The sequence below is a fragment of the Haliotis asinina genome, chromosome 6 (genome assembly GCF_037392515.1).
Source record: "Haliotis asinina isolate JCU_RB_2024 chromosome 6, JCU_Hal_asi_v2, whole genome shotgun sequence".
In the NCBI taxonomy this organism is placed as follows: Eukaryota; Metazoa; Mollusca; class Gastropoda; order Lepetellida; family Haliotidae; genus Haliotis; species Haliotis asinina.
The window spans coordinates 38,315,808-38,387,896 of record NC_090285.1 but is presented as its reverse complement, the minus strand read 5'-3'; the positions used below and the strand labels follow the sequence as shown (position 1 = coordinate 38,387,896).

At 38.9% G+C, this 72,089-nt stretch overlaps 4 protein-coding genes and 3 pseudogenes across 6 annotated transcripts; 1 reads left to right on the top strand and 6 right to left on the bottom strand.

Moving 5' to 3' along the window:
- Positions 1-3,141: 3,141 nt before the first annotated feature.
- LOC137287148 (uncharacterized) lies at positions 3,142-7,859 on the bottom strand. Its single transcript, XM_067819311.1, has 5 exons — positions 7,368-7,859; positions 5,852-6,005; positions 4,142-4,264; positions 3,348-3,407; positions 3,142-3,235 (listed from the first exon to the last, which is right to left on the bottom strand). The coding sequence occupies exons 1-5, from the start codon at positions 7,461-7,463 to the stop codon at positions 3,225-3,227; spliced, it is 444 nt and encodes a 147-aa protein (XP_067675412.1). The 5' UTR covers positions 7,464-7,859; the 3' UTR covers positions 3,142-3,224.
- A 7,894-nt stretch (positions 7,860-15,753) lies between these two features.
- Positions 15,754-17,388, bottom strand: LOC137287492 (uncharacterized). The gene is made up of 4 exons (XM_067819825.1): positions 17,232-17,388; positions 16,666-16,785; positions 16,216-16,275; positions 15,754-15,833 (listed from the first exon to the last, which is right to left on the bottom strand). Exons 1-3 carry the CDS (start codon positions 17,386-17,388, stop codon positions 16,268-16,270), a joined length of 285 nt encoding a protein of 94 aa, XP_067675926.1. The 3' UTR covers positions 15,754-15,833; positions 16,216-16,267.
- A 16,133-nt stretch (positions 17,389-33,521) lies between these two features.
- Positions 33,522-35,769, bottom strand: LOC137287149 (uncharacterized). The gene is made up of 5 exons (XM_067819313.1): positions 35,750-35,769; positions 34,960-35,116; positions 34,374-34,496; positions 33,900-33,959; positions 33,522-33,614 (listed from the first exon to the last, which is right to left on the bottom strand). Exons 2-5 carry the CDS (start codon positions 35,114-35,116, stop codon positions 33,604-33,606), a joined length of 351 nt encoding a protein of 116 aa, XP_067675414.1. The 5' UTR covers positions 35,750-35,769; the 3' UTR covers positions 33,522-33,603.
- A 3,896-nt stretch (positions 35,770-39,665) lies between these two features.
- On the top strand, positions 39,666-41,127 carry LOC137287651 (uncharacterized; annotated as a pseudogene).
- Positions 41,128-42,624: 1,497 nt separating this feature from the next.
- LOC137287146 (uncharacterized) lies at positions 42,625-46,380 on the bottom strand (annotated as a pseudogene). The gene is made up of 5 exons (XR_010957020.1): positions 46,285-46,380; positions 44,485-44,641; positions 43,787-43,909; positions 42,835-42,894; positions 42,625-42,723 (listed from the first exon to the last, which is right to left on the bottom strand). The product of XR_010957020.1 is annotated as an uncharacterized protein (transcript).
- A 4,565-nt stretch (positions 46,381-50,945) lies between these two features.
- Positions 50,946-54,222, bottom strand: LOC137287144 (uncharacterized; annotated as a pseudogene). The gene is made up of 5 exons (XR_010957019.1): positions 54,127-54,222; positions 52,458-52,614; positions 51,691-51,813; positions 51,156-51,215; positions 50,946-51,044 (listed from the first exon to the last, which is right to left on the bottom strand). The product of XR_010957019.1 is annotated as an uncharacterized protein (transcript).
- A 6,041-nt stretch (positions 54,223-60,263) lies between these two features.
- Positions 60,264-71,395, bottom strand: LOC137287854 (uncharacterized). Its single transcript, XM_067820237.1, has 7 exons — positions 71,356-71,395; positions 69,753-69,794; positions 67,858-68,205; positions 66,143-66,265; positions 65,500-65,673; positions 65,087-65,162; positions 60,264-63,769 (listed from the first exon to the last, which is right to left on the bottom strand). The coding sequence occupies exons 1-7, from the start codon at positions 71,393-71,395 to the stop codon at positions 63,214-63,216; spliced, it is 1,359 nt and encodes a 452-aa protein (XP_067676338.1). The 3' UTR covers positions 60,264-63,213.
- Positions 71,396-72,089: the final 694 nt, after the last annotated feature.

The following is a 72,089-nucleotide window of genomic DNA, read 5'->3' as shown; positions in this document are numbered from 1 at the left end:
AACTTAAGCCTGCACAATAACTATAGTGAACTTTTTAATACCTCGCTGTGTTACAGTTCTACGTTTCAAGCCCTTTTATATCCGTTACTATCTTTTGTAGAGTTACTTTAACGAATATGGTTAGGGTTACTGTTGGAGTTAGATTAGGCAAGGGTTAGTGTCAGTGTTAGGGTTAAGTTAGCGTTAGGCAACTTCCCACGCTCATTCGCTCCAACTCCCAGAATTACCTTTTTATCAAAGACGCATATACGTGATAACTTAACTTTCATTTTCAATATCGTTGATTGGCGATATACTTTCAGTTGTCTACAGCCCGTTTTATAATATATCCTCTTTAGTTAAACTGTTAAATTACTAGTTTTAAAGATCTGTGATAATTTACTTCTTTCACTGTCCCTCGTTGACATTATTCAGACCACATTATTCTATGTTCAAAGGTCAAGTATTCTGCAACACGAAATCCACGAAGATATGGTCATCAACACCCCCTGTCACAGTGTTCTGTTCCTACTTTGGCGAGCAAAAAGCGATAGATAAGCTGATAGATGGTGTTTCGGAAACTGTGCCCCCATTTGTGATAACTTTTATAAAGTTATGACACGTATGGCAAGGGCCACTGTACAGAATTGTCACATGGTTTCCTGTTTCAAACACTATCCAGGGAGCTATGTCCTAAAACACATATCACATTGGATTTCGCCATCTGAAACAGTTTTTGAGAAAATCTTTCGCCATAGGAGATACCGTCCCTCAAGGAATACATGACAAGGACCATAACTATGTAACAAATGGTAACACGGTTACCGTTGATCACTCTTTCAAGGCATTCATGTCCCCAATACTACGTTTGGTTTCCCCAAACACAACGTTTTGTTCAGAAATCCTGCCTACTTTATCTCTAACAGATCTATGTGGATGGATGGACGGAGCACTAACCTCCCACTTCGTAGCGGATAATGGTAATGCAAGTAATGTTTGTATGCACACGTCAGGGATTGCTATGCATTCCTCTTGAAGTGCCCTCCACGTTCGACGTTTAACGTCGGGGTAATCGTATCCTGATCATGTGCTCCATGGTGGAAAGGTTAGGACTCCTGGCAAGCCCATGAAACCAACATCTTTTTTCGGTTGTGTGTAATAGTCAGGCATACCATTTTTTAGTTTTAGTTTTGGGTGATAGCATAGAACCATTTTGAGAATTGTCATGACATGAAACGTGATGTTTACAATCTCCGACGCTGTGCAACGTGATGATAATTGTGCCATTACAAAGTAGTCAAAAGTCAACCAAATGCAGCTAGTAGATGTTCTGTACAATAATGATCCATATCTGAAGAATTTACATGTAAAGGGCTTTTGTAATTTTGCTTAAATATTAATGTACAGAGTACTGATAACTTGTTTGCATGTTTCATCACGAATGGATAACTATGCAGTTATATTGTCCTCTGTGCTCATGATCCATGATGCATGATTTCCTTCACCGTTATGTAGCCTTATCATACAAGAACGTTATTAATAACGATTCGTATTACAGTGATCACTCAGAAGAAAGAGATTATGACATGTCTGATAAATGGAATAAAGCCAGAGGTGCATGCATCAGATTCCCTGAAGGAACAGTTTCCTCGATGAAAACGTCGTGTATGACTTTGGAGTTTGTTCTTTGTGTTGGAGGGATTGACAAGTAAACTGATAAATTAGATTATAAACACTAAATATAAATCCCACTTCTGGGATGAACTCGGAGTCACCTGCCATGTGGAGACAATGACTTCTGTTTAATAAGATCAGGAAAATTTGATATTGAACTGATACCTCTTCAGTCGTAGAGCAATTAACAAGGCACTTCAAGAACAAGGTCCCACTGATCAAGGAAGTGCCACATTTACAGGATATTTTTGAGTACACACATGTGATTCTCTTTTTCACTTACCGTTTGTATTTCATTTTCAGGATAGTTTCTGCATCGCGCTCGTCGAACAGATTGCCTGTTTCTGATTGGTCAATGTTTCCCTCCTCATTCCAATCAGCAGAGGGAAGGCCATTTCGTACTTGGCAATCTCATCTCTTCTTATCAAACAATGGAGGTCTTTCACAGCTGAATGTGAGGCTACGTACAAGTTTTCTCTGTGTATAAATAACATATACAAAGCATATCCGATCCAAATATATGAGTGGGTGAACATATACTTCTTGTGGGTTTATATGTTGTTTTACGCTGCAGTGTGCAATGTTCCAAGTACATAAACGAGTATGTCCCTGACAACCAGTGGATTGCCTTTACCATGGGGACAGACATATATAGGCAAGATTAAGCAATAAAGTTGTGTTTCATAATGATTCATTACAAATATTGATGATGAAGCTAGAGTGGTACAGAAGATACCCGTGAAGCTCCGGGTTAAAATTGGTAACCCGTGCTTGTCGTATGAGGTGACGAACGGGATCAGATGGTCAGGCTCGCTTACTTGGTTTACACATGTCGCCGTATACATATTGCGCAGATCGATGGTCATGCTGTTAATCACTGGATTATCTGGTCCAGATTGGGTTATTTAGAGATCGCCTCCAGAAACCTGGAATATTTCTGACTGCGGGGTAAAACTAAACTCAATCAATTAATTGTCTATAAGAGTTTGCTATTGACGGAGACTGCTTATGGGTATTGATAATACATGGAGATTGGAATATAGATTTATCATACTCTCCCAAAAGCAACGTTGTAGTTATGCATGAAATATTTCATAGTACCGCTTCCAAAAGAACGTTCATCGTTCAGCCCTGACGTTCACATTATGATGGAGCCAGCTACGTTATCGTATCAGTCAAGAAAGTGTATGAGGTCTGTGAATAATCAAGTTTGGACAAGAACATCCGGTGATTTACATTATGAGCATCGAGCTGTAAAACTGGAATGGGATGACGTATCAACCAGGTCAGCGAGTCTTAAACACCCGTTCCCGTTAGTTGCTTCCTATAATCACGGGTTACTGAAAGTCAACGCTAACCCAGATCTTCAAAAGGTCTGGAAGGAAGTGGTAGGCATAACAATATTAGAGAAATGCCACGATATATCATAAGCATACGCGGCCTTCATGGATTGTGAATATCCAATGATGTAAAAATAGTAGTAACACGTTTTTGTTCTGCAGTGATTTATTTTCAAGAATCAGTGTAGAAATTGGAAATGTCTCATCTTTCTCCTCTTGTGTCGAAAGTATCTAATCAGCATCTGAAGTAAACAAATCATTCATTGATTAAGGGAAAAGTGGTACGCATATCGTCATTGAACAGATAGTGATATGTTGGAATCAGTTTAGAAAAAAATATATGAAAACACCCACCCTGAGAGAAAAGGTCTTCCACTCCTCGGATGAACTCATCATGGCTGACAACTGAATCACCTGAAACACATGAAGAGGAAATAATGTGTACTCGAAGATGCTTTGGTGAAGGATCAAAGACGTTTTGCACTACGTTATATATGTTGGTGTCACTGTGCCATTCTAGTCTGCCTATTGTCATCGTTCTTTAGTTTTCCGAGGGACAAAGTGTCTCAGTTCGACTCACAATTTACAGGGACGCGGTAATGTTCGCAGTGTTTACATTCCCACAATGCAATCGTGGAATGTCACTTGACTAGTCAGCTTCATCTGGGTGTAGTGATATGAACTTACGTCGGCAGTTAAAATGCAACGTTCATATTTCCCCATGTGGTTACCGTTAATCTCAGATGTTATTGAAATAATTGAGAGACCATATTCAATCCGAACTTAAACCGTCATCAATCTGTTTATCATTTGGGTCTTTATAATTTAGTTTTCTATTATAACGTGAAAGCACTCGGACTCTATTCCTGTACTAAATAAAAACAAAAATATGCACATGGCCTTGTACCCTCTGCTAAAGCCTGGCAAGCTATGTTATGTAGCTGAAGTAACAAAGCAGTATAATAACAAAAACATACTCGAAAAGTAAGATTCATTATGTCATCAAGATGTTTTTAGAAAATGGAAATATTCTTCATGGAGATATTATTTTATGTCGTCTTGAACTTCTCATACCTAGGGGGCGTTCAAATCTGAATCTCAATATTTATGGCAATATTAGAACTTAGCATCTATCAATTTGTTCCTACCGTCCATGTCAGCCACTTGCAGGATTTGTTCTGCATCACGTTTGTCGAAGAGAGTCTCTGCTTCTGATTGGTCAACGTTCCCATCCTCATTCAGATCAGCAGAGGCAAGGTCATCTAGTACATCTGGTAAAATATGTCAAGAATTCCAAGAATCATGACTTCATTTGCGTCATCATCATTAATAACAAATGCAGTTCTCCCACAGGAAGCCTCACTAACTTGATTCACATCGCTTTGATTTGTTTCATACCTCACCATTTATTGGATCAACTGATCTCTGGTCAGTGTTACATGTGGTCACTCGTTGCACACGAGGGTGACGCTGGGTGCACACGGGTGGACCATCGGCGTGGTATGCAGGGATGTTCCGTAAATATATACTACCGACAGAAAATAAGGGAACCAAGAAATTGAATGTAGATGACTTTGACTGTGACAGGGTCCGTTATCGTGGCGTATCTCCAAAACGCAACATCCAATGACAATGGAATTTCGCATAATGCATGCCCAGCACGTGCTACACGTGCATACAGAAGTTAACTCCTGTAAATGTGCTGGAGAAGTCGCAATCACTAATGCAATAGAGATTGACACTTACTGACAGAAATGCCTCCGAGGCAGTATCTCGGTGAAGCAACAAAATGGAGAATTGTGGGGATGATAGAGGGGGCGAAATCATTATGTGAAGTTGCCCGGCAGATGGGTAAATGAAAAAGTGTAATTTCACGCCTGTGGGATAAGTACCGTCAAACGGGTGGGGTTGCAACGAGACCTAGGCGTGGTAGACCAAAATCAATGACACCACGACAGCATCGTCTCATTACGTTAATTGCTCTACGCGATAGGTTTAAATCGGCCCTTGCCATCAATAGAGAATTTCGGACACTCACTGGAAGACGCATTTCAACCTCAACCGTTAAAAACCGACTCTATCAAGCTCGTCTGAAAGCAAGACGGCCTTTTAAGGGTGTCACCCTTTCAGCTCACCATAAGCGCCAAAGATTGGCATGGACTAGGCAGCATCAGGGACGGGCCATGCACCACTGGCGTTACACCATGTTCTCTAATGAGTCAAGGTTTTGCCTACGATTCACAGATGGCAGAAAACGTTGTTGGCGTTTATGCCAGAGCAGCAATTCTTGACCATGATCGATATGGAGGCGGTAGTGTCATGGTGTGGGGTGGTATTACACTTGACAGACGATCAGATTTGGTCATCATTAACGGAGCCATGACTGGTCAGCGAAACGTTGACCAAATATTGCGTCCTGTTGTGGCTCCATTGGCTAGAGGTATCGGCCGAAATTTTGTAATCCAAGATGATAATGCCAGACCACATCGGGCCCGAATTGTCTCCGCTTATCTCCGACAAGAAGGTATCCAGACATTGGACTGGCCCTCTAAGTCCCCAGACCTGTCCCCAATTGAACATCTCTGGAACGTCCTTGGTCGAAGGGTGTACGCCAGGGACCCAGGACCCGCCAGCCTGGCCCAGCTTGGTGCAGCTCTCCAAGAGGAATGGCGGGCAATACCACGGGCAACCATCCGGAAATTGATTAACAGCATGCCATAAAGGTGCCGTGAATGTGTTGCCCAACATGGTGGACACACCAGTACCTTTGCGCTTAGCTTACAATTGTTCACCACAATACAATGCATTTGGAAAAAGGGTTCTAGATCGGATAGTTGCTAACATTTCCATCGTCTTACCTCTCTTTCCTATCAGACCCAATCTTGAAGCAACGGCAAGACCAGTGAGAACCTTTCCGCCTCTGACACGGATCCATCTTCGCCGACGACGACGCCACCCTTCACTGGGGAGTACAATCAAAGCCATCAGGAGAAATATCACGAGCAGTCTCATCTGGAATCAGAAAAAGGGATCATTTGGGCATAGTAATTACTGTTCTTAATATCCAATATGAGTTTGTGTGCTTTATGCCTACAACATTTCAGTTATAGATACATACTGTCAGAAAGCCAGCGCACATCTGTCTTAAATGAAGAAATACTAAATTTTACTGACTACTTCAAATGAAATCGCATCTTAAAACTTGTTGTCACAGTATTTCAGAAACTGCTTTCGAAGCTTCATTCAGAATTTGAAATTTTCTTTGCCCTCTTCAAAAGCTCATCGTACAGATATTTACGGATACCGAACTACACTTGAAACAACGCCAGTACAGCTGGATTTCTGCACAACAAACGGGGAACACCAACATGACCGGCCTCATGAGGTCCTATTAGAGACGCATCTGGCTATGCTAAACAATAAAGATGAAGTTGACATCTATAGCCTGTTGTCTTATACCTGAATACCAAAATCTGCTGACTGATCACTTTAATTGTCTTTTGTCCATCATCATCAACATCAAAGAGAGTAATATCGAAAATATATAAAGCATCTATATCTTGGTGGCCTGTTGTATGTTTACAAATTACAAACATTCATCACATTTGTTAACCTCAATTAACTTTAGATAGATATAAATGGCTATGGATTTTGTAGGGAAAGGGACGCATGTTCTTTGCTTTCCAAAAATATATATTCAATTGTGCTATTGGGTCGTTATAAATGATGCGTTTGTGTTATAGGACTGTAATTTAGTACTGCCAAAGATGGTGAGTGAGTGAGTAACTGCGTAATGCCGCAAATTTTGCACATAGACAGCTCAACAGATACACAGATCAACTTTTTTTGTAGATCCTTTGGGCAGCAAGAAATTGTGTGTGCACACAACTTTATGCTTCTTTACTCAATAGAAACATTGGCGAACTCTTCTCCTTCAAACGCTGTGCAGATGTGGTGGGGTAGCCTACTTATTAAACTTTTGCTCGTCAAACCGAAGGGTCGGGCTCAATTCTACACATGTCCCCCATCGTGTCGTGATATTGCTGGAATATTGCTAAAGGTGGCGTAAAACCGACTTCTCTCAAACACAGCGTGTATTTCAAGTGCCCTAAAATCAACTGAGGTTCCTCAGTTGTATTTCAAGACATATATTTCTCAGCATCGCTATTTCTATGAGATTCATGTTGACATTGGGAACGTGGAGACTTTGGGATAATCTGAAAACTTTTTTCGATTGTTGAGATGGATTTTGAAGGGAAAACGAATTGTGCGACACACGTAGCAAACATCCCTTTATCACGGTATCTTCAAGAACGAGATGGGACGTTTATGAAATGAAATGAATTCTAATAAAATATTTACTCATTGACTTACCTTGACTGGTCTCTTGAAGCAGTATGTTTGGACCTTGGAGCTTGCTGGGTTATATAGAAGGTCTATGGTGGCTATCACACATGAGGTGTTTGGCATGAAAAATACGAAATCAGCAACACATTAGACACCACGACATCTGTTAGTGTATCATCAGCATTTATCAATTCATAACAAGAACTGTTCAGTCAAGACGCGTTGCACTTATATCAATCACTAGTTTGTCTTCTCCAGATGTTCCTTGACAAGACCACAGATGGCTTGTGCGACATTTATCAAAGTATTACTAACATGACACATGATGCTGTTATCACACGTCAAGATCCCGGGTAGAATATGAGCAATCCATGCTTCTCAGGTGGTCAGGCTCGCTGACTTGGTTGACACATATCATCGCTTTCCACTTGAGTAAATCAAAAGATGTTCAAAATGTTGATTACTGGATTGTTTGGTCCAGACTCGATTATTTACAGACAGCAGACATAGATGGAATATTGATGTAATTGGTGTAAACCCAGCTCACTTACTGATAATGTCATCAGTCATTACACAGACAGGCTTAGCATCTGTGTCGCAAGTGACAAAAACAAAGCCAAACCCATATGTCCATGTCATCGTATAAACGATGTTTTGTTAGTTGTACTACCGTGAAAGTAGTGCTTGACGCCAGCCGGTAGGAGCGAGAATGAATAAAAGTATTTCACATAGTCTGAATGATAAATCATAGTATTATCATACTGATCTCATCGAGATACATTTAACACAAACACCACTCTCTAATTCCATTTTAATATATGAGGATGGATGTTTCTAACAAAAGGACTGATTCAAAAGTAAAGTTAAAACGGCTTTTTTTGTCTCAGTTGATACTCAGATGAGCATTACTAGATTCTAGTACTTTCTTTGGTTTGAGTCACATCCGGAATTCGAACCCACACCTACTGAGTCAGGCACCAAATGACTGGCACACAAAATCAGCTCAAGGGTTCGGAAGACAATATTGGGACTAAACAATCATTTACCGAAGATTATACAAAAGAAAACTAAGACATTCATTGATCCTATCTATACAACGTCAACGAAGCTCCCATCCGAATTGTTTTGGCCTGTACACAAACCAGTATTTAAAGCCCATCAACATGAGTACTGTTGTTTTTGCCAAAGAGTTATAATTGGCGGTATCGAACTTTATAGTGGCACCTGCAATGGAAAAATTATATATCATCTGATATTTCACTTTAGATTCAATATTTTTCTAGTTTGCTACATAATGTCCTTACAAAACGTTAACACTGAAACATAGTTGTAGGGATGATCACAAGTTCTGAAACAATATAAGAAACAAACTAATCCCTCAATTTCCGAATAATATGATACAGAAACCAAAACGTTTACTTTATCTACAGCATGACAACGAAGCTCCAGTGCAATTTGCTTCATTTTGCATACAGCTAAATCTGTATTTGACACCAATCACCCAGAGTACTGATGCATTGAACTTTGAAATTGGCAATTTTACGTTTTAGAACTGATACTTAACCATTGAACTTATTATGTGGCATACATTCTGAGACTATAGATCATCTGTCAGAGATCATCAAGCAGACAGTAAAGATGATATCCAATGTGTGACTAATCATCCTGTACCACTCCACTATCTAAACCTTACACACCAGTGACAGGATGAGTGACGTCTGGCTGACAAAACGCGCTGAAAGTAGAAGCAGATTGTCTATAGAATTTAGTATTTGAAACATGTGTTATAGGTAACGGATAAGGTAATATATTACCAACAACCTATCCCGATACTTCAAGGTTGACATTTGAGTCATAGTATATTAATGATTAATCAAACGTCTTTGATTGAAAGATATGCGCAATACAGTTCGGAGAGTCAAATATGGCGATTAGTTAACAGCATGATGGCGGATGTAAACGTACATTTGCAGCACCAGAGGACAACTGCTGATATCATCTGAACAATCCATGTAGATTTCATCAAAGGCTACAATGTTTAGCAATCGGAACATATTTAATTTTTATTCAGAAACAATTACTCTTTTTGCGTTTTACAATAGGGTTTATTGTGAATTAGGAAAGTACTACCCTTTGTGTTGACATGAAGATAAATAACTTATAGTAAGTGATAGCTTAATGTGATTACTTGAACAGTGCTCATTAGTCACAGATGACACATCTAAAGTGGTGTTAAAAGTACTTTCCATCACTTTTCACATAAAACACCTCAGCCGTGAGAGTGATCAGGTACATGCTATATAACCCACTCAGCACTGAGTCCCTGGTATCCAAAGTCGAGAATCCCTTGAAGGTTCAAGTTCAAGTTGAAGTATGTTTATTCATGCCTTTAGGCCGTTGGCCCATCTACATGTACGCTGCAATGCATAATTCTTACATACTTTTGACAATAATCATATATTCAATGATGTTTGCCTTCTTTTAAAGCTATGTAAGTAAACATATTGTTTGTTTGTTTGTTTGTTTAAACATATTTTATTCAGTGAAGAAAGGGATTAGGAACAAGTTATCCAACTTAGGTAACCCTCTCCCGAGTATTTACAACATGATAGATATAATATACAACAACCAAGGAAAGAAAATGAAAGGAAATATGGTACAGAAGTAGTAGAGGTCTATGTACAAAGATTGCTATTTACATATATGAAAATATTTACAGCATTCAAGAAAAACGCTTGCTATTTGATATATACTGCTGAACTGCTTTAAATATTGCGTGATTTTGATCATATGATAAGTCCCTACTGCCATTTAGTAATAAATCTACATTTAAATCATCATCATGTACATGTAATTTTACAAGGTTTAACATCTTCGTTCTATGTACATTATGTAGGAAACACTCAAGGAGGAAGTGATAAACATTTTCACAGAAATAGCCACACATACATTTTGAGTCCATCTTAATGCCAACATGAAATAGATCACAATTCAAGTCACTTACATGATATCTTAAACGAATATGAATAATACCTGTAAAAAAATATGATGGTGCCATGTCAATAGGTTTTTTCAAATATGACTTAAAGTTCTCCGTTGATGGTAACATTCGTTTTTCTAATGGAATATTATTCCATAACATTGCAGTTGATGGGATAAAAGACTGACATGAGTGTTTAAGCCTATATGATGGTTTTACAAAATCTTCAGAGTTCATACGTTGCAGTGTCGCTAACAGTTTGAGGAAGCAAATCTGTCAGATATGAAGGTGCATTACCACATCTCATTTTGTAATATAATGTTAACTTTCTTCTTTCTCTACGTATCGCTAATTTTTCCCACCCAGTTTCAAAAATAGAGATATTTATGCGGTGTATATTTTGGTAGTCCAGTAACAATACGGGCTGCTTCTAGTTGTAGTTGTTCTAGCCTCAGTGACTGTACATGGTTACACCCATCCCAGACCTCGCAGGCATATTCAAAGTGTGGTCTGATAAACATAGTATAAATCTTATTCAAAATTTGCCTACTGAGCAGAAATTTCAATTTACGCATGGAATTTATCATCTTTGAACTTGATTTTACTATTCTATCAATATGTTTATTCCAATTCCCATCTGCCGAGAACATTACACCTAAGTGTTTATGTTCATTTACATTACTAATTTCACAACCGTCAAAGTATAAAGTTATATTGTCACTTTGTTTCTTGAGAGTAAAAATGATAGCCTCTGTTTTATTTGGGTTATATTTAACAAGCCAATGTTTTCCCCAAGTGCTCAGTTTCTGTAGGTTGGTATTTAAAGTGGACTGAAGCAATCTATGATTAAACATATATTTACATACTTTGAGTATTAGGGTATCATTGTCTGTCGTCATGAGGAGCTTAAACTATGGAAAATATGATGTTCAACTATACACACACTCTTTGTGTATATCAATTATCAGTCTCGCAGTGAATGTATCTTTCCTTTTGGTATTCTCGGATTCAAACTACTTCGCTGCCGAACCATTCGTCGCTTCAACCACAGTGACAATGAGTGATTTCTTCTCACACCTGCCCTTGCAAAAGTACTGAAATGTCGAATCATGAATTAGATGATAAGAGTATTTTCTGTCCATCTGTTTGACAGAAGGAGAACATAACACGGTCATAGATAAAGCAATACTTGTATATTCAGTGTCCCCGTACAATTCGACGTGCAAGCAGTTAGTTGAGCCCACTTTTATTATAATTGCTCTTCAGAGGATGTTTGCTTCAGTTGTTTAGATGAGGCTGCTCGTGGTATTATTCTTGGTGGCTATGATTGTACTCCCAACGGAGGGGCTTTTCCATCGACGACGAAGATGGATCCGTATCAGAACCGGTAAAGCTCTCACTGGTCTTGGCGTTGCTTCGAGATTGGGACTGATAGGGAAGACGACAGCAGTCAACAATCTGATATCCAACTGTAACTATTATGGTAATACAGCTGACCCTTTGACACTGTCTAGTCAAAGGAGAGAAAGCTTTGACAAGTTGCTCTTTATGTATCTGTTTTACTGTTATGAAAATAAATCATTCCATAAACAACAAACACCATACCATTGTTTCAGGTTGGGGAGTGAGTATGAGTAATTATGAAAAGTGTTTATGTTATCAAAACACATTGCTCAGGTGCGAAGGTTTAAATATGTCACATATGTCTCAGATGTACAGGATGACCTTGCCTCTGCTGATCGGAATGAGGATGGCAACATTGACCAATCAGAAGCTGAGAATCGACAAGCGCGATGCAGAACAAATCCTGAAAATGGCTGACATGGACGGTAAGTATGAAGTTACAGACGGAGGGACACGTCCTGTTATGCAAGACATGCTTCGTCTGTTTCAGATTGTACTATTTCTTGTACGAGAACCTGGGTAAAATGAATTTGAGGATTTGGAAATCTGATGTGGCAGAGTTGTGAGTTGGAATATAACCAAATGTCCTGGATAGATTACAGAAACTTTCGCAATAACGTGCGCATCTGTACTGAAAGTTTTAATACCTCGCTATCATAGAGTACTACTTTTTCAGCTCTTTAATACCCGTTACTATGTTCTGTAGAGTTCCTTTAACGAATATGGTTAGGGTTACAGTTAGGGTTAGGTTATGCAGAAACTCCCAGAATTCCCTTTTTTTTGAAAGACGCATATACATGATAACTTAACTTTCATTTTCAGTATCGTTGATTGGATTCACTAAACGGAAGTCGTCCCACTTAATCCGATATTAATGGTGACTTTCTTCTTATTTTGAGGCTGCCATTTTTGCGCAATTTAGAGCTCGGGATTAGAAGTAACGCTAATGAATATGACTGGCCCGTATTCTGTAACTGTACCGTCTTCCTCTTTCATAGGTAGTACTAATATCATCTAATGTTTCCTCGTTACACGTTTCAAGTGATTCAGTAGTCAGTCATGATGAGTTTATCCGAGGACTGAAACAGCTTTTCTCCTACGGTGAGTGACTTCACTTATTGTTTCATTCGATGCCATGCCACCACAAATGTCATGGTTTCTTTCTCGTGATGATCAGTATGAAATGAGCACATCTTTACCCGTGTATCTGTCTGTTTCAGATGCTAAGTAGCTGTTTGGACACAAGCGCATTTCGATGCTCTGAAATAAATATTTGCAAAATGATGTCGTGTGTATCATCTGTACATCTGTGCACTCAAAGTAACACATGTGTATATATACTACGATTAAGAAGAATACGTGGTTTAAACTGACCTTGAATGCTTGAATGTAATGCGAACTTCAAAGTAACATATGTGCATATATACTACGATTAACTAATGTGAAGTGACTTTGAATGCTTGAATGTAATTCCACTTTAATCTTTAAAAGTTTAAAAAAACCAACAACGTTACTCTCTGCAAACACGAAGCTTTAAAGTCATATAGCACATGTAATACCGGGTCAGTTGCAGCCAAATTTCACGGTATTAACGTTCAGGTCAGAGAAATATTTTTCCTAAAATTTGAGCAAAATCTCAGACTTAAGTTTGTTTCGAGAAATCAGAGTCTGGCCACCATGAGTCCCCCAAAACCGCTCTGCAGCGTCTCGGCGTGGAAAGAATAAGAATCGACCTGTGAAATTCACATGCAATGTATGAAATTCGAGATCATCCCCCAAATGCTTGATGGAGATTGAGGTCGGGTGGTTTGGAAGACCATGGTAGCATTGTAATGCTCTGATTTGTCTCACCATTTATTTGATCTTTCAGTCAAGTTCACCTGATCTCTGGCCAGTGTTACATGTGGTCACTCGTTGCACACCCGCGTGGTATGCAGAGATATTTCGTAAATACTTTATGAATGTTATAACTCACATGAAACCATATTTGAGCAAATGCAGTTTGATGCTTTTCAAGGAACCTTCCTCCAAACGCTCCACCGGTCACACATCGGCTATCTGGACGTTTGAGCATAGCTCACGATTGTCCCCGGCAATACAACGCATTTGGAAAGGGCTCTAGATCGGATAGATGCTAACATTTCCATCGTCTTACCTCTCTTTCCTGTCAGACCCAATCTTGCAGCAACGCCAAGGCCAGTGAGAACCCTCCTGCCTCTGATACTGAGCCAGCTTCGCCGACTTAACAGCCCATCAGTGGGGAGTACAAAGCCATCAGGATGGATACAATGAGCAGTCTCGTCTGGAATCAGAGAAAAGGGATTTCCATACTAATTGGGTATAGATCGAGGGTGTGTATGCTTTATGTCTGCAACATTTCAGTTATGGATACATATTGATACAAAGCCATCGCACATATATCTTAAATGAAGAAATACTAAATTTAGCTTCAAAGGAAAACGCCTCTTACAATATTGTCACAGTATTTTAGAAACTGCTTTCGAAGCTTCGTTCAGAATTTGACATATACTTTGTCCCCCTTTGCTCATTCTAACTATTTTTCACACAGATATTTACGGATACAGAACTACACTTGAAACAACGCCAATGCCGCTGAATACAAACACCAACATGAACGGCCTCACGAGGTCCAGTTAGAGAAGCATCTGGCTATGCTAAACAATAAAGAAGAAGTTGACATCCATAACATTTGTCTTACACCTGAATACCAACATCTGCTGACTGATCACTGGGACGTTTATGAAATGTAATGCAATCAATTCTACTAAAATGTTTACTCATTGACTTACCTTGACTGGTCTGGTGTTTGGGCCTTAAGGCTTGTTGGGCTATATAGAAGGTCTATGGTGGCTATCACACATGAGGTGTTCGACATGAAAAATTACGTAATCAACAACGCATTAGACACCACGATATCGCGATATCTGTAAGTGTCCCATCAGCATTGTTCAACTGATAACAAGAACTGTTCAGTCAAGGCAGTGATGTATGTACACACAATGTATGTGATTTACGTGAACACATGTAATAATTGTGGTTGTAATATTTAACTATTAACATTCACCAAACTTGTGGGAAAAATTGCAAATCGGCTGACAAGGATAGGCGGCTGCCGTTCCGACTGAAAATATATTATGTTTGTTTTGTTACGACGAGACCGACAATTGCAAAGTAACAATGCCAGGGATAGCATCAGAGGGTCGGGTGGCAATATGACAACAACACCAGTCTCTTTCTTCAGAAGTGCTGCCATGTGTGAATGGGAGTGTTACTTATATCAATCACTGGTTTGTCTTGTCCTGATTTTCCGTAACAATACCACAGATGGCTTGTACGACATTTATCAAAGTATCACTGACATGACACATGATACTGTCACCACACGTGAAGATCCCGGTTACAAGGATAAATCACAGTATTATCATACCAATCTTGTACAGTGGTCGCTCCTGACCCATGGGTAGATATACCCAATATGTTCGTTTTTGAACAAGTTATAATGTACTAGTGATCCATTCTTTACTTAGTCTATTCCAGTAAGAATAGTAAAGTTTGTCTCTTGTAACATCACATAATTTTTCCATAGTAACACATGTCAAGTTCTTTTTCAAAAAGGCGACAAACCTAGAAGTGAAGCACAATGTTCCATGAGAGAAATTGTATCAGTTAATGAGTGAGTGAGCAATATTCCAGGTATATGGCGGCGGTCTGTAAATAATCGAGTCTGGAACAGATAATCCAGTGATCAGCTGCATAAGCATTCCTAATCTGCGCAATTAGGAACCGATGGCATGTATCAACCAAGTCAGCAGGCCTGACCACCCATCGCATTAGTCGCCTCTCACGACAAGCATATTCGCCGTTTATGGGTAGCAGAAGACCTATCCTACCCTGTATCTACACGGTTCATATATCAAGAAAGGTGTAAGAATTTGTAGTTTGCTGCTTGTTTTTAAGGAATGTCAAATTAATATAAAAATGACAATATGAACACACTTTTTTGGTACTTTTTATTTTCGAACTTTGAGAAGAAATGTTGATGTATGGTTTCATTTTGTTGTACTTGTATCAAAGTATCTACTCAGCATCTGTAATAGAAAAATCATTTGTCAAAGAAGGAAGTGAGCGCGTTTAGTTTTACGCCGTTCTCGGCAATAATAGAGTTATATGTCGGAGGACTGTAAATAATTATACCTGGACCAGACAATCCAGTGATCATTTGAATGAGGATAGACCCATGCAAGAAGGATACGATGACATGTGTGAACCAAGTCATCTGGCCTAACCACCCGATCTCAATAGTCGCTTCTTACAAGAAGCATGGCCAAGGGTTACTGAATATCAATTATAACACCAACCTTCACGGGTCATTGAAGGAAGTGGCAGGCATATCAATGTTAGGGAAGAAGGCATATCAATATTAGAAAAATGTCGCGATATACAGTAATTCTATTCGATGAAAAAGCCCACCATGTGAGAAATGGTCTTCCACTCCTCGGATGAACTCATCATGACTGACAACTTAGTCACCTGAAACATGACACAGCGAGGCAATGACTGAATAAAAACGACAGCCTCATTACAACTTACATCGCGTCCTGAATGTTATAAAATCAAGACAACAGTTCAAGTTTATTTTCACAATTATCAAGGAACTGTCGCCTACTTACAGGACATTTTCAACACGTAAAATCATGTCATTTGTTTGTGCACTTGTCGACATGTGTCACTAATTTTGAGAATTTGCCTGATTTTCAAAATTCCCAAAATAATTATATTTAATCACTCTTTTGATCAATGGAGACAAACTCGTTTCATACACTTTGATCACATTATGCCTCACAGGTAATGTCTTTATGACCCTTCCATGTCTAAATCGAAATCATATATGGGTTAAGACTGTACCAAGTTCGTACTTACCGTCCATGTCCAATTGCAAAATTTCTTCTGCATCGCGCTCGTCGAAGAGATTCTCAGCTTCTGATTGGTCAATGTTCCCGTCCTCATTCAGATCAGCAGATACTATGTCATCTTGTACATCTGGGACATATACGACAGTGTTTATTTCAACCTTGGCCGAGTGATCAAAGTGTTTCTTGTTAATGTAAACACATCTCATCTCTGCTGATTTTAATCGAAATAACAGTTTCTATTCCTTGAATGACATGATATTTGTCGTTTATTTGTTTCATTTTCGTTTGTGTTACATGTAAAACGTAACCTTTCTCTTATCACGGGATCAGTATTTAACTATACAACATGTCCAATCATTCTGTGATGAAAGCACAACAATACAGGTGCTGGTAAAGCATATTCTCATTCCATCACAACTACATATGGGTGATTCATAGTAGTGAATGCAGACACAAAAAGGGTAATAAACGCTTTGGCGTGGTCCTCTCTTTGACCAGGTATGGTCACAAGGGTGCAGAAATTCACAGTTACCGTTAGAGATCGGATGGTTGTCAACATTAATATCATCTTACCTCTCTTCCCTATCAGTCCCAATCGCGCAGCAACACCAAGGCCAGTGATAACTTTACCGGTTCTGATACGGATCCATCTGCGTCGTCGTCGACGGAACAGCCCCTCAGTGGGGAGTACAATCAAAGCCACCAAGAGCAACAAAACGAAGAGTCTCATCTAGACAATTGAAGAAAAACATGCGTTGATGGATAGCAATCACAATAACAGTGGATTCATCATTCATGGTTAGATATTACAGTGCATTTGCGAGGGCAGTGATAGAAAGAAACTACTTTGATCATTTGGACTGAAGCGAGTAATGGTTCGGCATTTTAGTTCTTGTTAGGATCGTGCAAGGCGGTTGGAAGCTGAGAATAACAACCAAAAACTTGAACATGAACTATTCGACACACACGGAGTTGTTTACATATACCATTTGCAAATTAATGCAACAGAAAAAAATCATCATGAAATGGAATGTCTTAAAGTTGTTGACGAGCACTTATCTCCAAAATACTGTTTGGGCGTGAGGTTCCAAAGTGCTCATAGACTGACTTACCTTCAAACGAATCTCGATTTGAATGCCAGGGACGCAATGCTGAGTGGGTTATATAGAATTTTCATAATCACTTTCACAGCTGAGGTGTTTAAGGTAATAAACGGATATTATTTCTGGAAGCACATCAAACCCTACAATACGTGACTAATTAGCACTGTTTAGTTAATGGCATCAGGCAGTCAATTAGTATAGGTTATTTATGTTCATGTCAACACGTGGGATGGTCTCTTCCTATTTCACAAAAAACCTACATTATGATAGACAACAAACAATATTTTTGAGTGACAAGTTCGTATGTTCACATTGTTTAACTTTATCACCATAATGATGACTACCTACTATTAGCTCACATCATATCAATAGTTTCCAAATGCTCTGATTCTACAATTTACATCTGTTAACACTGAATTATATATCTGTAGTCCTTGTTACCTCGATCTTTAAGTTATACATTTGTTTTCATTTCCATAAATTCGCCATGCAATACTAACAGAAACCACGATTCATTAGGTAAAATGTACGATTAATGATTAATTTACCACGGCTAAAATATCAACCATGCTTTATGTAAATGTTTTGTGAGGAATTAACCACATTATCAGTGGTTCAAGGGAGATTAATCTCTCCCACTACCTCGTTCCGGCGAACGTGGGTCCACATTCGAAACTAATGTACACTGAAAACATCAAATAAATCCTATCTCACAAATAAATACACAAACGTTCAATATAAGTGTGATATATTGATTCAGAATGTATGAACTAATTCCTATACAGTACAAAAGTCCCCAAAGACACCGAACCGTGCCCCGTGGACTCATAAATATTCGTCAGTTTCGTTTTGTGGAAAGGTTCTCACGGTGTCTAAGACGCCATTGGTTGAGATTATGACCTTTGACGTTGTAGGTAAGGGTATTATGGTAATTGCTTCACTACGTCTGCCGAATGTTTACCACGGCAAGTCTACACTGTGATATAGTAGCTTCGGAAGTAAGGAACATGGAGGAGTTCCGAGAATACTGTGTCAATTAAACCTCCTGAAAGAGCCTTCGTGTTTGCAAAACGGAACTCGGGCTTAGTCGAAGTTACCTGTTTTCAAGGATAGGACAGACTTGGTAACTTTTGTGGGTTTACATCCATGATGGCGATTGGGGTTTCCTTGTCAGGTTCGGTGTGAAAAGACAAATGTGCGTCACTATCATGAAATGCATTGAAAGGGAAAATAAAAAGTATACTGTTTGTGGTTTTCAACACTGTGAATCACTTCATAAGGTATGCTTCATACATTTTGCATGACAATAGATAGGATATTTACATAGCGCACATATCCACGCACCTGTGCATACTCAAGATGCTGGTATTTTTTCCCTCGATCACTGGATATCAATCTCTACAGCACATCGTATTTCAATCTCAACTCCCAGGGGAATATACAACTCTTGCTGCCACTAGGCGCACCGAGTTTATTGTGGCTCTCTCATCCTAACGAGGTACCCAATTGACAGCTGGGTGGACTGGGACACATAGTCACAGCACTTTGTCCAAGTTTACTGCACGTTGCTGTACCCGCAACTAGGTGTATGCACGTGTTCATGTGGCCACCATCTGGTCACATACCAACGGATTCGTGGGTTCTTTTAAGTGCACAGGGTTGTGTCCTGTACACTAGGGGTTGTCACAACACTGAAAGATTCAAAGTCGACGCCAAGGCTTTTACACGCGGTCACAGGTGGGCTCGATCCCGATATCGAAACCTCGCTGGATCACTAGCCTGGCGCCTTAGCCAGCTCGCCCACCATGCCCAAAACTGAAATGTTTCCATCGAATTCATGTGACTATAGCTAGCATCAGTTCTTGTTAACTTGTTCATGTTGTTACTCTTCAAAGTGTTCATGATGCCCTTGACATTTCAAGCATATGGTGCTGAAGGCATGCATGTGTAATGTAGTGCCTGTCAACAGTGTTTTTTGGGTTTTTTAAAGGAATGAAAAAACTTTGTTATTTTAATCTTCATAATGTGCTATTTCTTTCATTGTGAGAGTGATTTATTTTTGTAATACTTGAATGGTAAGAAAAGTATGTTTACATAGTTTCAAAAATGTTGGCCCACCTCAAAAATCTCCAGCAAGTGGAACAATGTATCTGTCCAATGTAAGAACTTCTGTTTTCTTGGTGAGTTCGATGCATAATCACAGTATGCAGATTCCTTCGTCTTCTAAAATGCGGGCCCATCCACAAACTTACTCTATAGGGTTTTAAAAAATGGGCCCACACTTATGTACTGCTTGATATCCACATATTAAATAAGGACAATGAAATGGTACAGATATCGCTTACTTCAACATCATGGGATACTCTTTTGATTCTATAACTGGAGTAGGATCACTAGGAGAGTGCTTCTACCTACAAAATATGGGCCCACATACGGGTCCCTCCAGTAGCCGGCTAGTAGGTGACCCAGAATTTATTAATATTTGACAAAAATGCAGAAACATCTGGAAGCTCAATGGTGCTTTTCGAATTGATGGATATTGCTCTCTAAACGGAATAACTTGAGCATATCTAATGATGAATCAAGTGACGGAAAATATCGTACATAGCTTTGATAGCGCCATGGTTTTCTCAGATACGAAACTAAACGTCATAGCACCAAGCTCTATTTTGAGTTATCTCACCTCGCAACTCGAACCACTGATAACGCGGTTCATTCAGTTTATTCAGTAGCACATGCGTTTCAAATTCAAAGGTTTGTAAACATTTTATACTGGGTCACGTGTGGGATTCGTAGAGTATTTGTGTATTTATTTATTCCAGTGCCTGAAGGGATGGTGTAAAACCCAGTTAGGGTCCATACAGGTAGCAAAGTTTCTGTAAGTCCCCATGGTTCCTAGTATGGTGACTTACCTTAAATTTAAGGCAGTGTATAGCTCGTTATCATTATATGGTATTGTCTGGCATGGTTAAGATATTTTACATTTTTAAACTAGTTTAACAATTATATAACTGTGATATTCTACTTATTTTTATTGTCCTTCGCCGACAGGATGTTATGATTTATATATTTTGCATATTGCTTTTATTTCCATAATTTCGGTATGCAATGCAGACAGTTCATAAACTCAATGTATGATCTATGATATAATCATTCTGAATTCTGACTAAAATGTCAGTCATGAATTATCTAGATATTTTGTATGGAATTACTTGTCCAGTTACGTTTAACGCATATATTTCAAATATTTAAGGCAACAGTTACTCTGGGTCATGACAACTTTTACATCAGCACATCTATGAGAGGTGTCAGAGGTGCGACAGTGTCGACGGTTGACGGTGTTATCCTCACGGAAGTCACACTCACTCAGTAGTGAGTGAGTTGGTTTTAACACCACATTTCGTAATATTGAAGCTATTTTACTGCTAGAGACACCAGAAATGGGTGTCATGAATTTCACAATTGTAGGGAATGGAACCCGATCCATCGGCGTGACGAGCGAACGCTTCAACCACTACACTACCCACTATATTACACTAGTCAGTTGCACGACAATGTAATATTTGTAATGGTACACATCTAACACCAAATATGCTATCAATCATTAAAATATCATCTGATCTGTTAGATATGACCTCGGTGCACTGTTCTTTACTTTTTGCTTTCAAATGATCGTTTTATGCATTAGTCCATTCTACAGATTCCTCATTTTCAGTTACACTTGGACATCTGCTCGCACAGATTATCAACATGGTTACGTGAATCTCCAGGACATACTCGATGTTCAAAAATTGTCCTTAGAGTGTGGAACTGAAACTGTTTTCGAAGAAAATGTACGTTGATCATGTTTCTGCTTCGGGTCTCTTCAGTGTATGATATTTATACTGAACATTACACGAATGTATCACTGTAACCATTGTGATTTGTCTATAGCACGTCAACGTCCCATCCGAATATTTTCATTCCGTACACAAGCCAGTATTTAGTTAAAACCAATCAACATTAGTACTGTTGTTTTTGCCAAAGAGTTATAACTTGCATTGTTGAACTTTATTGTGGCAATGTACAAATTATGTATCATCTGAAATTTGACTTTGGAATCAATACTCGTCTACTTTGCAACATAATGTCGTTACAAAAACGTTAACATTGAAACACAGTTGTAGGGATGATCACAAGTTCTGAAACAATATAAGAAACAAACTAAATGCTTTTTTTATCTAATATGATACAGAGAACAAAATTTTTATTCAACCTGTCTACAGCAGGTCAACGAAGCTCCAGTGTAATTTGCTTCATTTTGTATACAGCTAAATCTATATCCAACACGAATCACCCTGAGCACTGATTTGCTGAAGTTTAAAATGCCAGTTGCCCACTCTACGTTTAATCATTGATACTTAGCCATTGAACTTATTACGTGGCAGACAGTCTGTGACTATAGATCATCTGTCAGAGATGATCAAGCAGACAGTAAGGATGATATCTAATGTGTGACTAATCATCCTGTACCACCTTGACACACCCCTAACTGGATCAAGACAAAGCTGAACCTGAGTGATAGGTGGATGACAAAACGTGCCTAAAGTATAAGCTGACATGACCAAGAGTGTCTATAGAATTGAGCATTTAAAAAATGTGTTATAGGTAACGGAATAAGGAATGTATTATCAACAACCCATCACGATATTTCAAGGTTGACATTTGAGTCGTGGTATATTAACGATTACTCAAATATATGTTTAATAAATTGGCTGTTTTCTGTTGTTTAGTAATTGGCTGTTTTCCATTCTATTATTATGCGTTTTACATTAATATTTATTGTGAACTAGAAAAGTACCATGCTTTGGATTGGCATGAAGATAAGTAACTTATACTACATGATAGCTTAATGTGATTACTTGAACAGTGCTCATTAGTCACAGCTGACGCATCTGAATTGGTGTTAAAAATATTTTCCATCAATTTTTAAATAAAACACATCAGCTGTGACAGTGATCTGGTACATGCTATATAACTCACTCAGCATTGAGTCCCTGCATGGTATCCAAAGTCGAGAATCCCTTGAAGGTTTGTTAGTCTTTAGACACTTTGAAAGCTCGTCAATGACATTTTTTCATTCATGATTTTTCTGTTGCACTAAGTTACGCGTGTTATACGTAAACAGTCCTGCGTGTTTCTAGTATTTCTATTTCTAATTCTAATTTCCAGCTTTGGAAATATTTATTCGAGATGCATTATTTGCATTATTTTCTTCCTTGACGTTGACGATATCAAAGGCAAGCATCACTCTTTGTGTAGATCAATTCTCAGTTTTGCAGTGATTCTCAGATTCAAATTACTACACTGTCACCGAAGTGACAATAAATATTTTCTTCTCACACCTGCCCTCGCAAAAGTACGCAAATGTCGAATCATAAGAGTAGTTTTGTTTTGTTTTGTTTTTTGTTTTGTTTTTTCTGTCCATGTGTTTGGTAGAAGGAGATCATAACACAGTCATAGATAAAGCAATACATGTATATTGAGTGCCACGTAAAGATCGTTGTTCAAGCAGTTTGTTGAGCCCACTGTTATTATGGATGTTTGCTTCAATTGTTTAGATGAAGCTGCTCGTGGTATTATTTTTTGTGGCTATGATTGTACTCCCAACGGAGGGGCTTTTCCGTCGACCACGCAGATGGATCCGTATTAGAGCCGGTAAAGTTCTCACAGGTCTTGGCGTTGCTGCCAGATTGGGACTGATAGGGAAGACGACAGCAGTGTTGACAACAATCAGATCTGAAACTGTAAATATGAATTATGGTAACACAGATGACCCTTTGACACTGCCTAGTCAAGGAAAACAAAGTGTCGATTACTCTTTTTGTATCTGTTGTTTCCTGTTATCAATTACCTAAGTGTAGTACAGAAACAGAACGTGCTTTACCAGCACCGATATTGTTGTGATTTCCAAACTTAATGTCTGTACATATATATAGTTGAATAATGAGAATACGGCAAAATATGGCTCAAAGTTTTACATCAAACAATATCTTATTTTTTTCAAATCTCATTCCATAAACATCAAACACCATACCATTATTTCAGGTAGGGGAGTGTTTATATCATCAAAACACATTGTTCAGTCGGCGAAGGTTTAAATATATAAACTGTCATATATGTCTCAGATGTACAAGATGACCTTGCCTCTGCTGATCTGAGTGAGGATGGCAACATTGACCAATCAGAAGCTGAGAATCTCTTCAGCGAGCGCGATGCAGAACAAATGCTGAAAATGGCTGACATTGACCATAAGTATGAAGTTGCAGATGGAGGGACACGTCCTGTTATGCAAGACATGCTTCGTCTGTTTCAAATTGTACTATTTCTTGTACGAGAACCTGGGTAAAATGAATTTGAGGATTTGGTAATCTGATGTGGCACAGTTGTGAGTTGGAATATAACCCAATGTCCTGGATAGATTACAGCATCCCGGATCTTCCGTCACATTTAAACTTTTAAGCCTGCACAATAACGTGCGCAACCATACTGAAAGTCTTAATACGTCGCTATCTCAGAGACCTAGTTTTAAAGCCCTTTTATACCCATTACAATCTTCTGTCGAGTTACTCTAACAAATATGGTTAGGGTTACAATTAAGGTTAGGCATGGGTTAGTGTCAGTGTTATGGTCAGGGTGAGCGTTAGGCTAGCGTGAGGAAACTTCCCACGCTCATTCGCTCCAACTCCCAGAATTTTCTTTTTTTCAAAGATACATATACGTGATAACTTAGCTTTCATTTTCAATATCGTTTGTTGGTTTTACTTTTACCCAGTTAATCCGATATTTATGGTAATTTTCTTCTTAATTTGAGGCTCCCATTTTTGCTCAATTTATAGCTCGGGATTAGAACTAACACTAAAGTACATGACTGGCCCGTATTCTGTAACTGTACCGTCTTCCTCTTTCATAGGCAGTACTAATAATCTAATTTTTCCTCGTTTCAGGTGATTCAGTAGTCAGTCATGATGAGTTTATCCGAGGACTCAAATAGCTTTTCTCCCACGGTGAGTGACTTCACTTATTGTTTCATTCGATGCCATGCCTCCTGAAATGGCGTGGTTTCTTTCTCGAGATGTTCAGTATGAAATGAGCATATCTTTACCCGTGTATCTGTCTGTTTCAGATGCTGAGTAGTTGTTTCGACACAAGCGCATTTCGATGCTTTGAAATAAATATTTGCGAAATGATGCCGTGTGTATCATCTGTACATCTGTGCATTCAAAATAACATATGTGTATATATACTACGATTAAGAAGAATGTGAACTGACCTTGAATGCTTGAATGTAATTCCACTTTAGTGTTTAAAAGATTAAAAAACAACAAAAAACTTTACTCTCTCCAATAACGAAGCTTTACATAAAGATAGTACACGTAATTCTGGGTCAGTTGCTGCCAAATTTCAGTTATAAAAGTCCCGAATGTCTTTGAACATGTCTAGCGAATTTCATGTGCGTGAAGGCGTCCGTCTCCAGCTGTTGTCTTCAGTATCTGTTCTGGCCACCATGAGACCCCAAAACCGTTCTGCAGCGTCTCGTAGTGGACTGAATAAAATTTGAATTTGTGAAATTCTGTCACATGCTTTGTAGGCAATGTCACGTACGCTTCGAGGTCATCCCCTCAAATGCTCGATGGATCCTGCTGTCGGGTGAAGACCATGGTAGGACTGTAATGTTCTCATTCTGAAGGAGCAAGCCTCTGCACCGAGTAGAAAATATTTTGCGCTGAATTATCCCCGTATCATGACATTCTCACCACCTTAACAGTTAACCTGGGCCCCGTTGTAAGAATCAACCCTAGCGTTAGATTTTTGTTAAGGTACGACACCTTAACCCCAGGAACGCTTTCTACAACGGCAAACAGGCATCACAGTTCTGGGCAAAATTGTAAAAGCATCGAAAGAGAGTTAGTGATTCGTCAAATTGACTCACATTTCGTCAAGATGCCAATGAATGAATACGTCATTATTCATAATTTCAAAATGTACAAAAATCCCTAAGTATTTTTTTCCACCATAGATTCCAGAATCGAATTTTCACATCTCGATGATGAAGCCAGAGTGGTAGAAAAAATACCAGGCAAGCCCTAGGAACCCTTTTTTACAACGGCACACAGGTATCACAGTTCTGGGCAAAGCGTTCGTTTCAACGTCGATCGACCCGTAGTCTTCCGTCACCGAAAGAGAAACAGTGTTTCGTCACCGAACCATACCCGTTGCCAATTTGTATACTGGACAAAACAAATTAGGGAAACTGGCAGTTTTAGGACTGACATTTCGTCAGTATATCAATGAATAAATATATCATTATTCATAATTTCAAAATTTACAAATATTTTTGTTCAGTATAGATTCCAGAATCGAACGTCATTGTACGTCAATATGGTCGTCCCAACACAGGGCCAACATAGACTCCAGTCTGGCTTCTTGTAACCAATCAGGAAAGATTTACACTGACACTCGATGCAGTTGCCAAATTTTATACAATGGAGGATCCAAATGTCTTCAGTGTGTGTTGTGGGAACCATAACACCTCCCATCCCACTCCCCAACACACACACACACTCTCCATATCACATCAAAAATTTCTGTGTCAGCAAAAGATATTCCAAAATATATTTGGCAGAACTACAATGGTGTTCAAAGCTTACCCACTTACTCACTCTTAAGTTTGAATACTTAAGAATAATTCGATATTCTACTTCTTTTATCTGAAACTACTTTGTCCGAATTCTGAATTTGTTTTCCATTCCGCAGCATTGGCTAAACGGTGGTTTACACCTATGTATGATAAATCTCTCAAGTCTAAAATTACGTGATATGATAGCTTTGACCGTCGTTGGCCAAATTGCACATTGTTACTTGATGGAGCCTAAGGAACACATATTTTAATGTTAAAACAGTTAAGGATCGTTTACCTCTGTTATTTCAAGCATTCAAGGTCCGTTTAAACCACATATTCTTCTTAATACTTCTTGGAGGTAACAAAGGTACTGTAAGTCCTCATAGTCCTTGGTATGGTGATATACTTTCAGTTGTTGGTGATCTACTGCCCGTTTTATAATATATCGTCTTCTATAGTTAAACTGTGAAATTACTAGTTTTAAAGATCTGTCCCTCGTTGACATTATTCAGACCACATTATTCTATTTTTTAAAGGTCAAGTATTCTACAACAGGAAATCCACGAAGATATGGTCATCAACATCCCCTGCCACATTGTTCTGTTCCTACTTTGGCTAACATAAAGCGATAGATAAGCTGTTAGATGGTGTTTCAGAAACTCTGTCCCCATTGGTGATAATTTGCATAACATCATGACACGTATGGCAAGGGCCATAACACTGTAGAGAATTGTCATATGGTTTCCTGTTTCAAACACTAACAAGGCAGCTATGTCCTAAAAACACATATCACATTGCATTTCGCCATCTGAAACGATTTTTGAGAAAATCTTTCCCTTAACTCAAGAAATACATGACAAGGACCATAAGTCTGTAACAAATCGTAACACGGTTACCGTTGTTCACTCTGTCAAGGCATTCATGTCCCCATTACTACGTTTGGTTTCCCCAAACACAACGTTTTGTTCACAAATCCTGCCTACTTTATCTCTTACAGATATAGGTGGATGGATGAACGGAGTACTAACCTCCCACTTCGTAGCGGATAATAGTAATGCAAGTAATGTTTGTATGCACACGTCAGGGATCTCTGTGCATTCCTCCTGAAGTGCCCTCCACGTTCGACGTTTAACGTTTGTGTAATCGTATTCTGATCATGTTCATATGTGTTCCATGGTGGAAAGGTTAGGACTCCTTGCAAGCCCATGAAACCAACATCTTTCTCGGTGGTATGTAATTGTCAGGCAATGATTACATATTTTTCAGTTTTGGGTGATAGCATAGAACCATTTTGAGAATTATCATGAACTGAAACGCCATGCTTACAATGTCCGGCACTGTGCAACGTGATGATAATTGTGCCATCTTAGAACGGTGTAGCCATATTCTCTCGTGGTCATTTGTAAGCCAGTGCAGATGGATTGATGGATGGAAGAATGGTTGGAACCATTACAAATTAGTCAAAGTCAACCAAATGCGGTACGTACATGTTCTGTACAATCGTGATACTTATGTGAAGAATAAACGTGGGAATTTTGCTTAAAAATCAATGTACAAAGTACTGATAACTTGTTTGCGTATTTCATCACGAATGGATAAGTATGAGTTGTCCTATGTGCTAATGATCCATAATGCATGATTTCCTTCACCGTTATGTAACCTCATCCTACAAGAACGTTAACTATCCCACTGTTATTGCAGTGATTACTCAGGAGAAAGAGCTTATGACCTGTCTGATAAACGGAATAAAGCCAGAAGTGCGTGCATCGGGTTCTCTGAAGGAACAGTTTAAGTGATGAAAACGTCGTGTATGACTTTGGAGTTTGTTTCTTGTGTTTTAAACTGATAAATTAGAATATATACACAGTCTCTTCCCACTCCTCGAATGAACTCAACTGAGCCACCTGACGTGGAGACAATGACTTCTGTATAATAAGATCAGGAAAATTGGATATTAAACTGATACCTCTTCAGTCTTAGAGCAATTAACAAGGCACTTCAAGAACAATGTCCTACTGATCAGAAAGCACCATATATGTTTAGTACAAGCATGTCATTCTCTTTTTCACTTACTGTCTGTATTTCATTTTTAGGATAGTTTCTGCATCGCGCTTGCCAAACAGATTGCCAGGCAACAAATTTGATGTCAAGTGAGCTATTCGTTGGAATACCGGTATCAGTTACTCCGCATAGAACTTTGACCTCAAGTGAAGGCATCGTGCGAGACCGGGACCAACTGTTTGCCGACATGAATGAACTGGACATTGTCTCAGACATGAAGGACCAAAGAGTAACTTTTGTGAAACGATTTATAAATGTCAAAAGAATGGACATGGTGTCGACGTCAATAGCTGCACAAATTCCATAACATGGACTCACTGCGGTGAAAAACTCATGTGATTGAAGATTGAGATAGTAACTTTTAAAAATGCACAAACTGCTTTGGCACTCATTCATCTTTTTCTAAAGACTGTCCATTATGGAAACAACAAATGGAGACAAATAAAATTAAATTCAATAATATATATTACTTTTGTTGATGCAAAAAAACTTGCCGTTCAGCCCCCAGAACCAAATCAGCTATATGCCTCAGTTACTCGAGTATCCGCTGGAACGAGTCAAAAAGTAACTGCACCTATGTCCACTCTTTCCACATCGTGCCAAACGGATTTGTCATGGTTTGACACGGATACACCTGAGGTATACTCACCTCACCAGTCATCGCAAACCATTGAATTACAATCAAAAACACCAGTCACAGTTGAAGTTCAATCTCGGTCATTGTCAAAGGAAAAATCATCATCACAGTCTACCCCAACACTCTCCACTGGAAATTATGTGAAGCAAGTTTCAAAAACCAAAGTGAAACCAGACAATGATGCTTCTAAGAAAAGTCAGAGTGGCAAAGCCTCTAAAGGGGCAGAAGACAAGATCCAGATATACAATAGGTTTGGATCTCTTGAAGCGATGGACGTGTCTGAAAATATCCAGCACAGGGCACATAGTCTTTCACCCTCTCGAAAGTCAAGGGGTAGATCACCAATAAACTTCCCAAAGAAATAGTTTCTTCAAACATTATACAATGGAACTGCAGAGGTCTTAAACATAATTTGCATGAGCTACATCTACTAGACCAAGACTTTCAACCGTCAGCAATCTGCTTACAAGAAACGCATCTAAAGCAGACAGATTCTTTTAAACGATCGTCAGTTCAGCGCATATCATTATTATTCTCCTGCTGATAATAGGGCCACTGGAGGGTCATCCCTTTTTGTCAGAAATGGCCATGTGATTCTCAAAACAAACCTTCAGGCATTTGCAGTGCGACTTACGTTGAACGTTACACTTACTCTGTGTCCACTGTACATTCCGCCATCATCAACTCTTATTCTGGCTGATTTTCAATCTCTCTATGATGAACTTCCCAAACCATGTGTACTCATGGGCGATCTAAATGGCCAAAACCCGCTCTGGGGGAGTGCAACCACAAACACTAAAGGTAAAATTATTGAAGATTTTATTTCAATAATATTTTTATATATATATATAATGATGGTGCAGATACATATTTACATCCTGGAACAGGAACATATTCAGCCCTTGACTTCAGGTAATAACTGACTCCAGCTTACTAAATGAATTTGAATGGTCAGTCCACGATGACCTTTTTGGAAGTGACCATTTTCCTACTATATCTTAACGTGTGACCCCATCTGATACCCCTCATTATCAAGATGGAATTTTAAAGAGGTAACAGGCCTTTATATGCCATACAATGTGCTGACCTGAACATTTCATTGATGTTCCTGATGCTATCAAGTGCTTTTCTGATGAACTAAATAACATTTCTGATGAGTGTATTCCACGGTCCCCTGCAATTCCACATATCCGAAAATCATGGTTCAACGATGAATGCAAACAAAATAGGAAGGCAAGGAAAAAGCAGAACATTATTTTCGACGCCACCCTACGGTATATAATTTAAACAATTAAAAGATTCTAAATGCTAAAGCGCTGCAAATATTTAAACTGAATAAAAACCAATCTTGGAAAAAATATGTATCCAAAATATTACGATATTACAAAACGCCAGTATCTAGTGTGGAACATGGTATAAAAATCAAAGGTAAAGGTACTAAATCTATTGTCCATCATCTGAAACATGGTGATCAATTGCTTACTGATAAATCAGAAAAATAATAAATAACTGGGTGAAACTCTCGCCAAACGGTCTTCCTCTTCTAATTATGTGCCTAAATTAAAAAAATACCAACAACAACAAGAAAAGAAACCTACTAATTTCACTTCAGATAATGGGGAAGACTATAATGAACTATTTTCTATTCATGAACTCAATACTGCTCTTGAACAACCTCACGAAACTGCTGCAGGGGCTGATAACATACATTATCAACTGTCGAAACACTTATCAGTGTCCTGTCTGCAAACTCTGTTGAATATTTTTTATGATATTTGGACATCCTTCATGGCGTGATGCTATAGTTGTACCAATACCTAAACCTGGACGTGATCATACGGATCCGTCAAATTATCGACCTGTTTCTCTAACTAGCTGCGTTTGCAAAACCATGGAACGCATGATAAATCATCGACTTGTTTGGTACTTGGAAACAAATAACCTTATTACACGTATCCAATGTGGTTTCCGTAAAAACAGAAGTAGTGTCCATCACTTAGTGCCTTTAGAATCATTTGTTAGACACGCAGTAATAAGTAAACAACACTCTGTGTCTGTCTTTCTTTATCTTGAAAGGCATATGACACTACGTGGAAAATGGCATTTTAAGAGATTTACATGGCTTCGGACTGCGAGGCCGTTTGCCTCAATCAATTTATAGCCAACTTTCTAAATGGGTGACAATTTCAAGTTCGAGTGGGTTCTACCCTGTCTGATCATTACAATCAGGATCAGGGTGTTCCACACGGCAGTACTTTGTCTGTCACACTTTATAGTATCAAGATAAATAGTTTATCAAAAGTTGTTAACGATTTAATTGATGGATCGTTATTTCTAGACGATTTATTTGTGCTGCCAGCATTGAACTGGACAATATAGCCCTTTCCCGTCTTCTTTCTTCTCCTCCTTGGCAATTGGTTAGGCCTCAAGTAGACCTAACATTGACCACATTTAAAAAAAACAGAAACGAATGAATTACAATATAAACAAGAATATAATCAATTAAAAGATAAATATAGCAATTATAAATCCTTATTTACAGACGGGTCCAAGGACAGTGGCGCAGTGGCTTGTGCCACTGTCATTGGATCCAGAACAATATCTTCTATATTAACTGACAATAGGTCTATTTTCACAGCTGAAGCTAATGCCATATTAACGGCTCCTAAATATGTTGAAAGACACCCTAAACATAAACAGTATATAATCTATTCAGACTCTCTTTCTTGCCTTTAGTCTATTAAAGATAGTTCTTGTAAACATCCACTTTTAATTGAAATTATTCAAGTGTATATTAATCTTGATACTGGCTAATACGACATCGATGTCTGTTGGTTACACAGCCATGTAGGCATTTCTGGTAACGTAATGGCCGATCTTGCTGCTAAGGCAGCACCCAACAAATCTGTGACACCACATCTTATTCCATACACAGGTTATAAAGCTACCATTAGATCCCATATCCGTGATCTGACGCAGAAGAAGTGGGACACCCAAGTAGGTATAAACATTACATGAAATAAACTGTATATTCGTTACACCTACTTGGGCTGTCAGTCCAGATTTGAAGAGGTTATTTTACGACGATGTCGTATTGGTCATACTAGATATAATCATGCATACCTTTAAAAAAATGAGGATCCTCCATTTTGTATCCCTTGTGATGAGAGAGTCACGGTCAAGCATATCCTGCTTGACTGTGTTGAATTCTCCATCACTAGGGATAAATATTTCAATGTCAAAACTATCAAGGACCTTTTTAACACCGTTAGTTCTTATGTAATCGTTGGGGGGTTTTTTTAAAGGAAAATAATTTCATAATTGAATTGGGAGAAATATGTTTCTGTCGATAGATCTATTTTAATGATTGGTTGTTTAGATTAGTAACTAGACTTGTTAGTGGCTGTACCCTCGAGGGGAGTTGAAGCATTGTAAAATGATTGTCCTGAGAGGGTACGTAAGTCCCAAAACATTTGATGTAAATTTAAGTCGTAGTACTCATGTTATTTTAATTTTTGCATTTCATACACTCTCCAGTGGCTGAAGGGATGATGTAAATCCAACTAGGGTCTATGCAGGTAGGAAAGGTACTGTAAGTCCCCATGGTCCCTAGTCTGGTGATCTACCTTCGCTTGTTGGAGATCTATAACATGGTTTTATAATGTTTTGTCCAGATAGTGATATTAATTTTTACTTTCCACGCTAGCTTTAATGATAATTGTGATATTCTAGTTCTTTTACTGTCCTTTGTTGACAGGTTTTATAATGTACATATGGTCTTTTTCATTGTTGAATGTTCTCGTCACAATATGGCTGAAATATTGCCGATGTGACGTTAAATATTAACTCACTCACTCACTCATATCGTTTTTGAACAACTTATAACGTACTAGTGATCCATTCTTTACTTAGTGTGTTCCAGTAAGAATGGTAAAGTTTGTCTGTTGTAACATCTTATATTTTTTCCGTAGTAACACATGTCAACTTTATTTTCAAAAAGGCGATAAACCTAGAAGTGAAAGCACAATGTTCCATGAGAGAAATTGTATCAGTTAATGAGTGAGTGAGCAATATTCCAGCTATATAGCGGCGTTCTGTAAATAATCGAGTCTGGAACAGACAGTCCAGTGATCAACAGCATGAGCATTCCTAATCTGCGCAATTAGGAACCGATGGCATGTCTCAACCAGTCAGCGAGCCTGACCACCCATCACATTAGTCGCCTCTTACAACAAGCATAGTCGCCTTTTATGGCAAGAATGGGTACCTGAACACATATTCTACCCTGTATCTACACGGTTCATATATCAAGAAAGATATTCGTCTGTTGTGTAAAAATTTGTAGTTTGCTGCTTGTTTTTAAGGAATGTCACATTAATATAAACCTGACAATATGAACACACTTTTGTATTTTTTTTATTTTCAACCTTCGAGAAGAAATGCTGATGTATGGTTTCATATTGTTCTACTGTATCGAAGTATCTACTCAGCATCTGTAAGAGAAAAATCATTTGTCAGAGAAGTAAGAGAGTGATTTTAGTTTTACGCCGTATTCGGTAATATTATAGTTATATGTCGGAGGTCTGTAAATAATCAAGCCTGGATTGTGTTCGCTTCTTACAAGAAGCATGGCCAAGGGTTACTGAATATCAATTATAACTCCAACCTTCACGGGTCATTGATGGAAGTGGTAGGCATATCAGTATTAGGGAAGACGGCATATCAATACCAGAGAAATGCCGCGATATACAGTAATTATATTCGATGAAAAAGCCCACCTTGTGAGAAAAGGTCTTCCACTCCTCGGATGAACTCATCATGACTGACAACTAAGTTGCCTGAAACATGACACAGCGAGGCAATGACTGAATAAAAACGACAGCCTTATTACAACCTACATCGCGTCATGATTCAATTTTTAACTCTTCAATCTTATAAAATCAACACGCCAGTTCAAATTTACTTGTACAATGATCAAGGAACCGTTAAGTCGCCTACTTACAGGACATTTTCAGAACGTAAAATCATGACATTTGTTTGTGCACTTGTCGACATGTGTCACTAATTTTGAGAATTTGCCTGATTTCCAAATTTATCAAAATAATAGTACTCAATCTCCCGTTAGATCAATGGAGACACGCTCATTTTATACAGTTTGATCATGTTTTGCCTCATAGGTAATGTCTTTATGACCCTTCCTGATCTAAATGGAAATCATACATGGGTTAAAACTGTACCAATTTCATACTTACCGTCCATGTCAGCCAAATGCAAAATTTCTTCTGCATCGCGCTCGTGGAAGAGATTCTCAGCTTCTGATTGGTCAATGTTGCCATCCTCATTCAGATCAGCAGAGGCAAGGTCATCTTGTATATCTGGGACATATACGTTATATACATTTTATATGTCAACCTTGGCTGAGTGCTCAAAGTGTTCTTGCTAATTTAAACACATCTCATGTCTGCTGATTTTAATCGAAATAACAGTCTCTTTTTCTTCAGTGGTATGATTTATGTCGTTTATTGAATTTGTTTCATTTTCGTTTCTGTTAGCGAAGATAAATGGAATCATTTCATGCAAAACGTAACATTTCTCTTATCACAGGATCAGTATGTAACTATACAACATGTGCAACTATTCTGTGATGAAATCGCAACAATATAGGTGCTGGTAAAGCATATTCTCTTTCCATCACAACTACATATGGGTAATTCATAGCAGTGAATGTAGACACAAAAAGGGTAATAAACGCTCTTTGACCAGGTATGGTCACAAGGGCACAGAAATTCACAGTTACAGTTACAGATAGGATGGCCGTCAACATTAATATCATCTTACCTCTCTTCCCTATCAGTCCCAATCTCGCAGCAACACCAAGGCCAGTGATAACTTTACCGGTTCTGATACGGATCCATCTGCGTCGTCGACGACGGAACAGCCCCTCAGTCGGGAGTACAATCAAAGCCACCAAGAGCAATACCACGAAAAGTCTCATCTAGACAAATGAAGAAAAACATGCATTGATGTGTAGCCATAAGAATAACTATGGATTCCAGAAAATGTTAGCACACCGACCTTTTGGCCTGGATTGGGAAAGTAAAAACTGATGTGTCTATGACTGTGCTGCGTTCTTCTGCTATCGACCAGATGGACAGAAACTGCTCTTATCGTTTCATTCATGGTTTGTAGACTGAACCAACTGTTTGGGCAAGGACATGGATACGCGAAACGCATTGCTGTATATGTGATTGTATTACTTTCTTAGGATATCGAAAGGATGAACAGAAAATACTTTCATCATTTAATTCGTGGTTAGATAATACAGTGCTTTTGGGCCTTCAGTGATGGAAAGAAACTGCTTTGATCATTTGGATTGAAGCGATTAATGGTTCGGCATTTTAGTTCTTATCAGGATGGTGCAAGGCGGTGCAAGGCTGAGAATAACAACCGAAAACTTGAGAACATGAACTATTCGACACACACGCAGTTGTTTACATATACCATTTGCAAATTAATGCAACAGAAAAAAATCATCATGAAATGGAAATGTCTTAAAGTCGTTGACGAGGACCTATCTCCAAAATACTGTTTGGGCGTGAGGTTCCAAAGGGCTCAAAGATTGACTTACCTTCAAACGAATCTCGATTTGAATGCCAGGGACGCAATGCTGAGTGGTTTATATAGAATGTTCATACTCACTTTCACAGCTGAGGTGTTTAATGTAATTTATGGATATTATTTCTGAAAGCACATCACACCCTACAATATGTGACTAATCAGCACTCTTTAATTAATAACATCAGGCAGTCAATTAGTATAGGTTATTTATGTTCATGTCAACACATGGGATGGTGTCTTCCTATTTCACAAAAAACCTACATTATGAAAGACAAAAAACAACATTTTTAGTGACAAGTACGTATGTTCACATTGTTTAACTTCATCACCATAATGATGACTACCTACAAATAGCTCGGGTCACATCATTCCAAATGTTCCGATTCTACCCCTTATATCTGCCAACATTCGATTATATATCTGTAGTTCTTGTTACTTCGATCTTTAAGTTTTACATTTGTTTTCATTTCCATAAATTCGCCATGCAATACTGACAGAAACCATGATTTATTAAGTAAAATGTACGATTGATGATTAATCTACCACTGCTCAAGTATCAACCATGCTTTATCTAAATGTTTTATGAGGAATTAACCACAATATCAGTGGTTCAAGGGAGATTAATCTCTCCCACTACCTCGTTCATGCGAACGTGGGTCCATATTCGAAACTAATGTACATTTAAAACATCAAATAAATCCTATCTCAAATAAATACTGATATGTTCAATATAAGTGTGATATATTGATTCAGAATGTATAAACTAATTCCTCTAAAGTAAAAACAGTCTCCAAAGACATTGAGCCGTGCCCCGTGGACTCATTAATATTCGTCAGTTGATTCGTTTTGTGGAAAGGTTCTCACGGTGTCTAAGACGCCATTGGTTGAGATTATGACCTGTGACGTTGTAGGTAAAGGTCATATGATAATTGCTTCACTACGTCTGCCGAATTTTTACCACGGCAAGTCTACACTACGATAAAGTAGCTTCGGAAATAAGGAACATGGTGGAGTTCCGAGAATACTGTGTCAATTAAACCTTCTGTAAGAGCTTTCGTGTTCGCAAAATGGAATTCTGGCTTAGTCGAAGTTACCTGTTTTCAAGAATAGGACAGACTTGGTAACTTTTGTGGGTTTACATCCATGATGGCGATTTGAGTTCCCTTGTCAGGTTCGGTGTGAAATTTGATAACTTTCCGTCACTATCACGAAATGCATTGTACAGGGAAAATAAAAAGTATACTGTTTGTGGTTTTCAACACTGTGAATCAATTCACGAGATAGGTTTCATGCATTTAGTATGACGATACTGAAATGTTTCCATCGAATTCATGTAACTATAGCTAGCATCAGTTTTTGCTAACTTGTTCATGTTGTTACTCTTCCAAATGTCCATGATGCCCTTAACATTTCAAGCATATGGTGCACGCATGTGTAATGTGGTGCCCGTCAACAGTTTTTGAAGGAAAAAATAAATTTTGTTATTTTAATCTTCAGAATGCGCTATTTCTTTCATTGTGCGAGTTATTTATTTTTGTAATACTTGAATGGTAAGATAAGTATATTTGCATAGTTTCCAAAATGTTGGCCCACCTAAAAATTTCTGAAGAGAACTACAAGTGGACCCATGTATCTGTCCACTGTAAGAACTTCAGTTTTGTTGGTGAGTTTGATGCATACAGTATGCAGATTCCTTCGTCTTCTAAAATGCGGGCTCACCCACAAACTTACTCTATAGGGATTTAAAAAATGGGCCCACATTTATCTACTCCTTGATATCCACATATTAAATAAGGACAATGAAATGGCTCAGATATCGCTTACTTCAAAATTATGGGATACACTTTTGATTCTGTAACTGAAGTAGGATTACTAGGAGAGTGCTTCTACCTACAAAATGTGGGCCCACATCCGGGTCCCTCCGGTAACCGTAATCAAGGTGATCCAGAATTTATTAATATTTGACAAAAATGCCGAAACATCCTCAATTACGCTATTCCAAGTGATGGATATGGTACTCTAAATGGAATAACTTGATGATGAATCAAGTGACGGACAATATCGTTCATAGCTTTGACAACACCATGGTTTTCTCAGATACGAAACTAAACGTCATAGCCCGTTATCATTATGGTATTGTCTGATATGATTAAGATATTTTACATTTTTAAACTAGTTTAACAATTATATAACTGTGATATTCTAGTTATTTGTATTCTCCTTCGCCGACAGGATGTTATGATTTACGTTGCTTAATTATGTAATTATAACTTGTGTATAGTTACGATGTTCATAGACAGTTCATAAACTCAATGTATGATCTATGATATAATCATTCCGAATTCTGACTAAAATGTCAGTCATGAATTATCTAGATATTTTGTATGGAATTACCTGTCCAGTTACGTTTAACACATAGATTTCAAATATTTAAGGCAGTTACTCTGGGTCATGACAAATTTTACATCAGCACATCTATGAGAGGTGTCAGAGGTGCGACAGTGTCGACTGATGGTGTTACCCTCACGGAAGTCACACATCAATACCAAATATGCTGTCCATCAGGATATAAGATCAATATCATCTGGTCTGCTAATTAACTGATAACATCAGATGACTCTCACATGAATAACTCAGTAGTGAGGGAATTGGTTTTAACACCACATTTAGTAGTATTCAAGCTATATTACTGCGAGAGACACCAGAAATGGGTGTCATGAATTTGGCAATTGTGGGAATGGAACCCGATCCATCGGCGTGACGAGCGAACGCTTCAACCACTACACTACCCACTACTCTACACTAGTCAGCTGCACGACAATGTAATATTTGAAATGGTACACATCTGACATCAAATATGCTATCAATCATTAAAATATCATCTGAGCTGTTAGTTATGACCTTGGTGCATTGTCTTTTACTTTTTGTTTTTAAATGATCGTTTTATGCATTAGTCCATTCTACAGATTCCTCATTTTCAGTTACACTTGGACATCTGCTCGCACAGATTATCAACAAGGTTACGTGAAGCTCCAGGACATACTCGATGTTCGAAAATTGTCCATACCGTATGGAACTGACACTGTTTTCGAAGAAAATGTACGTCGACCAATCACTATTCGTTGTTTTTGCATGGGGTCTCTTCAATGCATGATATTTATGCCAAACAACACACGAACGTGTCATTCTAACCATTGTGATTTGTCTATAGCACGTCAACGTCCCATCCGAATTCTATCATTCCGTACACAAGCCAGTATTTAGTTAAAACCAATCAACATGAGTACTGTTGTTTTTGCCAAAGAGTTATAACTGGCATTGTTGAACTTTATTGTGGCAATGTACAAATTATGTATCATCTGAAATTTGACTTTGGAATCAATACTCGTCTACTTTGCAACATAATGTCGTTACAAAAACGTTAACATTGAAACACAGTTGTAGGGATGATCACAAGTTCTGAAACAATATAAGAAACAAACTAAATGCTTTTTTAAACAAATATGATACAGAGAACAAAACTTTTATTCAACCTGTCTATAGCAGGTCAACGAAGCTCCAGTATTATTTGCTTCATTTTGTATACAGCTAAATCTATGATCAACACGAATCACCCTGAGCATCACTCTTTGTGTATAAAAATTTTCAGTTTTGCAGTGATTGTGCCGTTTCATTGGTAATTCTCAGATTCAAATTACTTCACTGTCACCGAAGTGACAATAAATATTTTCGCAAATGATAACAGTACGCAAATGTCGAATCATTAGTTTTTTCAGTACTTTTTTCTGTCCATGTGTTTGGTAGAAGGGGAACATAATACAGTCATAGATAAAGCAATACATGTATATTGAAGGTCCAGTAAAGATCGTCGTTCAAGCAGTTTGTTGAGCCCACTGTTATTGTGGATGTTTGCTTCAGTTGTTTAGATGAGACTGCTCGTGGTATTATTCTTGATTATTCTTGACGGAGGAGGTTTTCCGTCGACGACGCAGATTGATCCGTATCAGAGCCGGTAAAGTTCTCACAGGTCTTGGCGTTGCTGCCAGATTGGGACTGGTAGGGAAGACGACGGCAGTGTTGACAACAATCAGATCTGAAACTTTAAATATGTATTATGGTAACACAGCTGACCCTTTGACACTGCCGAGTCAAAGAAGACAAAGTGCTGACTATTCCTTTTGTATCTGTTTTTCCTGATATGAACCACCTAAGTGTAGTACAGAAAAGAAAGAGAACGTGCTTTACCAGCACCTATATTGTTGTGATTTCTAAACTTAATGTTTGTACATATTATATAGTTGAATAAAGAGAACATGGCAAAATATAACTTAACGTTTTACATCAAACAATATATTATTCTTTAACAATCTCATCCCATAAACAACAAACACCATACCATTATTTCAGGTAGGAGGGTGAGTATAAGCAAGGATGAAAAGTGTTTATATTATATTATATTATCAAAACACATTGTTCAGTCGGCGAAGGTTTAAATATATAAACTGTCATATATGTCTCAGATGTACAAGATGACCTTGCCTCTGCTGATCTGAATGAGGATAGCAACATTGACCAATCAGAAGCTGAGAATCTCTTCAGCGAGCGCGATGCAGAACAAATCCTGAAAATGGCTGACACTGACCATAAGTATGAAGTTACAGACGTAGGGACACGTCCTGTTATGCAAGACATGCTTCCTCTGTTTCAGACTGTACTATTTCTTGTACGAGAACCTGGGTAAAATGAATTTGAGAATCTTGAAATCTGATGTGGCACAGTTGTGAGTTGGAAAATAACCCAATGTCCTGGATAGATTACAGAATCCCGGATCTTCCGTCACATATAAACATTTAAGCCTGCACAATACCGTGCGCAGCCATACAGAAAGTTTTAATACGTCGCTATCTTAGAATACTACTTTTATAGCCCTTTTATACCCGTTACAATCTTCTGTCGAGTTACTTTAACGAATATGGTGAGGAGTACAGTTAAGGTTAGGTTGTGCAAGGGTTAGTTTCAGAGTTGGGCAACTTCGCTCCAACTGCCAGAATTCCCGTTTTTCAAAGACGCATATATATGTGATAACTTCACTTTCATTTTCAATATCGTTGGTTGGTTTCATTAACCGGAAGTCGTCCGAGTTAATCCGATATTTATGTTTATTTTCTTCTTATTTTGAGGTTCCCATTTTGGCGCAATTTATAGCTCGGGATTCGAAGTGACACTAAAGAATATGACTGGTCCGTATTCTGTAACTGTACCGTCTTCCTCTTTCATAGGCAGTACTAATACTCTAATGTTTCCTCGTTGCACGTTTCAGGAGATTCAGTAGTCAGCCATGATGAGTTTATCCGAGGACTGAAACAGCTTTTCTCCCAGAGTGAGTGACTTCACTTATTGTTTCATTCGATGTCATGACACCTCAAATGTCATGGTTTCTTTCTCGAGGTGATCAGTATGAAATGAGCACATCTTTACCCGTGTATCTGTCTGTTTCAGATGCTGAGTAGATGTTTGGATGTCGTGTGTATCATCTGTACGTCTGTGCATTCAAAGTAACATATGTGTATATTTACTACGATTAAAAAGAATGCATCGTTTAAACTGACCTTGAATGGAATTCCAAAGTAATCTTTTCAAATTTCATGAATAAATAAGTTTTAAAGTGAGATAGCACATATAATTCTGGGTCAGTTGCATAAAGGTTCATAAAAGTTCCGAATGTCTTTGAACATGTATAGCAAGTTTCAAGAGCGCGATGGTGTCCGTTTCAGTTTTTTCTTATGACCACCACGAGTCCCCAAAAACCGCTCTGCAGCGTCGAGGTGTGGACTGAATACGTATCAACTTTGTGAAATTCTGTCACATGTAGGCAATGTCACGTACGCTTCGAGGTCATCCCCGAAGTGCTCGATTAAGGCTGAGGTCGGGTGATTTGGAAGACCTTGGTAGCGCTGTAATGTTCTCGTTCTGATGGTTCAAGCCTCTGTACCGACTAGCAATAATATTGCACTGAATTTTCCCCACATCATGACATTCTCACCACCTTATCATTTAATCTGGGTCCCATTGAAAGAATCAGCCCTAGCGTACGGCACCTTAACCCAATGAACGCCTTGTACAACGGCATCCAGACATCACAGTTCTGGGCAAAACGTTCGTTTCAACGTCGATCGACCCGTGCTCTTCGTGGCGGCATAGAAAGAGAAACAGTGATTCGTCAAATTGTATACTGGACAAAATAAGTTAGGGATACTGGTATTTTCATAACTGACATTTCGTCAGTATGTCAATGAATAAACACATCATTATTCACAATTTGGAAAATTTACAAATATCCCGAAATATTTTGTCACGCATAGATTCCAGGTTCGAATTCCACATCTCTATGACGATGAGAGAGTGTACAAAAGATATCCGGGAAGATCCAGGTTAGAATTGTTAACCCAAGATTGTCGTATGAGGTGACTAACGGGATCAGGTATCGCTGGCTTGTTTGACACATATCGCCGCATACCTATCGATGATCATGCCGTTACTCACAAGGTTTTCTGGTCCAGATTAGGTTATTTAGTGACCGCCTCCACAAAGCTACAATATTACTGAATGTAGCTTAAAACTAAACTCAATGCAATATTATATTGTCATTTGATTCATGACACATTTCATTTTACCGGTTCTTCAAGAACGTCTTCGTCTTCGTTGAGCCCTGACGTTCACATCATGATGAAGTCAGTTACATTATGTTATCAGTCAAGAAAATGTACGAGGTCTGTGAATAAGAACCAGAATATCCATTGATTTATTTTAAGAGTATCAATCTGCAAAATTGGGATGGGATGACATGTATCAACCAGGTCAGTGAGTTGACAACAATTGTAAACCTTTTTTGCTCTGAAGTGATTTATTTTCAACAATCAGTGTAGAAACTGGAAATGCTGTCTCTTCTTTCTGTTCTGTGTGGCGAGAGTATCTACTCAGTATCTGAAACAAGGTAAAATCATTCCTTGAATAAGGGGAAAGTGGATCGCATATCATCATTAAAATAGTGATATTTTGCGATCAATTAAGAAAATAATACACGACATCACCCACCCTGAGAGAAAAGGTCTTCCACTCCTCGGATGAACTCATCATGGCTGACAACCGAATCACCTGAAACACATGAAGAGGAAATAATTTGTATTCTAAGATGCATCGGTGACAGTGACAGTACCAGACAATGATGTGCACATTTTTCATTACGCCACAGTGTCTTTTCGTCACTGTACCATTCTAGTCCGTTCCCTCGTAATCGAATAGTTTTGTATTACGTCAAGCTGTAACCGACGCATGTCAGTTACATGCGTCGCTTTATTTTTTTCCGATGGACAAAGTGTAACTTTCGCAATGTTTACATTCCCACAATGCAGTCAGCTTCATGTGGATGTACTGATCTTACGTCGGCAGTAGAAATGTAACGTTCGTATTTCAACATACGGTTTACGTTAATCACAGATGTTATTAAAATAATTTAAGACCACACAATGATTTAATCAAAACCTAAACCGTCATCAAACTGTTCATCATTTGGGTTCTTTTGGGAGAAAGACGCTTCAATAGAATAGAGCCTTAGTTAGCCCTGTGCGAGGATTCATAATTTAAGTCACCGACACCGTTGTTTGTTTATTGCCTTAGATAAATGGTACTTATCCTTGGAAAGCATGAAATCTAGCCTTATAGAAAAGACATACGGTTCGCTCTACCACCATGTATGGTATAATAAAGCACTCTACTGTAACATTAAATCACTCGGACTGTATATCCTAACTAAATAAAAATATTTATATGACAATGTAACATCTGAAGTAACAAAGCAGAACAATAGCAAAAAGATCCTCGACAAGTAAGATTCATTACGTCACCAAGATGTTTTAGAAAATAGAAATATCCTTCATGGAAATATTTTTTATGTCATCTTGAACTTCTCATACACAGGTGGCGTTCATATCTGAATCCCAATATTTATGGCAATATTAGAAAAAAGCATCTATTAATTTGTACTTACCGTCCATGTCAGCCACTTGAAGGATTTGCTCCACATCACGTTTGTCGAACAGATTCTCTGCTTCTGTCTGGTCAATGTTCCCATCCTTATTCAGATCAGCAGAGGCAAGGTCATCTAGTACATCTGGGGATTATGTTAAGAATTCCACCAATCATGGCTTTATTTGTGTCATCAGTAGTAACAAATGCAGTTCTTCCACAATATGATATGACAATAACTTGCAGTAAGAAATAAAACTCGTGTGATATATTTTATTAAAACATTTAAGATGTCAACTGTGTTATACTGCAATCTGTAATATTCTACTTGTATCACATTAGCCACTGTAGACAGGTCCTACAGATGGTTGGTGTTGGTAAACATATGAACAAAACATGTGGTTATGGTCTGGTCAACACAAGGGAAGTCTCACTAACTTGATTCACATCGCTTTGATTGTTTCATATCTCACCGGTACACACGGGTGGACCATCCCTGTGGTATGCAGAGATGTTTCGTAAGTATTTTATGAATGTCGATGGAACCATATTTAAGCAATTGTCGCTTGATACTTTTGAAGGAACCTTCCTCCAAACGTTCCACCGATCGTACAGTAGCTATTAGTACGTTTGTGCATAGCTATCGATTGTTCCCCACAATACAATGCATTTGGAAAAGGGTTCTAGATCGGATAGTTGCTAACATTTTCATCGTCTTACCTCTCTTTCCTACCAGACCCAATCTTGATGCAACGGCAAGACCAGTGAGAACCTTTCCGCCTCTGACACGGATCCATCTTCGCCGCCGACGACGACGCCACCCATCAGTGGGGAGTGCAATCAAAGCCATCAGGAGCAAAACAACGAGCAGTCTCATCTGGAATCAGAAAGAAAGGGATCATTTGGGCATAGTAATTACTGTTCGTAATATCCAATATGATTTCGTGCGCTTTATGTGTACAACATTTCAATAATAGATGCATACTGTCAGAAAGCCAGCGCACATTTGTCTGAAGAAATTTGAATTTGACATTTGAAGAAATGCTAAATTTTACTGACTACCTCCAAGGAAATCGCTTGTTACCACTTATTGCCACAGTATTTTAGAAACTGCTTTTGAAGCTTCATTCAGAATTTGACATTGACTTTGTCCCCTTGAAAAGCTCATTCTTACTCTTTTTCGTACAAATATTTACGGATACCGAACTACACTTGAAACAACGCCAATACAGATGGATTTCCTGCACAACAAACACGGGGAACACCAACATGAACGGCCTCATGAGGTGCAGATAGAGAAGCATCTAGCTATACTAAACAATAAAGAAGAAGCTGACATTTATAACATTTTGTCAAAAACCTGAAAACCAATATCTGCTAACTGAAGACTTAGGTGTCTTTTGTCCATTGACATCAACATCAAAGAGAGTAATCTCGAAAACAAATATACAATCTATATCTTGGTGGCCTGTTGTATGTTTACAAATTATAAACATTCATCAGAATTGTTATCCTCAAGTAACTTTGGATAGATATAAAAAGGTTATGGATTTTGTAGGGAAAGGAACGCATGTTTTTTGCTTTCCGACAAGATATATTCCTTTATGCGATTGGGTCGTTATAAATGATACGTTTGTGTTATTATAGAACTGTAATTTAGTTCAGCCAAAGATGGAGTGAATGAGTAAGTCAATATTGCCACATCAAGAATTTTGCACATAGACAATTCAACAGATACACAGACCAACAGTTCTTACACATCCCACGAGCAGCATGAAACTGTCTGGGAACACAACTTCATACTTCTCCTTCTCCTTCAACCACCATCTAGCATGTAGGTGCGGTTGGGGTAACCTACTGTTTAAGCGTTTGCTTCTCAAGCCGAAGGCCCGGATTCAATTCTACACGTGGGTACAGTACAGGAGGCCCATTTGCGATGTACCCCATCGTTATATTCCTGGAATATTGCTAATTTGAATGCACTCAAACACAGCGTGAATTTCAAGTGCCTTAAAACCAACTAGGTTCTATTTCAATACATCCACATACTGTCTGCATTTGAAACTTTCACTGTGATTACCGTCGCAAAGCCCAGCGTCAAACAAACCACATGAGTTAAAACAATAATTATACATTAGTTTAGGTTTCAGAGGTCAGCTGATAACACTTTTTTGTATTTAAAATGGTTACCAAAACAGTCCACAGTTTGACCCAGGACCTTAGAAAAAAGGGTTATCATTTATTCCCAAATATATTTCTCAGCATCGTTACCTCTATGAGATTCATGGTGGCATTGAGAACGGGGAGATTTTGACAAATCAAGATAATCAACTGTTCATATGAGTGAATAGTTTGATATGAATACTGTTGTTCTATTGTTGAAAAGGATTCTCAGTGGGACACGAATCGTGCGATACACGTTGCAAATATCCCTTCATCAAAGTATCTTCAGGAACGAGATGGAACGTTTATGAAGTGAAATGAAGCGAATTCTACCAAAATGTTTACTCACTGACTTACCTTGACTGGTCTTTCAAAGTCGGGTGTTTGGGCCTTGAGGCTTGTTGGGTTATATAGAAGGCCTATGATGGCTTTCACACATGAGGTGTTTCACATGAAAAATAACGTAATCTATAACCCATTAGACACCACGACATCTGTAAGTGTCGCATCAGCATTGATCAATTCATAACAAGAACTGTTCAGTCAGGGCAGTGATATATGTGCACACAATGTATGTGATTTACGTGAACGCATATGCATGTTGTAAATGTGTTTGTATTATTTAACTATTAACATTCACCAAATTTGTGGGAAAACGATTACAAATCGGCTGACCAGGAAAAGAAGCTGCCGTCCTGATTGAAACAATGTTATGTTTGTTCTGGTACAACACGACGGACAATTACAAGGTAACAAAAGCAGGGATGGGGGTCAGAGTATTGGGGTGCATTGTGACCACAATGTCAGTTTCTTTCCTTAGAAACTCTGCAATCTTTGATTGTGAGTTTCACTTATATAAATCGCTGGTTTGTCTTGTCAAGACAAGATCTTCCTCGACAAGACCACAGATGGCTTGTGCGACATTTATCAAACTGTCACTGACATGACACATGATCCTGTCATCACACGAGATTGACTTTCAGCAATCCATGACTGTTGGGTGGTCAGGCTCGCTGACCTTTTTTTGTCACAAATAATTGCATTCCACTTGCGTGGATCAAAAGATGATCAAAATATTGATCACGGGATTATTTGGTCCACACTCGATTATTTACAGACAGCAGACATAGGTGGAATAGTGATGTGTGTGGCGTAAAACTAACTCACTTACTGATAATGTCATCAGTCATTAACAGGCTTAACAGCCTTAACATCTGTGTCGCAAGACAGGCTTAACATCTGTGTCTCAAGTGACAAAAACAATGCCAAACCCATATGTCCATGTCATCATATAAATGATGTTTTTTTTAGTTGTACTACCGTTCGGAGCGAGAATGAATAAACGCATTTCACAAAGTCTGAGAGATAACTCTATTACTCAACACACCACTTAGGCCCTTACTTCACCTAGACAGGTGGTAGAATCAACCCGATTCCATCAATCGACTGGTCACACCATGTCCTGTGCATTCAAAGTATTTCTGATAATTGAGAGAGGCACAGAACATTTTCAACTATTTTGATTTTTATGTTCTAACAAGCCATAAAATTATTTTGCCTAGGGTCCTATGCCCAGAAGGCGGTGGATAATGGTGGAATTCCAATCTGGTGGAATTATTAATCTTTTAATTCTTCTGCTGGAGTATATCATCCAGGTATCCTCGGTGCTGTAATCTGGAGACCCGCTTGCTGTAGCATTGTCCTTGTGATATTCCGTGGTGGGTGGGGAGCTCGGATAAATGAACCAAATTACACTAAACGTGGCTTATGAAATCCCTCCCAAAAAAGCAAAACGTCAACTTGAAATTGATCCTGTTGATACTGACCACAGACCGCCTTTATCGATTGAGTATTGGCAACGTTTCCTTGTAATTGAAACTCCTGACAAGAAGTTTCGCAAAACCGATCTTCAAGTGTTGTATGACCAACTCCCAAAGCCCTGTATTATAATGAGATATCTGAATGGGCACAACCCACTCAGGGGTAGTGTAACTACAAACGCTAAAGGTAGATTACTGGAGGACTTGTGTTCTGATAATGATTTATGTATTTATAATGATGGTTCCAACACATATTTACACCCTGGTACAGGAACCTATTCTCGAAAAAGCATATGACACTACATGGGAATATGCCATTTTAATAGCCAACTTTTCAAATGACAGACAATTCCAGGTCCGTGTTTGTTCTATCTTGTATGATCATTACAATCAGGGTGTTCCACAAGGCAATAGTTTGCCCGTGACTTTATTCAGTATTAAAATCAATAGTCTGTCTAAGGTTTTAAGTGATTCAGTAGATGGATCACTATTTGTGGATGATTTTAATGTCTCTTGTAGAGGTCGAAATATGCATACATTAGAGAGGCAATTTCAAATTTGTCTCAGTAAAATGGAAAAATGGTCACTTGAAAACGGGTTTTAATTTTCTATAACAAAAACAAATTGCTTGCATTTCTGCAGAAAGTATAAACCGCATAAAGATCCAGAATTATTTTTAGATGGCACCCACATCAAGATAGTAAAGGAGGCCAAGTACTTGGGTCTTATTTTCGACTCACACCTAACCTCTCTACCCACATTAAATCCCTTTAAACTAAATGCCTCAAGGCATTTGATTTGTTAAAATTCGATTTGTTTCCAATTCAAAGTGGGGAGGAGACCATATTACCCTACTCCACTTATACAGATCTCTCATCCGTTCGAAACTTGATTACGGCTCCATCGTTTATGGTGGAGCCTGTAAAAGCAACCTCAAAATACTTGATGCTATCCACCATCAAGGTCTACGACTGTCTTGGATCATTTAGAACTTCTCCTATTGACAGACTTTACTTCGAGGACGATGTGCCATCTCTTACTTAACGACGTATAAATCTCTCCTTACAGTATACAACAAAACTATATTCTAATGAGGCCAATCCTGCATTAACTGTGTTTTTAATCCTCTTTATGAGAGTCTATGTAATAAAATGTCTTCTCTTGTTCCGCCTCTGGGACTTAGAGTGAAACCTTTTCTGGCTGCATTGAGCGAGCTAATATATCTCCTTCCCGTCTACTTTCGTCTCCTCCTTGGCAGTTAGTTAGACTCGAAGTTGACCTAACACTGACGAGGTTTAAAGAATTAGAAACTAACGAATTACAATATCAACAAGAATATAATCAATTAAAAAAGCAACTATAATGCATACAAATCTAAATTTACAGATGGGTCCAAGGATGGTCGCACAGCTGCTTGTGCCACTGTTATTGGAACCAGAACAATATCATTCAGATTACAAAATACATGTTTTTGCATTTACTTTCAGTTATAACATATTTGGGATTACACTTTTCCAGTAAAGTACATATTGTAGTAGTTCCGGTGGGTTGAGTCAGATCCGGGATTCGAACCCACACCTACTAAGTCAGGCACCTAATGACTGACGCACAAAGTAAGCCTTCTTATAGGCTCAGTCACCGAAACTTTGCTGAGAAAGTTTCTTAATGGAATTGTGCATTCTTACTTGCACGTGTTCTGTAAAATCGCTCCGGACACACAAGCAATGAGGAAGAAGGACACACATAAATTTGTACAAGTTAGCCAGAAGAATCTGTTATCGTTCTTGTCTTTTTGTTAAGTACATCTTCTGGGACGTGTCTTGTAAATCTAATCATGTTGAAAGTTATGTATTTTGTACGATTAGACAAATGTACGCCAGGTGTACTTTGTACCGCTGTACAGGTAATGTGTGAATCAGTTTGAGGTTTGCCACAACTACACAACTATGCCAGTTATTGTACTGTCTTTGTTACCATGATGTTTTAATATCATTTCAAATATACCTGCCCGTGGCCGAGGTTGTCACTGGTGTCACCGGTGGGCAGGATGCCCCTATGTCTTCGTGAACACATAGCCCGTGTAGTTTTGATCCTGACTGTTTGTTTATTTCTAATTTTTTTTCTGTCTATCTCTTTGCCTTTCTTTGTTCTTTTACGTCGCACTCAGCAATTTTCGAGCTATGTGACGTCGGTCTGTAAATTACCAAATCTGGACAAGCTTATCAGACTATCAGTGTAAGTGTGTCCTGCATTATACTTATTCCATTGCCAACCCAAAAGTTTCCCTGAACTGAACTTCGGTCACCTTCTGCAGAATTAGAGAAAGAGTTAGAGTGTACATCATTATGTACAAGTTGTATATGTGACATACTCGTATGATACACAAAATAGTAATATATTCAAATGGAATGGCTGCAGTAACTTGGAACACGCGTTTAACCAGTTAAAAGACCAGTGATACGTTCATGCCTTATTGTTTATCTTTTGTGGGGACGAGTGTTGTGTAGAAATGCAGCTGTTTCTGTAACTTTACTCAGAAGCAGAAACCTTTTCGGAAAAAAATCAGTTTGTTTCACAGCTCTTCGAGGGTCAGGATTAAGTCAACTGTTGTCGGTAATGTTTGTATACGCTTGCAAAGCAAGATGTATTCCGTTGTTTCTCTTTAACACACATATGATCAATGTCCGTGTCAGCAGAGACCGTCATGCTTTTAGTCACTGTCACCACCATGTGAATATGTGGCAATTTTTTTTTTTTTTTTTTTTATTTTAGTTGGTTGTTTGGCAGCGGTCTATGAATAATCGAGTCTGGAACAGGCAATCCACCATGAGCATCGTTTTTAATTTTGGTGGGAGGATTGAGTTTAATTAGTTTTACACCGTACTCGGCAACATTCCAGCCATATGGCGGCGGACTGTAAATATTCAAGTCTGGAACAGACAATCCAGTGGTCAAGAGAAGGAGCATCGATCTGTGCAGTTTGAACAAATGACGTGTCAACCATGTCAACGAGCCTGACCACCCGTTAGTCGCCTCTTACGACCAGCATGGTTATCAGTCAAGAAAAGCTACGAGGTCTGTGAATAATCAAGTTTGAACCAGAGTATCAAGTGACTTATATTAACAGTATCGATCTGTAAAATTGCGATGGGATGACATGTATAAACCAGGTCAGTGAGTTGACAACAATTGTAAACCTTTTTTGCTCTGAAGTGATTTATTTTCAACAATCAGTGTAGAAACTAGAAATTCTGTCTCTTCTTTCTGTTCTGTGTGTCGAGAGTATCTACTCAGCATCTGAAACAAGGAAAAATCATTCCTTGAATAAGGGGAAAGTGGATCGCATATCATCATTAAAATAGTGATATTTTGCGATCAATTAAGAAAAAAATACATGACAACACCCACCCTGAGAGAAAAGATCTTCCACTCCTCGGATGAACTCATCATGGCTGACAACTGAATCACCTGAAACACATGAAGAGGAAATAATTTGTATTCTAAGATGCATCGGTGACAGTGACAGTACCGGACAATGATGTGCACTTTTCTTCAAAACGTCACAGTGTTTCCGTCACTGTACCATTCTAGTGAAAGCATGAAATCTAGCCTTATAGAAAAGACATACTGTTCGCTCTACCACCATGTATGGTATAATAAAGCACTCTTTTATAACATTAAAGCACTCGGACTATATTTCCTAACTAAATAAATATATTCATGTGACAATGTACCGTTTAAAGTAACAAAGCAGCACAATAGCAAAAAGATCCTCGACAAGTAAGATTTATTACGTCACCAAGATGTTTTAGAAAATAGAAATATCCTTCATAGAAACATTCTTTTATGTCATCTTGAACTTCTCATACACAGGTGGCGTTCAAATCTGAATCCCAATATTTATGGCAATATTAGAAGTAAGCATCTATCAATTTGTACCTACCGTCCATGTCAGCCACTTGAAGGATTTGCTCCACATCACGTTTGTCGAACAGATTCTCTGCTTCTGTCTGGTCAATGTTCCCATCCTTATTCAGATCAGCAGAGGCAAGGTCATCTAGTACATCTGGGGATTATGTTAAGAATTCCACCAATCATGGCTTTATTTGTGTCATCAGTAGTAACAAATGCAGTTCTTCCACAATATGATATGACAATAACTTGCAGTAAGAAATAAAACTCGTGTGATATATTTTATTAAAACATTTGAGATGTCAACTGTGTTATACTGCAATCTGTAATATTCTACTTGTATCACAATAGCCACTGTAGACAGGTCCTACAGATGGTTGGGGTTGGTAAACATATGAACAAAACATGTGGTTATGGTCTGGTCAATACAAGGGAAGTCTCACTAACTTGATTCACATCGCTTTGATTGTTTCATATCTCACCATTTATTTCATCACCTGATCTCTGCTCAGTGCTGCAAGTGGTCACTCGTTGAACATACGGGGGAAGTCCGGTACACACGGGTGGACCATCCGTGTGGTATGCAGAGATGTTTCGTAAGTATTTTATGAATGTCGATGGAACCATATTTAAGCAATTGTCGCTTGATACTTTTGAAGGAACCTTCCTCCAAACGTTCCACCGATCGTACAGTAGCTATTAGTACGTTTGTGCATAGCTATCGATTGTTCCCCACAATACAATGCATTTGGAAAAGGGTTCTAGATCGGATAGTTGCTAACATTTCCATCGCCTTACCTCTCTTTCCTATCAGACCCAATCTTGAAGCAACGGCAAGACCAGTGAGAACCTTTCCGCCTCTGACACGGATCCATCTTCGCCGCCGACGACGACGCCACCCATCAGTGGGGAGTGCAATCAAAGCCATCAGGAGCAATACAACGAGCAGTCTCATCTGGAATCAGAAAGAAAGGGACCATTTGGGCATAGTAATTACTTGTTACCAGAAATCGCTTGTTACCACTTATTGTCACAGTATTTTAGAAACTGCTTTTGAAGCTTCATTCAGAATCCGACTTTAACTTTGCCCCCTTGAAAAGCTCATTATGACTCTTTTTCGTGCAAATATTTACGGATACCGAACTACACTTGAAACAACGCCAATACAGATGGCTTTCCTGCACAACAAACACGGGGAACACCAACATGAACGGCCTCATGAGGTGCAGACAGAGAAGCATCTAGCTATACTAAACAATAAAGAAGAAGCTGACATCTATAACATTTTGTCATATACCTGAAAACCAATATCTGCTAACTGAAGACGTTAGGTGTCTTTTGTCCATTGACATCAACATCAAAGAGAGTAATCTCGAAAACAAATATACAATCTATATCTTGGTGGCCTGTTGTATGTTTACAGATTACAAACATTCATCACAATTGTTATCCTCAAGTAACTTTAGATAGATATAAAATGGCTATGGATTTTGTAGGGAAAGGAACGCATGTTCTTTGCTTTCCAACAAGATATATTCCTTTGCGATTGGGTCGTTATAAATGATACGTTTGTGTTATTATAGAACTGTAATTTAGTTCTGCCAAAGATGGGGTGAATGAGTAAGTCAATATTGCCACATCAGGAATTTTGCACATAGACAATTCAACAGATACACAGACCAACAGACCAACATTCTGGGAACACAACTTCATACTTCTTTACTCAGTAGAAACATTGGCGAAGGCTTCTCCTTCAACCACCATGTAGGTGCGGTGGGGTAGCCTACTGGTTAAGCTTTTGCTTCTCAAGCCGAAGGTCTGGATTCAATTCTACACATGGGTACAGTATAGGAGGCCCATTTACGATGTCCCCCATCGTTATATTCCTGGAACATTGCTAAACTTGGCGTAAAACCAAACTCACTCAAACACAGCGTGAATTTCAAGTGCCTTTAAACCAACTAGGATTCCTCAGTTCTGTTTCAATACATCCACGTACTGTCTGCATTGGAAATTTTCCCTTTGATTACCGTCGCAAAGCCCAGCGTAAAACAAGCCACATGAGTTAAAACAAAATACGTTAGTTTAGGTTTCAGAGGACAGCTGATAACACGTTTTTGGTATTTAAATTTGTTGTCCAAGCAGTCGACAATTTGACCTAGGACCCTTAGAAAAAGGGTTATCATATATTCCCAAATATATTTCTCAGCATCGTTACCTATATGAGATTCATGTTGGCATTAAGGACGTTGAGATTTTGACAAATCAAGATAAACAGCTGTTCATATGGGTGGATAGTTTGATATGAATACTGTTTTCCTATTGTTGAGAAGGATTTTCAATGGGAAACGAATTGTGCAGCACACGTTGCAAATATCCCTTCATCAAAGTATCTTCAGGAACGAGATAGAACGTTTATGAAGTGAAATGAAGCGAATTCTACTAAAATGTTTACACATAGACTTACCTTGACTGGTCTCTCAAAGTCGGGTGTTTGGTCCTTGAGGTTTGTTGGGTTATATAGAAGGCCTGTGATGGCTTTCACACATGAGGTGTTTCACATAAAAAATAACGTAATCAATAACACATTAGACACCACGATATCTGTAAGTGTTTCATCAGCATTGATCGATTGGTGACAAAAACTGTTTAGTCAAGGCAGTGATGTATGTACACACAATGTATGTGATTTACGTGAACGCATATGCGTGTGGTAAATGTGTTTGTATTATTTAACTATTAACATTCACCAAATTTGTGGGAAAACGATTACAAATCGGCTGACCAGGAAAAGAAGCTGCCGTCCTGATTGAAACAATGTTATGTTTGTTCTGTTATGGTACAACACGATGGACCATTACAAGGTAACAATGGCAGAGATGGGGGTCAAAGGATTGGGGTGCAATGTGACCACAGTGTCAGTTTCTTTCCTTTGATTGTGAGTTCCACTTACATAAATCGCCGGTTTGTCTTGTAAAGAAAAGATCTTCCTCGACCATGACTGCCGGGTGGTCAGGCTCGCTGACTTGGTTGCCACAAACGATCGCATTCCACTTGCTTAGATGTTCAAAATGTTGATCACTGGATTGTTTGGTCCAGACTCGATTATTTACAGACAGCAGACATTGGTGGAATATTGATGTATGTGGCGTAAAACTAGCTCACTTACTGATAATGTCATCGGTCATTACAAAGACAGGCTTAACATCTGTGTCGCCAGTGACAAAATCAAAGCCAAACCCATATGTCCATGTCATCGTATAAATGATGTTTTGTTAGTTGTACTACCGTGAAAAGTGTGCTTGACGCCAGCCGGTCGGAGCGAGAATGAATAAACGCATTACAAAGTCTGAAAGGTCCATCATAATACATTTTATATAAACAATGCTGTCTACTCTCATTTTAAAGTACATGTATATGAGAATTGATGTTTCCAACAAAAGGCTTGTTTCAAAAATAAAGTGAAAACGTTTTTATATGAAACAAACGTTTTTGGATCAAACATGCAAAACGTGAAAATTAAGTGAAAGCAAAAACATTCATGTACGTATATCAATAAATGTAACAGTCAAGAGTAATAACAGTAAATCATCATAACAAATAAGTGTACCGATAATACATGGAAGGCGGAACACTGGTTACCATTTGTCAGGTTGTCTCGAAAGTTTCAGAAAATACATGTTTTGGCATTTACTTTCAGTTGAAACACTTTCCCAGTAAAGTACAGATTGTAGTAGTTCCATTGGGTTGAGTCAGATCCGGAATTCGAATCCACACCTACTGAGTCAGGCACCTAATGACTGACGCACAAAGTAAAACTTCTTATCCGCTCAGTCACCGAAACTTTGCTGAGAAAGTTTAATTCCAAATATATTTCGCCACTTTCGCCACAATATAAACGGTACTGACGTGATACATAGGCTTGAAGTTTAAGAAATACATGTTTTTGCATTTACTTTCAGAGTCAGATCTGGGATTCGAACCCACACTTACTAAGTCAGGCACCTAATGACTGACGCACAAAGTGAGCCTTCTTATAGGCTCAGTCACCGAAACTTTGCTTTGTTTCTTAATGGAATTGTGCATTCTTACTTGCACGTGTTCTGTAAAATCGCTCCGGACACAGAAGCAATGAGGAAGAAGGACACTCATAAATTTGTACAAGTTAGCCAGAAGCCTTTGTTATCATTCTTGTCTTTTTGTTAAGTACATCTTCTGGGAAGTGCCTTGTAAATCTAAACATGTTGAAAGTTATGTATTTTGTACGATTAGACAAATGTACGCCAGGTGTACTTTGTACCGCTGTATAGGTAATGTGTGAATCAGTTTGAGGTTTGCCACAACTACACAACTATGCCAGTTATTGTACTGTTTTTGTTACCATGATGTTTTAATATCCTTTCAAATATACCTGCCCATGGCCGAGGTTGTCACTGGTGTCACCGGTAGACAGGATGCCCCTATGTCTTCGTGAACACATAGCCCGTGTAGTTTTGATCATAACTGTTTGTTTATTTCTATTTTTCTTTCTGTCTATCTTTTTGCCTTTCTTTGTTCTTTTAAGTCGCACTCAGCAATTTTCCAGCTATGTGACGTCGGTCTGTAAATAACCAAATCTGGACAAGCTTATCAGACTATCAGTGTAAGTGTGTCCTGCATTATACTTATTCCATTGTCAACCCAAAAGGTTCCTTGAACTGAACTTCGGTCACCTTCTGCAGAATTAGAGAAAGAGTTAGAGTGTACATCATTATGTACAAGTTATATATGTGACATACACGTATGATACACAAAATAGTAATATATTCAAATGGAATGGCTGCAGTAACTCGGAACACGCGTTTAACCAGTTAAAAGACCAATGATACGCTCATGCCTTATTGTTTATCTTTTGTAACTTTACTCAGAAGCAGAAACCGTTTTCGGGAAAAAATCAGTTTTGTTTCACAGCTCTTCGAGGGTCAGGATTAAGTCAACTGTTGTCGGTAATGTTTGTATACGCTTGCAAAGCAAGATGTATTGCGTTGTTTCTCTTTAATGCACAATGATCAACGAACGTGTCAGCAGAGACCGTCATGCTTTAAATCACTGTCAGCATCATGTGACTATGTGGCAGTACAGACACCTGAATGTGTTGCACAAGCGTACATCTGTTGCATTGTTGATGGCACTGCGAAGTTTAAATAATGGTTACCTAAATCAGTGCTAAGATCTAGATTAATCCGTTGCAAATTTTGTTGTTTTTATTTTTTAAATTGGTTGGTTGGAGGCTGTTTGTGAATAATCGAGGCTGGAACAGGCAATCCACCATGAGCATCGTTTTTAAGGTTGGGAGGGGTGAGTGAGTTTAGTTTTACGCCGTACTCGGCAACATTCCAGCCATATGGCGGTGGACTGTAAATATTCAAGTCTGGGCGAGACAATGCAAAGGTCAATAGCAGGAGCATCGATCTGCGCAGTTTGAACAAATGACGTGTCAACCATGTCAACGAGCCTGACCAGCCGTTAGTCGCCTCTTACGACCAATATAGGTTAATGAAGTCCAATTCTAGCCCGGATATTCACGGGTCAGCTAAAATGTTTCCTGTTCCAATGTTAGCATGAAATGGTGTTATGATGTATATTACTATTTTGAACACAATGTAAGTGCAATAATGTATGCCCTTTAAAGGCCCTATGAAAATATAATGCGAAGTGCGGATGAACCCACTACTTTACAGATTAACTTAATGGGAGTGTTTCAATCGCCAATAAACAACAAACGCGACGATCAGTTTTCAAACTGATGACCTACAACCTGTGCTTTGTTGTATGTGGGCCGGTAATGAGATGGGCCTTGGTTGATAATGTTATCGTATCCTAACCATGTAGGTCGATGCTCATGATGTCAATCACTGGATGACTGGTCCGGACTTGACTGCTTGCATACGAACATCACATCATCGTTAATGATAGCGTTAAACAGCAAAGGAAATATTCAACCAAAAGGTAAAGCTGAAACATGAAATGATTCTTTTCAGAATTCTATTACATATAATATGCTATGTCACCAGGGACAAGATGCAATGAAGTGGATTAGCTGGTCATGCCACCTATTCTATCCTGAGGTCGTTATTCATATATCTCAATCTTTGGTTCGTCGAATACGGACTTCATTATTTACAGTCAGTAGTAGTAGTAGTAGTAGTAGTAGTAGTAGTAGTAGTAGTAGTAGTAGTAGTAGTAGTAGTAGTAGTAGTAGTATATGATATTCATATAGCACACATATCCATGCCACCAGTGCACCAGTATTTGTTTCTCTCGATCATTGGATGTCTTTCCTAACGTCAGATCGTTATCAATATACAATATACAACTCTTATTGCGGCTTTCCCATCCTAACGAGGTACCCAATTAACAGCTGAATGGACTGGGGCATATAATCATTGGACGTTGTACAAGTTGTACAAGTACAAGTATTGTACGTTTCTGTACCCGCAGCTAGGTGTATGTACGTATTCATGTGGCCCCAGTCTGGTCATATAACAACGGATTCGTGGGTTGTTCTAAGTGCACAGAGATGTGTACAGCACACTGGGGGTTGTGACAACACGGAAAGAGTCTGCAAACAGGTTTTTACACCTGGTGACAGGTGAGCTCGACCCAAACACCTCAACCTCGTTGGATCACTAGCCTGGCGCTTTAGCCAGCTCGCCCATCGCCAACCGTCATATGGTTGCTATATTCACAAATGTCACAAAATAAGGTTAGTTTGACATATGACATCCAGTCATGATCACGCCACGTACAAGATAAATACAGTGCTCTGGCGGAAATCATTAACCAGTTTACCACCTACATTATTCCATCTGCGAGTGTTTGTGTCACTCGTCCCAGCTGGAACATTTCACCACCGTTTCTAATTTATAATGTTGGAAAATGACGTGTGTATGTCATATTTCACCCACTGACTAATGACCAATACACAGAAGATTAACAGAGCAGGAACTCTAAGCGAAACCATTAGCGAGGGTACGCCGTAATTGAGCCCATTTGTGACTGTTACACATTTATGTTTGTTTGCGTAAACACGAGGGGGTATCTCACCCATTCTGATCATAGTTTGACTTTAGTTCATGTATCAGGGATCACTATACATTGCAGACACCACTAGTCACGTTTGGCATGACATGCGCTACAGCATGTTTCAGTGTGAAACAGTGAACACATATTTCTAGATCACACTATTGACGAAGTAGTATTCATCGCCTTGAAAGCCAAACCAAATATTAGGATGTCAGTCCATGAATTAGCAGTATATTAAACAATAATATTGCATTAGGAGAAGAACAGATAAACATGGAAACAAACATGTTATTCATAAAATCAACAGCAATTAATAGTATTCGATATACACAAAACGAACTTAAATAAGTATCCCTTGTGTTTAAAACTGTAAATGTTCAATATGTTTAAAATAATTCCGTCAGTTAAAACGAGGAAAATACAAGCAGCAGGGGTTGTTTCCGAGGGACCTAATTTTCGCCTGATCGATGTTTTATACCTACGGTCATTGGTAAACCGAATACATTTTCAGAGCGTCTTGACAGCGGCGTAACAAAGTGTTCGAGCCCCACGGGTCTTCGTGCATTTGTGCAATCGCTTCATACCATGTATATCGTTTCGTTTCCGCCTTAGTCACATGTGCCATATCATATCCAAGCAGGACTTTTATTGCATAGCATTTTCGCTTAGTATACTTGTTTTTATAATCCAAACAGTTTTGTGTTGAAGGCAGACTCAATGTGAATGTATACGCACAAGCATTAAATTTAAGCAAACTCTTGTTTCTGTGCCTTCATGATCAGAATATTATGAATTATCCAGGATTCATTAAATTCCCTGTGTATATATTTTACCAGTTTTGTACATGTGTATTGTTTGGGCATTTAAATACATATGCAATGAAGTAGTCCCGACTGATCTCAGGAACTAATACTGTTTGTGAAATATGGCTGACTTACTATGCGGCACTTTCCGCGACAAGCATAGTCGCCTTTTACGACAAGCGTGGGCTGCTGAAGATGGAACATAAGGTGTGTCGGAAAAACTATATTTAATTCATAGCAACTGTATTAACATGCACCAAACAAACTAAAATATCACATACATAATATCAGTACACTGCATGTCGACAGTAGACTGACAAATGGCAGGCAAACAGTGTCGATATTGCTTGTATATATAATGGTTATACATGTATATAACATGTTATATAATAGTACATGCAATGAATATAATTAATAAAATCAAGACTCAGCTTTGTCCCCAGTCAACATCTGCAGACCATGTGTTTTAATTGCATTTTCACGATTTTAATTAAACAACTTTAATAAAATAAATATCATCTAAAACCACACACAACTTATTGTCCTTTTAATATTTCAATTATGAGGTAGGATACACACTATTTTTCCTGAGATCTACCTGTATGCGTTTTACGGATATTACCACTATTATGATTCTAATATTGATGAGGACATTCTCTAAGAGTAACGTTACATGTTTCCATATGCTTGTTGTAATATTGTAAAATTGTAAATTGTACAAAATACATTTAGACAGCTGCATCCATAATAACCTTTAATATACATGGTAATATTCTTGTATCTGTGTATCAGTACAAATATATATATATAAATATATACATGTCATATATTGTTATAACAACACCGCTTCACTCCGAAGATATGCATAACACTTCGAATTCGTGATGATATCATTGTATAAATTAACATTTAGTCTTTCAAGTATATTTACACATTAAACATCGCATTTAAGATCGCATTAGCATTGTCTCTTATACATAGTTAAATATACCAAACGCATTGTGGCTATATTCTCGTAAGTATGGCATGACGATTATGAACTGACAGGATGATCACGTTCACGTCTGTATTGAGTTAACACTGTCAATATTGCAACATTCAAACATCACCTGATGAAGCATCAGTTAACATTGGTCAATATGCATATGCATGCATGATAAGTAAAGATCTATATCGTGCCCATTGTTAGGATTAAATAGAATACAGATTATAGATAAATAAACGTGGTAATGACACCATAAAAAATTTGTCCTGATATCTGCGGTGTGACTGTTAAGATAATATCCTCTTTAAAAACAATTGACAGAGAATTGAATTTTAGGAAAATACTTTACACAAACCAATCCATGCTGAATCCCAACATGTGGGGAAATTGTTGCCGAAAACAAAAAGTTTAGAAATTGAAACGCAGGACAAAAACGTATCGTTAAAATAATGTTTGTAGTGAAACGCTAAAACGCACTCTCCATGAAATGTACGTGCATCGTGAAATTGTATTTCCAACGACCACATGCCCGTGACTGTGGGCTGTGCGTGAGGTGTTGGGGCACCTTGGTGTATCCAGGCAGACCATCTCAAACCTATGGGCCCAATACAAGAACACTGGGAGTGGTAATGACAAAACTAAGTTAGGTCGCCCACCAGGTTCGCTACACTCGGTCGAGACATCTTCGTTTAAACACAGCGAAATCCCTGGACTGCACAAAATCTCCGACCACACAATGAGCAACTGGCTAGGGGAAGCTAGACTAGAAGACCAGTTCAGCGTCACGTCGTTCCTTTCATCAACGTCAACGTTTGATCTTTGGAGAATGACAATGCTCGACCTCACGTTATACGTGTTTGGCACGACTTCCTCCAGCAAAGCAAAGTTCGGTTGTGACTTTGGCCTTCTCGGTCACCCAATTTGCTCCCATTGAAAATGTGTGGGATACTCGACGATTGCGCCAACGTAATCTACTACCTCAGACACTACAAGAACTGCAAGCAGAACCTCAACAACTGTATCAAAACATTCCTCAAGACAGCATTTAGCATCTCCCTTCTTCTGTGTGTCACTAGTGCTAAGGTGTTACCAGTGCTCATGGTGGTCACACCAGATACCGGAATTGTTCTCAGACCAAGTAGCTTTAATAGCCTTCTATGGTTTTACAAAACCCTTTCTGGATGTTCAGGTTTTGGAAGTCTGCAAAGTGATGATTTTACTGTAACTGAACACTGATGTCATGTTTGAATAAGTTATATACAATCAGTAAATAAACTCCAAAACAGCATGTCAAGTTTCTTTTTCTGAAGAGGTTACAAATTCTCTTGATATTCGACTGCGCTTCTTAAGGCGATTGTTTAACAGTACTCAATGTTAATATTTGATTTATCTTCTAAACTGTTACATGCAGACTGGGGTTTGTTACATTGTAACGTACATCTGTGCAACTCAACCAACGGATGACTTTGATTCCACTTTGCACTCTGTAATGTTGAACTCGTAAGTGTCTATACTGGTGTGTGTCTATGGTTGACTCCTATGATAGGTCTATCTACATGGCAACAAGAATTCATATATGACATTGTTCAGTGTTATAAATATATTGCGACTATCACGAACTCTTTCCACCTTGTACCACATGCTAATATCAACAACAATTTTAAATACAATTGCACACTATTGTATCAAATTCTATTATGGTAAATGCTGGTACGTGTATAGTAATTAATGGACATTTGACACCATTACATGAACACATCTTGGCCCACTCGGACAAAGTATTTTCATCTCTGCGATATTGCATCTCCGCTATGTTAACATAGGCTTATAATAATCAAAGCGTTCTGGTCGTTTGTGAAATTGGGTCCTGGTGCACTGAGGTCGCCAATATTTCGGGAGTATCACGGCGGGGAACACCAGCGCGTTGTACCCATTCTACGTCACGAGTGAACACGTTAACCACTAGTCAACCCCAGCGAGGTCATCAAACAGTTGCATTTGTCAACAGGTACGACTGCATGCATGGGTAACTTAGGCGCATATATTTACAGTTGTAACCATTAGAAGCGCACGTACAATCTGTCCTTCAACCTCACGTTATAGCGTCGGGCCGTACACATTGTTTATGTCTTTGGTCAGCTTGCGTGTGTGGTTGGAAGGTATATTACTTTCCATACTGGTGATGATTCCAGAAAAAGGGTTTCTCTTATATACGAAGACACATATATAAGAAGTAGGGCTCGCAAAATAATTCTTGTCCTTGACAGTAATAGCTATATATTTCCTTTCACTGTACATTTAGTCTCAGACATCGTCATACTGCTGTGAAATTCACTGATTTGCTGACTCAAATACTCGAAAGGAAACAGACTGAATCTTGGCAGAGTTACGACAGTTATTTTCACACACATATATTGGTGAGTGACCATGGCATCACGCCGCATTTAGCAATATTCCATTGATATTACTGTTGGGATACCAGAGATATGCTTCACATATTGTACCCAAAGATGAATCGAACACGGACCGTGGCGTCGACGAGCGAACACTTTGACCACTAAATCTTGTCTACTCAAATACCCCTGTATTTGAAATTATAACAGAAGAGGGACATACATAAGTCTACTGTTAACCTATGTATGGAACGAGATAAGCAGTATAAAGTTGGTCTAAACAAGCACATAAAATACAATGTTTTACGTCACAGTGACCCCAGGTAACCACTGTGACTCCGACTCCGTGAATCAGCAAGCATAGTTCTGGGTTCAGTTCTATACCAACCCTCCCTCCTTTGGATTGCCTCTTCTGTCGTAAGATAATGACCCGGTCGCCTTTTAAAGCTGTTCACTCTCGAGTTTGGCTGCGAGTTGTACCCGCTGCCTGTTATGGCGACCCTGGTGATGTACCTCCGTTTGGCCTCAATGGTAGCACCACTGTTGACTCTTTCCGCATTCATCTTCCCTTCTCTGAACACATTCAACTGATGCTGACGGTACTCCCTAGATGTCTCCTTGAATAGGTGACCGTCCTCCATTATGGCGTGTTCGTGAATAAGGCTGCCGTTAGCTACCAATATGTTCGGCCGCACTCCCGGGGGACTTGAGTTGACCCTTCTCACCTTCCCAGGGTACAGATCGATGGAATGGTCTGGGGTGTAGTTTAGGTTGGAGTTTGGGACAACTTCGGTCATGGGATGTAGGACGGGTATCTCAAGTGGTGTATTCTTTTCAATTCGTCTTTCATTTCGGCAGCATATCCTGTACCAAAGAGCAAAATGTATCAGCTAGGTATGTTCCTCTGATTCTGATTCACAGATAACAAAATGAGGGATGAAAGGGGATTATCAAACCTGGGTGATTCTAATGAAAGGTGTTAGGTAAGTGGAAATACCCATCATCCCTCATCTTTTGGAATGTCAAACGTATCACAGTCCTTGGTGAGCTAACGGGGGCTGATCGAATACTGGATCGCAATAACGACCAACAGGTGGTGGCAACGTTAGGTTGCATAACTCTAAACAGGAAAGTCCTTCACAAATTTCTGAGAAGGTACACCGTTTTCCTAAAACAAAAACAATAATTTTAGACGTTTCAGTAATGATATGCCAGCCAGGAACCCCTCACAATTTCACCCCATGCACCAATATTTTGCTTTAGAAAAGCATGACGGCCTTGTTTTCGTATATGTTAAGTGTGTTTGTCTTGACTGTCACTTTGGTTCTTTTTGTGTCACCAGTGCGCTTATGATATGTGCTTCATGCTGATTTAATGCATCCTGAACCTTTTGCGCCAGCAGCATTAATAGTCACACTCGTAGTTTTCAAAAGGAAAACGTCAATTTCACAGCGTGTTCATTCAGATCTCTATTCTGCCTTGATAATTATTATGGATTCTCTAAGATGATGTCGTTTTCAGAATGACACTTTTCATTTGACGCAAAGTAATTTCTTCCCGTGGGAGAGCTGGGACAAAGAGGCTGAAGCACCCACATAAACTGAGTGAGTGAGTGAGTGAGTGAGTTTAGTTTTACGCCGCACTCAGCAATATTACAGCTATATGGCAGTAGTCTGTAAATAATCGTGTCTGGACCAGACAACACAGTGATCTGTGCATTGATCATTAGCATTGGTCTGCGCAATTGGGAACCGATGACATGTGTCAGCCAAGTCAGCGAGCATCACCAACCGATCCCGTTAGCCGCCTCTTAAGGCAAGTATAGTCGCCTTTTCTGGCAAGCATGGATTGCTTAAGGCCTATTCTACCCGGACCTTCAAGGTCCTACAGAAACTGACTACAGAGGCAGATTGTGTGCTTTGTTTAAGTTTGTTTGTCGACTAACGCCGCACTAACCAGCATTCCAGTTTACAATAAGCACGTGAATCTGGATCGGAAAATCCAGTGGTCAAGAGTAATGACATTGACCTATACAACTAGGATACCATGACATGTGTCAACCGAGTCAGCGAGCCTGACCGACACATCCGTTTAGTCGCCTTTTACCACAAACATGGGCTGCTGAATACTTATCTAACCCAGATGTTCACGGGAACATAATGTATGAATTCCGTCTCCTACCTGCAGACGATGACAGCAATGATGATGATGATGATCAGCAGCAGCACGCCAACAGAAACCCCGATGATGATGCTCTCTGAAGAATATCATAATCATAGTGTCCACACTAAAGTTGGGTCTTTATAAATGCTCTGAGCGTATTTATAAAAGGTTAAATTTGTCATGAATATGCTTCTTATTTTGCATTTAGAGTAACATTTTATAACAAATACCTGCAGAAGGACAATACCATGTTTACCATTGAGTTCGAACTCACACAATGGCTATCTCTATATTACAAAACTGTTCGAGTGCATTTCTTATGATGGATCAAATTCTTGCAAATCCAACACCCATTCTTCATTCCTGTTAAATGACTTGAGTTCATCTTGGTATGTCAAGCTCCTACACGTGAATATTAGTTTATAACTGACCTTCAGTATCCATCTTTGAGGATGTCTGTTGTGGTGCTAGTCGAGGTCCTGGCGATGGTGAAGACGTTACTACGAGGAGATGATTTGCTGTCGGTGACGGTGTGGTAGTGAGAGGAGATGTCGCTGTGTTTTTCGCAGTCGCCGGAGCTCCAGGTCGGACGTCAGGACCTGTGACTACGAACAGAGGGAAAGGCGTTATGCATTAGTGATTACCCTTTCCAAGACTAATGCTGTTTTTGCATTCCGTTTGTCCCATACAGTAGATATATCTGTATCTTTGACGGTCACTGTAACGTTGAAGTAACAATAGTTTGTAGTTTTTTCTTCATGAGCACGTCCACGCTGAAAACACAACTACCTTCCCCTATCAATTTTCTGTTATTATCATATTGACAGAGAAGACAGATTGTATATATATAGCAAGTCGACTGGTTGATTTGTTAAACAGATACTATTCTACTAAAGTGTATATCAATCTTCTTAAGTAACGTCAGACCTCGGACACTGTTGCATAGTGCGAGTGTGTCAATGACACAGTATGCTACTGTTATGTTAATGGGCTCCTTACACATGTCAGCTTAACATTCACAAATGTCGTAGATACCACCCTGTGCGCTCATGACACTATCGTTACAGTTCCTACCCGTTGTAATGTAGCCTTTCTGTGTCACAGACCTCGGCGGTGCTGTCGCGGCAGTTGTCGGTGTAGTCGTTGGACGTGTCACTATCTTCCCAGTTCCGTCATTCCGACACGCCACCGTCAACACTGAAACACCAACGCCATGACAGACGGAACAGCCTTGCACATAAACACACAAACAGTCGTATGAATATACTATTATAATACGCACAGTGCAACCCGTGAAGAAACCGGGTATAACTGAATATGTATTACATGATCCGCGCTGAAATGTCACGAATTTCCATAACAATGTTTTGAATATAAACATGCTTGAAACGAGCTGTTCAAGTATTATATACCGCGTTTTTACAGCTGATACTCCCTCTATGGTTTAGTCCTTCGTGTTCATAAGCCATGAGCCAACCTGTGATATCTTTACCTCTATTGATGTAACCCCAGATGCAGGGGAGACATCCTTAAGTAAAGCTTGCTTTGGCCTTATGGGTGTGGGTACGCCTGGTAAAGCCTTTCAGAGGTAAACAGTGGACAATGTGCAAAGGAATGTCGCCACGGGGCCTTCACCTCGGACTGTGCTTCAGTCGGGGCTTCACGGGAGTTGATTTTATCAGCTGACTCACGGGCCTAATTGCATTATTCGTACACCTTTGGGAAGAAGTTGAATCAGGTAGAACGACAAGCGCTGTCATATTGTTCGTACAACAACGAGCAATATGCCATTTTCTACTTTTCAATTAGACTTCGAGTTCCACTTGATGTGACATACGGAAGTATTTCTATACCTAGGATGCTTGGAACGTCCTTAACTTTATACCCGATCCCATAAGAGGTAGGAGCGAGTTGTATTAAGACAGATACACCCTAATGCGCGCTGCCCAGTTAAATGTTGAGGCTAGGGTGATTTCATGTACCTGTACCCGATCAGTGAAATGGTCATGATATCAGCCTCTAGTTTGTCGCAGTGTGGTACCAATGTTATCGGCGTTACATGCAAAGCCCATTGGTCCAGCCTCATACTGACCTCATATAGAGAACGTGCAGTGATGATGCATTCATTCATTCATTCATTCATTCATTCACGTCGTCTACATGTCAGGCTTTAAATTGCTTATTAAATTGTTTATTTCTCTCTCTCTCTCACTCTCTCTCTCTCTCTCTCTCTCTCTCTGTGTGTGTGTGTATTTGGGTTTTTAGTATTTTTGGTTTTTTTTGGTTTTTTTGGTTTGTTTGGGGTTTTTTTGGGTTTTTTTGTTGGTTTTTTTTTTTTTGGGGGGGGGGGGGGCTAATAGCGAAACAGTCCACTTGTCACACTGAAGACCTAGGTTCGATTCCCAACATGAATAAAATATGCGAAGCTCATTTCATGCTGAATTACTGCCCAAAACTACACGTTTCTCATTCTTTTCTTTTTATTACATAAACTTTACTACTTTCTCTAACGATCAGATGTTTTTATTCTGATGAACACATGAGAATTCCCAGTGTACTTTACAAGCGAATACTAATTGCAATTTATATTTTCCTCAATTCGTTGCTTGCCGACTTATAAGCACACGCTCTCTTCGAAATCAGTCAATTGTTTCATTCTGAATATGGGATGATGGTGAATATTTATACAGTCTTTCTTGTTGTTGATGTTGTTGTTGTTGTTGTTGTTGTTGTTGTTGTTGTTGTTGTTGTGATGATGGTGTATATATTGTTAAAATAAAACCACTTACGACTAGTTCCACTGACAAGCAGGCAATGACCCGGATCAGTCACTGCCGTTGTCGACGATGTCTTAGCGACATCTACAGACAACGGCGTCTCCGTGTCCATGACAGCTTCAAGACTCCCCTGTCTGTTACACCAGGCGTACGACGCGCCACGGGGGAGGCCGTCAACGACGAGGATGTATGCCTGGCAAGTAGAAGTTGTGACGTCGCCCCAAGGGTAGATGGTGACCTTGTTGTTGTCTTGCATGGTAGACAATGTACATGTGCACTGACTAAAGCCGTCAGACATGCCGACGCTGTGGATGTAGAAGACGTTGCTGGTGAAAGGGTCGGTGCCGCACACGTCCACCACTGAGGAGTGAGCGGGTTTCGGAATGAGTAATTCATATGCCTATGGGTTTAATATTATAATAATTCTTCTCTTAATATGCGAACGGCATGGGGGGCTTGGGGTACCGTGATCAAGCATATCGGTGTAAACAGCTTTGAGTGCAGACCCTCTCGGTGGTGTCACAACCTCTTATGTACAGTATACAACCCCGTGCTCTTAAAAAAACTCAGGACACCATTGGTAAATGACTAGATGGTGGTCACGTGAGCAAACACCTAATATACTCTCGGGTGCAGCAACGTGCAGTAAACTTGGACATAGTATAATGACAATGTGTCCCAGTCCACCCAGCCGTGGATGGGTACCTCGTAAGTATGAGAAAGCTACGTTAACTAGCTGCCTAGAAGTTGTATCATCCCCAGGGAGTCGAGATTGAATTAAAGAGAGAATGAACAGATGAGCTGGATATTGCGCCATACAAATATGTTCATATTATAAGACATCAGTAAATTGATTTCCGGGATGACGTGATAAAAAACGTTATATAACTTGCTGCCTAGACCACCATGTCAGTATGGATGTCACTCGTGAACGTCCGGGCTAGAATAGGCCTTCAGCAACGAATGCTTGCCATACGACAATGCTTGTCGTAAGAGGCGGCTAACGGAATCGTGTGGTAAGGCTCGCTGACATGGTTGACATATGTCATCGGTTCCCAAGTGCGCAGATCGATGCTCATACTGTTGATCACTGGAATGTCTGTTCCAGACTCGATTATGTACAGACGGCCGCCATATAGCTTGAATATTGCTGAGTATAAACTAAAACTAAACTCACTCACCCAGTTCGGATGGTTGATGTTAACGTTTGCATTACCTTGAGGAAGTAGAGGAAGCCTGTTTATAATTAAAGTGCACCTTCCACAGAGATCAATTACTGTGGAAATTGTCAAAACCGGCATGTGTCCAATCCTGCAATGTGCCAAAACCAGCATAACGTCTCAGTCCCGTCTGTCTAACATGGATTATTTTTTTCAGTCTCGATGAGTGCCGGTTTAGACAGCTTCCACTGTACACTGAATCTTTATGGATAATGTAATCCATTAACCATTATTACATGATGGCAAAATGAGGATGCTCAACCCAACATAAGCACATAAAGAAACGAGACATTTAACATAAGCCCATGTCACAATTACGTTATCGTATTTAAGTGCATTAGTTTCTCTTTAGATGCATTTATGCCATTAGTACCAAGTTCAATGTAACTGACATGTGTGAGGTTCATGGTACTAACGTTTATATTACCTCCATACAACATCAAGAATTCCCAGTGTAAACGCATACTAGGTTTACAGTTTGGTGGGCATTGTAGAAGTTGGTCAATCAAAAAATGAAACATAGAACTTTCTGGATGACAACGCCTTGTATGTTGCTTTGAGCGACGTTTTGATCTTGTGAAAGTGAAATAATCTTAGTTTCATAGCGATCTGAAAATCTACATCGAAAGGTCGCTTCATGCAAGAGGTTGTCACCTATAAAATTGTATGTTTGCATATTAGTCTTACCTGGAATTTCTCTTTGTGGACACTCGGTGAACACCTGGTGCACTAGAAATACATACAAATGTATACAAACTTTGAGCACATTATATTAAATAAAAGTGTCAATCATGTCGTATTTACATGTTTAACCGTTGCATTTTCAATGTATCAGAACACAATATGCACAATATGAAGTAACTATATCACTTCTGCATATATCACGTTAACATTAATAGACGTAATTATTTATTGTTATATACAGATGTATACAAACAACATTCGTATAATATTTATAATTCACATTATTGCTCTATGATATTCTATGATATTCGCTTTCCAGATAATAAATCATAATTATTACTATCACGGACACGGAAAAATGATTTTTCGAAGTATATTGTTATAAATTTTTATTCACGGATCTTAGAAAATGTAACAGTGTTACACAATATACGTACCCGTGTATACAAGACATACAGTCAATACTCTCACACATCCCATATCTATGATTTACAGTATCTCTTAATCCATTCAGAATCTCCCAGCATCTCGTCACAATATTCCCTGTCTACATCTGGAGACATCCCTCGCTCACTCCTTTTATATGACATTAGTAGTGAACTTATTTATCATCGTGTCTCATATTGTGCACTTAGGCGTTGCGAAATGTTTTAAGACACCATTATGTTCGTCATTACAGCTACTACTGATTTCACCTACTACCAGTGAAATGATTTGTTTGTCAAGCGACATCCATCATTTGTTCAGGCTATACCATACCATGGTCTCGCTCTGATACACAGGTCAATTATAAAAGGTACATCATTTCGTCAATACAATGCTTCTCCTTTCCCACAGACATTCATCTTACCGGAGAACTCCCAGTAAAAGCATATACCTCCAGCTTGTGTGTTCCGTGATAAATTAGGCCACTTGTACACTCGAGAGACGTCAGAACTATTCATCGTAAGGACACTGACAGCTACATAGATGAATGGTAAAGCCTCACCTTTCTGTGTTCAAGCATATATCTGAGTTTAATGTTTGCATACCTCTGCCTCCAATTCACTTTCGCTACTGTAGGTATCAATTGCTATGTTTGCACATAATTCCAAGGAAAACAGCAAAGAAAGATATATTTACCCAACCCGTGCGTTAAAACGTACATTGATATATATTATCGTGAATTATTAATACTATGTTTACATTACTACGGTACTTTATATTATCCCAGAAATGAAATTTGGAAAAAAGATATTGTTTTAAAGATATTGATTAGAATCTATAAAGCAAGGATGCTGTTAACAACAGTTGTTCAATGAACATCTGTGACAACATCACAGGACCTTCGTAAGTAAACGAAAACATGAACGACATTGCTTATGTAACGACACTTCAATGCATACATCGAGGTTAAGAGGTACATTTCAACTAAAATTGAAATGGTTACCAAATTTACGCCACTAGTTGCTATATGCAGCTTTAGATCAACTTGGTATAGTTTGCGATGAATTGTTACTGTATCTACATACTGTAAAATCTATGTAATTTAAACACAGGGCGGTGCAAAAAGATTTTGCTGCACTGTTGCCTCTTCTTGGAGAAGAACTGTTTCAAATACATTTACCTGGGATGGACTTTCTGATAGTGGAAGAATATGTGCGCATTTTTCGTTATTTTGCATGAAGAAATCGATGTGTAGTTGTGTTAAACATGTAGTCCACAATCTCTCAGAATGAATTATGCATATTCCTTTAATACATCTGATCAACAATATCAAATATGCCCGTGACCGCCGTTGTGATGGTGCTGGAGCATTATAAATTTAGTAAGATAAAATTTCAAATATTACAAATGTCCAGAGTGTTTAACAAATGCGGTCTTCGGTAGTGAATGTTGTGACATTCATGTAAACACCTTCGAGCATTGATCACCCCTACTGCTTTCATTCAACGTCCAAAAGAATGTTATGTAATTGTTGATGAATGACTACACTAAACAAAAAACATTGGCAAGTTTCATTATTTAAATAATTCAGTTACCCAGCATACATATAGCCCGCACAGCCCGCACAGCGGATGGTCGCGGTTCGATCCCCGCCAGCTTCATACAAAAGACGTTAAACAATGGTACTTGTTGGCCCCTGCCTGGCGCTCGGCATTATTGGGTACTGGTCGGCTCGGAGTGAGTATAATGTGTCCGAGTGAGGTTTTCATGCTGTATCATGCTGTATGGTATCCTCTCAATGAGCAAGCGCTATACGCCAGATTCATTGAGAGCTAGTGCAAGAAGCCACACGCATGCACGTGGGCGAAATATTCTCATGTAAACCACATTTCACCTTAACTGTAATCATCATGG

Excerpts from the sequence above, each read along its gene's own strand:
- LOC137287149 (XM_067819313.1), bottom strand. The coding sequence starts at position 35,116 with ATGAGACTTTTCGTGGTATTGCTCTTGGTGGCTTTGATTGTACTCCCG. Across the intron at positions 34,497-34,959 it reads GGGACTGATAGGGAAGAGAG|ATATACAAGATGACCTTGCC; the intron begins GTAAGATGATAT and ends TATATGTCCCAG. Across the intron at positions 33,960-34,373 it reads GCATTTGGCTGACATGGACG|GCAACTTAGTTGTCAGTCAT; the intron begins GTAAGTATGAAA and ends GTCATGTTTCAG.
- LOC137287492 (XM_067819825.1), bottom strand. The coding sequence starts at position 17,388 with ATGAGACTCTTCGTTTTGTTGCTCTTGGTGGCTTTGATTGTACTCCCC. Across the intron at positions 16,786-17,231 it reads GGGACTGATAGGGAAGAGAG|ATGTACAAGATGACATAGTA; the intron begins GTAAGATGATAT and ends TATATGTCCCAG.
- LOC137287148 (XM_067819311.1), bottom strand. The coding sequence starts at position 7,463 with ATGCCAAACACCTCATGTGTGATAGCCACCATAGACCTTCTATATAAC. Across the intron at positions 4,265-5,851 it reads GGGTCTGATAGGAAAGAGAG|ATGTACTAGATGACCTTGCC; the intron begins GTAAGACGATGG and ends ATATTTTACCAG. Across the intron at positions 3,408-4,141 it reads GCAAGTGGCTGACATGGACG|GTGATTCAGTTGTCAGCCAT; the intron begins GTAGGAACAAAT and ends CATGTGTTTCAG.
- LOC137287854 (XM_067820237.1), bottom strand. The coding sequence starts at position 71,395 with ATGCGCACATATTCTTCCACTATCAGAAAGTCCATCCCAG. Across the intron at positions 69,795-71,355 it reads TATCAGAAAGTCCATCCCAG|TGCACCAGGTGTTCACCGAG; the intron begins GTAAATGTATTT and ends ATGTATTTCTAG. Across the intron at positions 65,674-66,142 it reads GAAAGGCTACATTACAACGG|TCACAGGTCCTGACGTCCGA; the intron begins GTAGGAACTGTA and ends CTCTGTTCGTAG.